This window comes from Equus asinus, chromosome 26, assembly GCF_041296235.1.
Source record: "Equus asinus isolate D_3611 breed Donkey chromosome 26, EquAss-T2T_v2, whole genome shotgun sequence".
Lineage (NCBI taxonomy): Eukaryota > Metazoa > Chordata > Mammalia > Perissodactyla > Equidae > Equus > Equus asinus.
The window spans coordinates 14,782,517-14,854,605 of NC_091815.1; the positions used below are offsets into that span (position 1 = coordinate 14,782,517).

General features: G+C 39.1%; 1 long non-coding RNA gene across 1 annotated transcript; it reads left to right on the plus strand.

Annotated features, from left to right (window-relative positions):
• Nucleotides 1-20,048: 20,048 nt before the first annotated feature.
• LOC139042191 (uncharacterized) lies at nt 20,049-51,057 on the plus strand. The gene is made up of 4 exons (XR_011498614.1): nt 20,049-20,115; nt 29,794-29,903; nt 46,411-46,545; nt 49,524-51,057. It is a non-coding gene; the product is annotated as an uncharacterized lncRNA (long non-coding RNA).
• Nucleotides 51,058-72,089: the final 21,032 nt, after the last annotated feature.

Genomic DNA, 72,089 nt, shown 5'->3' on the forward strand with positions numbered 1-72,089 from the left:
AGTAGTTGAACTTTAAGATTTCTAAAGACTTTCTCATCAGAGGTGTCCCAGATGAGTGGACTGGGAGAATAAGCATTTCTTCACATTTTGTAGAGAGGCTGAGTTGTAATGAGAAATTTAGGATCCAATTATGGCAGTATCTGATAGTCCCAAGAACCCTCGGAGCTGTCTTTTGCTTTCGGGGAGGGGGAAGGTAAGTAATCCTGTGACACAGGAGGGATCTCTGTTCAGTCCCTTGGGGGTCAAAAGAAGTCCTAGAAACTCAGTGGAGGGCTTGCAAAACTACAACTCATCTTCAGATGGCTTGTGGCGCTTAGAGCCTAGACTTCAGAGAAAGAGTAGAGAATCAGTGGAGCAGGCTTCCTGGGGGAGCAGAGAATACATCATCTACATATTGGAGTAGGGTGGAGCCCTGAGGGAAAGACAGATCGGCTAGATCGGCTCAGAGGATTTGGGAAAAATAAAGTAGGGCTTTCTGTAAACCCTTGAGGTAGCAGAGACTAGGTATATTGTTGACCTTTCCAGGCAAAGCTGAAAAGAAATTGGCTCTCGGGAAACTGGGATACTAAAGGAAGCACCGCAAAGGTCTGTTGCAGAGAAGTAAGCTGAATGAGGGGGAAGATTAGAGAGAACGGTGTGGGGTCAAGTACAACAGGGTGTCTGGGAATAACTATATTATTTACAACTTGGAAATCTAGGACGAGTCTCCATCCTTTTCCATTCAGTTTCCATGCAGGAAGGATGGGGGTGTTATGAGGGCTGGTGCATGAAATGATTATCCCCTTATGTATGAGGTCCTCCAGGATGAGCTGGATGCCTTTAAGGACTTCAGGACTTAGGAGATATTGTTTGATGTTTGGGAGAGCCTTGTTATTATCTATCTGAATCATTAAGGGTGGGACCAAACATATATTCCCATGCCTGTGTTGGATTCAGCTCAAAGACTATCTGGTAGGTCCTCTAATGCTGGAGGACTGGGAGAGGTGAGTCAGTCAGACTGTTTATGAGTATGAGGATATCTAGGTCCTTGGCTAGACTGGAGGAATGGCGACTTCGAGCATTAATTCCCCCTTTTCTGAAAAGGAAATTTGTGCCTGATGCTCTTGGAGGAAGCTTCTTCCCAAGAGGTGAATCTGTGTTGAGGGTACTAAAAGAAATGAGTGTTTTCTGGAGAGGGGACTCACTTGGAAGGGCATAGACAGGGACTTAGAAACTGTCATGGGTTGTTTTGAGACCTTGACCATTCAGACTGTCTTGTACTCTGGGGCGGGGCATAGATAAAGTGTTGGGGTTGAGGGCAGACAAGGTAGCTCCAGTAGCAATGAGAGCTGTGGTCAAGTCTTCCTCTATTCTTAGATTGACCTCTCCTAGGGAGTTGACAGTGAGGAGAAGGGATGCCCCCCTTTAAGTCCCTGGAGCGCCCCCTAATATTGATGCAATGGAGGGGTCAAAAGATAGTGGATCTGTCAGGATTCTGTTGAAGCTATCTTTGTTTTTCCGGCAATCATTTCTGAAATGCCCTGGTCTTTTACTAAAAGAACAAGTCTTTTCTTGATTGGGTGGTGGCAGTGGTTGTTTGAGAGGAGCTGGGGAGTGTTTCTGGAAGTGCTGCAGTCGGAAAGCCATTAATTTTGCCATTTTTTCTCGGCAATCAAGGATACATAAGCTTCTCGACTCTTTATCTTTTTCTAAAATCTTAGATAGTTGGTTTGCCAAGGAAGCAAGCTCATGCGGACATTTAGCCATTCAGTTAAGTTTATGCTGTTTTAAAAGAGTGGCCAGGGGGGCCAGCCCAGTGGTGCAGTGGTTAAGTTCGCACATTCTGCTTCAGTGGCCCGGGGTTCACCAGTTCGGATCCCAGGTGCAGACATGGCACCACTTGGCACACCATGCTGTGGTAGGTGTCCCACATATAAAATAGAGGAGGATGGGCACGGATGTTAGCTCAGGGCCAGTCTTCCTCAGCAAAAAGAGGAGGATTGGTGGAAGATGTTAGCTCAGGGCTAATTTTCCTCAAAAAAAAGAAAAAGATAAAGAGTGGCCAGCGTTTCTTGCAGGCCAGCAATAAAAACAGAGTTAAACAGGTTTAAGGTTTCATCAGTGAAGCCCTTTATGCCAGAGTTCTGCTGGAAAATTTGTCTTGAGTGTATCAAAAAATTCTAGGACTGATTTGTCCTTTTTCTGGATGCAGTGATGGATGTCCTTCCAGTTTACTTGGGGGGAATATTAAAGGAAGAGCTTTGGTCAGCATGGCTGCCTGTTTTTGGGCCTGTTCAAGGGCTGTGACCCCAGTTAGATTAAAATCATCTAAGGGGTTCTCCCGTTAGGGTGCTTTTGTCCATTCTCGGGCAAGGACATTTCCAACCAGCACATGAACCAACTAGTAAAGGTTGGAGAAGCCAGGTTGGTTAGTGCCAACATAAGGCTAAAGTGGTTTTGGAATTCAAGGGAATCAAACTTAGGGTTGAGGAAATCTTTGACTAAAACTAGCGATTCAGATTTAATCAAGGAGAATAAATGACCTATTGGCCCCCTTTCCCTGCAGCGTTGGCTTGAACCTTGATGTGTGCTGTTAGGGAGGGAGGCGAGTTGGGTTTCGGAAAGAAGGATGGAGGAGGGATTTTGGGGGACCTGAAGTAGGGGAGCTCAGTGAGAGTGGGCGGAGTAGCAGAGGTAAGGGAGTGGAAGGGAAAGGTCAAGAAGCTTGGGTGGCAGGTGGAACAGCAGATATGGTTTTGTTTTCGATAGCGCGGTTGCTGGCATAGTTGTCATTCTCTAATTTGACAAGTGTCTCATTTAATTTGGAATTATTTTCTTTTAAAGAGGCAATAAGGGATTCCCTGACTTCACTTAGAAGCATCAAAATACCAATTAAAATAAGCTTCCTATTGTTCCTGGGAAGTTAGATATTTCCTTGATTCTAATTGCATATGGACATCAACTAATTTGGGGATTTGAAAGAACCCCAAATTAGCCAGAAATTTGATATCACCCCTGGTGATCTTAATCCAGGGAACAAGATATTTACAGGATCCAGGGCCATAATTCTTAAACATAAACGCAGCCAGGGTACCAGACCATGGCTGATCAGCAGAGGTTGGCTTCGAGAATGGATTTCCCATGTTGAGCTCAAGCAAAGGTTATCATCCTGAAAGGGAACTTCCCACTGAGAACTTTAACTTGTGGCGACAAGAGCTAGCATCCAAACAACTAGATAGAAACCTCCCTTTTCCTAAAACCTTAGTGAGCAACCCCTCAGGCAAAAAGCTTTCTGCGCCCTCTACCTGACAGTGTAGGAGGTCTTGGATCTGAGACGACTTACCTGGACATCTCTTAACACCACTAAGGAGGAACTGAGCTCAAGGGGCTCTTACAGCCACTGGCGCGTTGCTCTAGAAGGTGGAGGGAAGGGTCCAAAGGTTGCTTTGGATCCTGCTTCTGGCACCAAAGAAGGTCAACAATAATCTCCGGAATACAAGAATTTACTTAGGAAAACCTTATTGCTCATACAGTTTGCAAACCAGGGAGACATCCCCTTCAGGACCAAACCAACAGTATACTCTGGGAGGACAAACGAAGTGGGGCTGCCTTTTACAGAAAAAGTTCCCTCCCAGGTTCCCACTCAGGTCCCTTTGCGCAAATGAAGAATGCAAGCCAGCTCCACTTATGCAAATAAGGGCTGCTAGCCTGCTGAGTCCTGATCTGTTGGAACAGGTCATAGTTTTATTGGTTTAGTCTAGGTGGCTGTTAGGTGCTTTTGTAAAATCAAGAACTTTGGCAGAGTCAAAGCTTAAGAGTCATTCTGTGGTTTTTCCGAGAACACAGTATATGACTACCTCCCAGCCTGGTCGTGGCCACTTGACTATTTTGTTTTTACGTCCCAGTTAGCCACACAGAATCCATCTAGTTCTCAAGGACCATTTTGATTTCATTTTATTCCATATATAGATAGATAGGTAGATGATAGATAGATAGATAGAAAGATAGATAGATGACAGATAGATATATAGATGTAGATATAGATATACATAGCTATAGCTATAGATATATCATATATATATATTTGTATATTCTGCTATGTAGGTCAGCCTGTCTGTGGTCCTGAGTGTCCAAGCAAAACATCTATTTTCTAGGCTAAATTTTGGACACAAAGGAGACGATAGCTTGGCCAAGAAGTAAATTTGGGTCTAAAAGCAGTGAATTTACCAGTATGTGAGAACTTTGGAGAAATTTGTAAGAAAATCCAAGAGGATGAGCTCTGTAATTCTGAGACAGCAGCCACTGCAGCATCTTTACAAGGCAAATACTCCTGAACGTTGAGATTCCAGCCAGCATTCTTACAGTAATCCTCATATTCATGAAACTGACATGAGAAATCCAATGTCCCATCATGTGCCTCAAAAGGAAAATCTACACAGGCAGGTTTGCCAGTTAAAATAGTCAGATTTAGACATAATTGTTTTTTGGTAATCCTTTAAACTTGTGTTTGAATTTCGAATTCAACTAGATCTGTCAGTGAGAAAACATCCTCTCTCTCTCTCTATACAGTTATTTACATATAAAGGAAGATATATTTACACACGCCCATTTGTGTGAGTGTGTATATTACATTTATCTTTATATATATGCATACATATATATGCACGTATATTTAATACATTTTTAAAGTCTCTTTAAAAGCCATAGACTTCAAGCTTGTCAAAGATAAAGCCAAACACTAGTCAAAGCATTAAGGATACAATTTACTTAGTAATAACCTTTGTAATGGGGACAAGGGTCCCACATGAACCGACATCAACTTTGATTTGTGCAGGAATGACAGGCCGTTTTAGAAGGAGGAGAGCTCCATGAAAAGGGGAGCATTGGGCAGAAACTAGCCTTGTTAACTGACGTTTATCTGGAGGAGAAGCAAGTTTTCTGGTATCTTTCAGACAGCAGGTGGTATTGCGGTCACAGCAGCGGGTACACAGGCTGGGGAGGGAGAGTGGGAGTTATTTCCCTGAATGTTTACATTTCAAAAAGATGGCTCTCAGGTGCTTGAGAAGACAGTTCTGTGTGGCGGAAAATCTACATCTCAAAGGGGGAGAAGAGGATCTGCAGCTGTAAGCTTTCTAAAGCAGCTGCTTCAGGAGAGGGGTTGGGGTCCTGTATGTTTATTACTGGGTTTTGGCTAGACAAACAGCAGCTCTCCTGGCCACCATGAGCTTTCTCAGGCAGGGGCTCCAGGGGGCCAGGGTTGTCCTGGGGATGCTGCGCTGAGCTGTTGGAAACTGAAGTGGATTAAGGCTGCCCCAGCTAGAGAAGCCCAAGGTGACCTGGCCTACATGCCAAACTATATGACCCAATGGATTTTTTTATGGTATGAATCAGGACTGCCCCAGGGAGAGAAGCCCAGAGCATCCTCACCTACATGCCGATCTATATGGCCAGATTCGTATCTAAAGTTATATGACCATACAATAACCAGACCCCATCTGCACTGAAATCATTTAATGACTTTTTACATCATCTTTTCTTTTTCCAGTAAAAATAAGTCACGTACCCATGCCTTATAAAATTAGCCCTAACCCTCAACTCAGGGCAGCAGAAGCTCTGACTGCCCATGGGCCCTGTCCCCATGCGGCAGCAGCAGGAGCTCTGACTGCCCATGGGCCCTGTCCCCACGCAGCAGCTCTGACTGCCCATGGGCCCTGTCCCCATGTGGCAGCAGCAGCAGCTCTGACTGCCCATGGGTCCTGTCCCCACGCAGCAGCTCTGACTGCTCATGGGTCGTGTCCCCATGGCAGCAGCAGCTCTCACTGCCCATGGGTCCTGTCCCCACGCAGCAGCTCTGACTGCTCATGGGTCGTGTCCCCATGGCAGCAGCAGCTCTGACTGCCTATGGGTCCTGTCCCCATGCTATTCCACACTGCTCTCTAAATAAAAGAGCACTACTGCCAGATCTTGAGAGTCCAAGAAATCTTTCTTTCGCCTCCTCGGCTCACCGACTCCGCATCAGAAACGATGTCAGTGTTTGTTCTGGTCTTTTAGTGTGAAGGTGTGGGGGACGTGTGGACAAACTCATTGGTGCCGAGAGTCTGCAGTCTTCACAGGCCAAAGATGAGGCCTGGCTGCAGAGGGGTTAGAGGAGCCTGTCTAAATTTGGTCTAGCAGAGGGTCTTTGTCCAAACTTCTCAGCCAATTACTTATGTTACAACTGCACTATATGCTAATAAGCTCAAATACACATTTGCGTCCCTTTTAAAATTCAATATCTGCTTCATTTGCTAATTCATAGTGGTTTTCTGCCTGAATTTAATTTTTGTCAAGAAAGAAATCAATAAAACATATTGACTTTTATGAGAGGAGATATTATGAAATATATTTTAGCTTGCATATTTTGACATTATTTTAATGTGAATTTTCCTATCAAATCATACAATAACTCATTGATCTGAATTCTTATTACAAATAAATGCATCAGGATCAGAGATGTTGAGTTAAAAATATTTTTTAGACTTAGAATACAAAATAACACTACATTACTAATTTGTTTGTAGAATCAAGAGGAAGCTAAAGGAACTGTGTCATCTCGTATCCAAACATTTCTTGGTCTCTCTCATTCCACCATCATCGAGTCAATACCTACGATGTGGCAGGAACACCATCAGGTGCCGGGGACTGCGGGTGTCAGACAGGGCCGCTTAACCATGAGCGACTTTGTCAGCTAAGTATATTTAGCAATGGCCGGAGACATTTTGGTTGTCGCAATTGGGGAGGAGGGCTACTGACATCCAATGGATAGAGGCCACAGATGCTAAACCCCTTACAATGCAAAGGACAACCCTGCACAGAATATATTAGCCCACGATGTCAATAAAGCAAGGTTTAGAAACCCTGTTAGAGACGTAGTAGCAATCTCTACAGAGTTTACTTTCTAGATGGTAAAGCTCTTTGTGAAAAAAACACCTGCTGATTGCTATATGAGAGTAGAGGAGAGTCAGAGGAGGGTCAGTCAGGGTGTGTTACATGGTTGGAAAAGGCTTTATGCCTCAAGGCTTCCGATCTTGTCATTTTCTTGGCCTGGCACAATCTTTCCACCTCTTCCTACAAACTAAATGTTTGATCCTCAGTTTAAAGGACTTGTTCTTTGGAATGCCCACACTGATCGACCCCTCACACACTCCAGCTAAGTCAGGTTCCTTGGTTTTATGATCTGCAGATTTACAGAAAATCAAGAGAGTAGAGGCAACTGGACTAGTTAGGACTACTGCAGTAGTCCAGGAGAGAGAAAGACAATGAGAGCTAAACTAAGGTGGTGGCAGGGGTAGAGAAGAGAAGTGATGTAAGATTAGGTGGTGAAAGGGAGAGAGGAGTTGAGTATATGTAAGACATGTCTCACTTGGGAGAACAGATAGCCAATAGTCCTGTTTGCTGAGGAAGGGAACCAAGGAAGAAGATGAGATCATTTTCTGAGTCTGATATTTCTCTGAGACATTTTGGTAAAGAGTTTCAATAGGTAGTTGGCTTTGTGGGTCTGGAACTCAAGAAGGAGATATGGTCAGACTTGAAATCGTGGAAATTACTAGGAAAAAGTGGGAGTGAGAGTAAATGAGTTTATTTAGTCAATTTGATGTGAAGAGGACACTCATGAAACTCCACTAACAAAGGGACAACTGAGAAGATGGAGGGGGAACAGCTGGAGAGGCAGAAGGAGACCCCAGATCAGCGAAGGGAGGAGACAGTAGAGAGGGTCAACAGCAAGATAAATGCAAAGAGCTGGGCAGGACAATAGCTGCAAGTGGAACAGTGCACCGGCTGCAAGGGGGTCTCTGCTCACCTTCTTGGGAAGTGTTCCTCTATTAATAGTGGAGAGTGAGTGGATGCTCATCACAGGGAGCCTGCACGTGTGGAGTAAACAGTGAGGCTCATGGAAATATGGGGAATCATACATCTCTGCAATAGATGATCATAGGGCTTAAATATTCACATTGGTCATATCTAAGCATTAGGAATCGTGAGTGTTTAAAATTTACTATTTTTCCCATTTGTATTTTTTATAATAAATGAGTATTTTTTTATGGAATAACAAAAATCTTAAAAGTAAATGTTACAAATTATTAGAATATCAATGTATTAAAGTTGATAGAGTTTATCCACTCTATACTGATGATCTCAACTTCACGTTTATCTTCAGATGCGGGGTACCCAAAATGAGCCTCTCCTTCAGGAAATTCTTAGTTGAAGACAATATATGAAATAGATTTCATCAAAACACAAAGAAACAGAAAGAAAATTGGGGTCCTGCAGCAAAATGCCCCTCGTGGAGTTAGTATGAGTGAATGAGAAAATATTCGACACATGATTTGAACTCTTTCAGGGGAAGACTCCCAGTAAATGCAAATACTGTAGTTGAAAAAGAAGATTTTGGAGGAAAATGCCTTAAGCTAATTGTGACCTCCAGAGGGTCATGTGGTTTGTCTTCACGGATCAAGGCCAAGTCTGATTCTAACTTACTTAGAAACTTAGTCAAACTCTCTTTTCTTTCTGGTAACTTGTGTGTCCTGTGACAATCCGGGCGTTGCTGTCTCTCTCATCTGCTCTTGAAACTGCTTGGACTTGACGGCTAGTTGTGTTACCTGCTCTTTTATATCACTAGGTCTTATGTACACTGATACTCACTTGATATTTACCATTTCTCCTCTGTAGAGACCTAAGAACATTTTTTTCTGCATTTGCTTGCATCACTTGACAGTATTATACTAACAAATTGAAGGCCCCTTGTGGAGTTAACATGAATGAGTAAACTTGACTGCACTTCAGGGAGATGAGGGGATGGAGACGCTCAATAGCACAAACTCTTGAGCATATAGGTAAATAATATTCATGGGTATGACAAGGAGGCATTTAATTTATAGCACTGAGACATTCCAATGCACGTATTTTGTAATCATTTGCATCTGCTTAATGCGCATATGATGAACGCTTGGTCATAAAATGTGTCTTTACAGCACTTGGGCTGTGTCTACATGAGGCAAGTTTACCACGAGTATAAATAAGAGCTACATTTTTATGCATTTTTATTGGCAATGTGAATGGGAGGAGGAAAGTGGAGCCAAAATGTCTTGAATGAGAAACATTTAGAGTTCATTACATGCTTAGCAGCATGATCAAGACTATCTCAACACTACTTTAATTGTTTGATATTTTGTAATGACTGTTTACATGGATAAATTGGCTGACATTTGAATTTCTTCATAATCTTGCCCCAGTCTCCATTTGAAATCTTAATTCCCATTAATTTCCTGCATATATTTCTATACTTCAGCCTATTTAATCATATTTATATAGATTTCAGGGGGATTATAGCTACATTTTCCCCTTATTTTCTAGAAGGAGGAGAGCAATAACCTAAGAGAATCTTTATTTATTGTTTTTTCTGCCTTTTTTCCCCAAATCCCCCCAGTACATAGTTGTATATTTTAGTTGGGGGTCCTTCTAGTTGTGGCATGTGGGATGCCACCTCAGCATGGCCTGATGAGTGGTGCCATGTCCACGCCCAGGATCCGAACAAGCAAAACCCTGGGCAGCCGAAATGAAGTGCATGAACTTAACCACTCGGCCATGGAGCTGGCCCCAAGAATCTTTATTGATGCTGATACAAGGTAACACTGCCAGGACCTTTAGGTTAATGTTTGTGTACCTTTTTCTTTTTTATCTTTAACCTATGTACTTATATTTCAGTTTTTCTTCATGTTCCACATTGCTAGATTTTTAAAAGATCCAAACTGTCCTGTTAAAAGACAGTTAAAAGAGCATGTCTTTTAGTTGGTGAGTTTGATTTATTTATGTTTATTGTAATTATTGACACATTTTGATTTATCCATAGAAATTATTCAATATGAAGAAAAAAAGCATTTGACAAAATTCAACATCATTTATGATAAAGAGAACTGTCAATAAAACTAGGCATGGATAAAACTACCTTAGTTGTTAAAGGACATCTACAAATTAACTACATCTAACATCACTCTTAATGGTACAAGCCTAAATGCTTTCCCTCTAAGATTATGAACATGGAAAAAGTGTCCATGCTTGTTGCTTCTGACTACATTGTACTGGAGTTTTCAGCCACTGCAGGAACGCAGGGAAAAGAAATTAAAGGTATAACAATTGGAAAGTAAGTAAAACTGTTCATTCACAGATGATATGATGTTTAAAATAGACCATTATAAAATAAGATGTTTCATTTAAAGGTAATCACAAAACAAAAACCTATAGTAGACACACACAAGATAGATAAAAACATCAAAGTATACTACTATGGAAAATAATCAATTCACAAAATAAGACAGCAAGAGAGGAAGAAAGGGACAAAAGAACTACAAAATAACCAGAAAACAATGAACAAGATGGCAAAGTAATTCCTTACCCATAACAATTACTTTAAATGTAAATGAATTAAATTCTCCAGTCAAAAGACATAGCATCACTGAGTGGATTAAAAAATAAGACTCAACTATAAGCTGCCTACAAGAGACTCAAATAAGCTTCAAGGGGACACATAGGCTCAAAGTGAAGAGATGCAAAGAGATATTCCAAGCAAATTGAAACCAAAGAAAGCTGAGGTAGCTGTACTTATATCAGACAAAATAAAGGTTAGGTCAAAAACTATAAAATGAGACAAAGAAAGTCTTTATATAAGGTTAAAGGGGTCAATTCATCAAGAGGATATAACAATTGTAAATATATATGCACCCAACATTGGGGCACCTACATGTATTAAGCAAATACTAACAGATCTGAAGGGAGTATTAGACAATAATAGCATAGGTCTTCACTCCCCCACTTTCAACAATGGGTAGACCATCTAGACAGAAAATCAGTAAAGAAACATTAGACTTGAATTAGACTTTAGAAGAAATGAACCTAACAGACATATATAGAACATTCCATCCGACAGCAACAGAATACACTATCTTTTCAAGTGCACATGGAACATTCTCCAGGATAGACCATATGTTAGGTCACAAAACTAACCTCATCAAATTTAAAAAGGTTAAAATCATACTGAATATCTTTTATGACCACAATGGTGTGAAAGTAGAAATCAATAACAGGAGAAAAACTGTAAAATTCACAAATATGTGGGAATTAAACAACACAGTCCTAATAACTAATGGACAAAAGATGAAATCAAAAGAGAAATAAAAAACAATCTTGAAACAAATGAAAATGGAAACACAGCACACCGGAACTTATGGGATACAGCTAAAGCAGTGCTAAAAGGGAAATTTATAGTGATAAATTTCTATAGTAAAAAACAAAAAGGAAAAATATCAAATAAAAAACCTAACATTGCACCTCAAAGAACCAGAAAACCAAAGACAAACTAAGCCCATTGTTAGCAGAAGAAAATAAATAACAAAGATCAGAGCAGAAATAAATAAGTAAAGAATAGAAAAACAATAAAAAAAGATGAACAAAACTAAGAGTTGGTTTTTTGAAAAGAGATACAAAATTGACAAATCTTTAGTTAGACTTACCAAGAAAAAAGAGAGAGGGTTTAGATAAATAAAATTATAAATGAAAGAGGAGACATTACAACTGATACCATGGAGAAACAAAGGATCATGAGAGACTACTATGAACAATTACATGCCAACAAATTGAACAACCTGGAAGAAACAGATAAATTCCTTGAAACCTACAACCTGAAACATACCAAGGCTCAATCATGAGGAAATAGAAAATCTGACCAGACCAATAACACATAAGGCTATTAAATTAGGAATCAAAAAATCTCCCAACAAAGAGAAGCCCAAGGCCAGATGGCATCATGGTAAATTCTAGAAACATTGAATAAAGAATTAATGCCAATCTTTATCAAACTCTTCCAAAAAACTGAAGTGGAAAGAACATTCCCAAATTCATCTTATGAGGCCAATATTACCCTGATACCAAAGCCAGATAAGGACACTATAAGAAAAGAAAACTACAGGACAATATGTATAATAGACGTAAAATTTTTCAACAAAGTACTTGCAAACCAAATTTAACTGCACATTGAAATGATCATGATCAGGTGAGATTTATCCTTCAAATACACGGATGGTTCAACATATGAAAATTGACAAATGTGATACACAACATTAATAAAATAAAGGGTAAAAATCTTGTGATCATCTCAATAGATGAAGAAACAGCATTTGACAAAATACAACATTCATTCATGAAAAAAAGTCTCAACAAACTGAGAATAGAGAGAGCATACCTCAACGTAATAAAGTACACATATAACAAGCCCACACTCAATGGTGAAAGATTGAAAGCTATTCCTCAAGATCAGGAACAAGACAAGGATGCCCACTCTCACCACTTTTATTCAACATGGTATTGGAAATCCTAACCAGAATAATTAAGCAAGACAAAGAAATAAAGGGCATCCAAATCAGAAAGGAAAAAGTAAAACTGTCTCTTTTTTGCAGATGACACAATAGTATATATAAAAAACCCTGAAGACTTCACCAAAAAATTGTTAGAACTATTAAATGAATTCTGTAAAGTTGCAAGATAGAAAATCAACATACTAAAATCAGTTGTACTTCTATACCCTAACAACAAGCTTGCAGAAAGCGAAATTAAGAAAACAATCGCATTTACATTTGTATCAAAAAGAATAAAATATTTAGGAGTAAATTTAACCAAGGAGGTAAAAGATCTGTACACTGTATAAGACATTGAAGAAAGAACTGAAGATATTAAAAAATGGAAAGATATTCCATGCTCAAGGATTGTAAGAATTAATATTGTTAAAATGTCCATGCTACACAAAGCAATCTTCAGATTCAATGCAATCGCTATCAAAATTCAAATGGCATTTTTCACACCAATAGGACAAACAATCCTAAAGTTTGTACTGAACCACCAAAGATCTCAGATAGCCAAAGTAATCTGGAGAAAGAAGCTCAAAGTCGGAGGCATAGTACTATATTACAAACTTATAGTAATCTAATAGTACGATATTGGCATAGAAACATATGCAGAGATTACTGGAACAGAACAGAGAACCCAGAAATAAATCTATGCATATATGACCAAATAATTTTCAAAAAAAAGAGCCAAGAGCATGCTATGGGGAAAGGATAGTCTCTTCAATAAATGGTGTTGGAACCACAACACACTAAAGAATTAAACTGGACCCCTATCTTACACCACACAAAAACATCAACTCAAAGTGGATTAAAGACTAAGATTTAAGACAAAACTGTAAAATGTCTATAAGAAAACATAAAAGGTAAGCTCCTTGACACTGGTCTTGGCAATGATTTTTTTTTTGATATGACACCAGAAGCGCTGGCAACAAAAGCAATAAAAACAAGTGGGACTACCTTGCCTTTTCTCTGTAGTGGCCAAGGTGATATTTAAAACTAAAGACCCCAATACCTGCATGTCCCTCCATGGCTTACATACATCTAGTGGGTTCCACTGTGCTTTGAATCACAACCTAGTTTCTTTATGTAGCCTCCAAGGCTCTAGGCGATCTGGTCTTCCTGCATCTTAGAACTCATCTCCAATCCTCTCCCTCCTGCTTAACGTGCCTCAGCCACAGTGATTGTCCTCGTGTTCCTTGAACATGCCCACCTTCTGCCCACGTCTGTGCTTTTTGCTCTTACTCTTGTTACTGCCTGAGTTTATTTTCTCCTATGTCTCCTGTAGCTGAGACTTTCTCATCATCCAGTTATCATCTTAAGTATCACCTTCTCAGAGTGGCCCTCACTGCCCATTCTAATTAATGTCACCCTTTCTCCAGTCACTGTCATGACTGGAGATTTCCTCATTTTATTTTGACAAATTTATTATCTGTAATTATTTATTTATCAATTACATATTTATTTTCTATCTTCCTTTGTGTTTAAGCTTAACAAGAGTATGAATTTTGTATCTTATTTACTGCAGTATACCAAGGTCCTAGAACAGGGCTTTTCTGTCAAACACACTATTGAATATTGCACCAGTCTTTTGGTAGTTATTATCTCCAGAAATGTCTGCTTGTGATTCCAGGACTAAGAAGCTGCAAAGAGAACTGTGGTTCAAGAAGGAACCTAAAAAGTTTCATCTTTTCTCTTTTTTAGAGGCCATAACCTAATGTTTCTTGCTCCAAAGAAGCAACATGGTTAGAACACTCAGCCACATGGATGCCTGCATTTTGCACACCTTCGCAAGTACTGAAAACACTTCATGTAGTTCTCGTTGGGTTTGTTTGGCTGCTGACCCATGTGAGGAGCTTACAATCACTGCTTTGGGGGTAGGGAGCCAAAACTATCCCATTTGGCTGAAGAAAGAAGAATATGGCAAAAGTTAAGAGCTGGAAATTTATCCCAGGCCTAAACCAAGGAGGTGACACACTAGGCCCTCAATAAATATTTTCAAGTTTTTCTGTAAAAGCACCTTAAAAGCAGTGTAGTGTTTGTTTCACATCTGACAAGTGATTACTAACGAGAAAGTGTTCCTGGAACCATAGTATGCATCATTCAGCAGAAAGCTAGATCTTTATTTGAAAATTTTTGTCTAATTTATTAAGTTTTTTGGCATTGTAATTGCATTCTCTATGGACCTATGGAGTCTCTGCAAGGCCTATTCATTAGTAGTTGACCTACTCTCTCTCCTCGGGATTATATGGGCTTCTTTTCCCCTTTATAAGTTTTCACCTATGTGAAAAATAATTTACCACTTTTAGCTAAAAGGACTTTTGTCACACCAGGATCCTATAAGTGTGAGCAGATCCTGGTGGCTTCAGCAGACTGAGCAAGTCTCATTTTGCATTATCTCTGCTCTTTCCTGCTTGAGTCATCAACGGCTTTGCTCTCCCAGAGCTCCCAAGGAACTTTGGGTTTAATGCATCTGTGGTAAGTTGACAGAGTGATGCATCTTTGGGCCCTGATCTAAAGACTGCCACAGTTTCCTGGTTTGGGTCAAATTTATGGTCACTCCAGAACCAGGAAGGTATTTCTCAAAATGGTCCCTAAGGGCTCTTCACAGGTCAATCCTGGAAGGCGGTTCCCATAGTACCTGCTATCATGATGTCGACAAAAATAATCCATAACCAATCTATAAATGAAAATTTGGGTGAGTTTATTCTGAGCTGAAATCTGAGGATTATAATCCGGGAGAGTCTTTCCACAAAGGAACAGAGCACTCCAAAGAAGTGGGGGTAAACAGGGTGGTTATATACCCTCAAAGAGGATGTTTCACATATGATTGAAATGTCCCTTTTACAATAGTCACAAGGCTGCTCTGTCGGCACAGCGATTGATGGACACAGCAGATAGGTCTGCTGTCTCGGTGAACAGAGCAGGGTGGCAGGTCTGTTGCCTCGAGCTGAATGGTTACAGGTGAGTGCTTCAATCAGTTCCCAGCCTAAGGAAAGATGCTTAATCTTTAAGGAGATGCCAACGTGGGGGGGAAGTTGCACCTTTATCTTAAGGCCATTTGTTCTAGCCATAGGAAATGTTTTAAAGCAGATATACAATGTGTGCTCATAGCCACAGTCAGGCCCTTTTGGAACAAAGTCAGGCCGAATTAGGTTTATACCAAATGGCTTCCTCATATACTCCTATATATCCTATTGCTTGCCATTTCAATTTGTCAATGAGCATGCAAAGGAGAAAGCTGTAAAGCCTGCTGATGTCTTCAGGTGCTGTGAAACTCTGGGATCTACACTGGTTGGTACAAGGGGCATAGGTGTAAGGAATTAAGGTAACCTAAGTGCAGAAATTTTACAATAAAGAGTCTTTGTCTTTATTATTCACAGATGCATCTCATCAAAATCCCTCTGGACTGAGAGATAGGGCTTCTCTCTGAGCACAAAGCAACATGGCTGTCACCCAGACTTTGTTGATGACAGATAAATACTCAACGTATCTGAATTTTGGCTGACTTCAAAACAGGATTTGGCTACTGCAACTCTGTTTCTTAAGAAATTTTTGTTGGCAATTTGAAATTTAACTGTGGTAGGCTGAAATTCCTTGGGCTTGCTCGCTCTGTCTGTGTCTCTCTTTACTGTTTGTCCTTCCTACACCCCTCTTGGTGTGGAAAGGAACTGTAAGCACAATAATGCATCTGAATGCTGTTCTGGGAAGTGACCAACATTAGCAAGGAACTAGTGCTTTTTCAGAGTGGAAATTCTCAAGACAAACATAAAGAGCCAAGACAATTCGGGATACGATGGCTTGAATCAAGCATTAAAGCGAGGATGAAGAGGAGGAAAGAGGGTGACTGTGAAGGGTAGTTTACCCAATTGAAAGAACAATTGTAACAAAATGTACTACCCACCCACAGTCCTTACCAAGGCATACCTATAGTTTCTCCCTACATTTTTACTCATTCCAACACACCCTCTCTCTCGTGCACAATACTCTAGCCCATTTAGCCATCTTTCTGTTTCTTCAAGCATACCATACCTATTCCTGTCTCAGGGCCTATGCCCTGAAAATTTGTTACTGTTATCCTGGGGATAAAGTTCTTCCTGTTATCTGCATGGCTTCCTCCTTTTGGCATCTAAGATATCACCTCCTGCCATGTTCTCGCCCCATATTCTGCTTATTTTTACTTTAGACCCTTATCACTTTCTGAATACATTATAAATTTGCTGTTTACTTAACAATTACCTGCTACCTCCACTAAAATGTAAGCTCCATGAGGGGAGGAATTTTATCCACTTGTTCATCATTTTATTTCCAGCACTTGGTAGAGTGCTAGCCACAAAATGGACAGCTTTGTTGAATAAAAAAATAAATAACAAATCAAAATCTTCTGCACTGATATTTATGATTGACTCTGTAGATTTTGAGTTCTTTTAGGTAATCAACTCTAACCATATGCATTCCTGTATAACATAATGACGTGGCTAAAGAATATATAAACAATGCTTTCTCTCGGCTATTTGAACAAAATGTAAGCTCCTTCCAGGAACAGGTGCTGTGTAAACTTGGTGGCTCTGTATGTCCCCAGAGGCAGGTTGGCCTACGCCCTGTTGGAAAATCGTGCTTAGACAATGTAGAGCCACTGAAATCTCACGTGGAAAAAGCATCTCTGCCGAGTTGAGGCACATACAGCACTAGTGTTCCCTACCGAAGAGTATAAAGGAAGAAAGAAAGAACATCTTCAAGATATTTAAATGAGGCCAGCTGATAAAAGGCCCAACTTACGTCACTGGGGAGCGACACACCTTATCTCTTTATAAATGTCTTCAACTGTAAAGGTCACTTGAAAATAGTTCCAACAGTAAAAATAGTTGGCATCTGGAGATCCACCCCTGTCTCCATTATGTTATTGCCAAATTGAAAAAGTGGAGAAAAGCAAGAGAGGTGAGGCGATAACCCTAATTCTACATTTCTTGGTTAGTTGGAGAAGGGCCCTTGTCTGTCAGGGGCACAGCTGCTGAGTGGGTAAATGAGAAACCCAATTTAGATCATAACTACAGAATCATTAGGCAGAACCACAAATTGGTAGGAATAAATTTTGGAATAGAGTGAAATTGCCTTTCATGCTCAGACCAGCTCTTTAGAAAATGGCTTGTGTCACATTCAGGGTTCCTGCTGACACTGCAGTTTGCGATTAACTTCAGTGAGGAGGGTCTTTCTGTCTCTCACAAAAATCCTGCCAAAATCTGCCAGAGGAGGAAAAATAAAAACATGGAAAAGTGTTTTCATGGCAAAGGTTAGACTGAGGGGAAAGTCCCCAGTTCCCGAGAAAGCTTTCTTGAAGATAGACAGAAGGCCTGCCATGAAGTAAGTGCCCAGGTATGGACTACCAAAAAGAATGGTTAATTTATTCCCAACCCCTTGAACAGTTAGCAACGGCTAGACAACAAGTCAGTCAAGTGTGACACAGGCAAGCATGCACAAGGGGAGGGGCTGTGCCACATGAGTGGCTGAACACTGGCTAGTATCTCCATGAATTATCCTCCTTACAGGTGACTTTTTTGCCCATGGCCTCAACTGACACACGATCTCAGCATGTCAGGGCCCCAGAGTGAACTTGACTCCAGAATCACACTCAAACTCCAGTCCCATAAGGCGCATCTCTCCAGTTCTTTCTTGCTTTGGGACCTCCTCTCAGCCTCTGCTCTTCCTGTACTCACCTGCTTTCCGTTTCAATAATACAGAGTCTCTTGCCTCTAACATTTATACATGCTGTTTTTTCTGTGTGTTTGTGAGAAACAAAATTGTTTCTCCCTCCTTTTCATCTGGATGATTTTAAATTATCCTTCAGGTCTTAGCTCAGACAAAATCACTCCGGCTGAGCCTACACCTCCAAATTTGGTTAGCTCACCCACTTAGGCGGCCCAACTGTGTGAACTTACCTCTGTTACTGGTTTAACCAAATGCTTCAACCTGGATGTGGAACAGCGCATAAAACATTGACCAGCTGAAACTGGTTTTGCCTCCTTAAAACAGGTTGTTGATTAATCAAACCTTGCTCCATAGCAGAGACAGCACTGTGCGTGTGCCAGGTGGGAACCCGTAGCCCCAGGATGACCCCAGAAACAAGAATCTTCAGAAATGCTGCCACCTGAGCCCTTTAAAAGCGAGAAGTCCTTCAATAACGAAAATCTGGCTCACAGCAGCCCAAGTAGTTTGATGATGGACTGATTCGAGACTAGCCAATCAGCTTACATGGGCCCAGCTGAAGCTCTGTGGCCCCTAACTCCTTAAGTTTTGCCCTGAACCTTGGACTGGGAAGGCAGATTTGAGAGCTTTGCCTCCCCTCTCCTTGCTGGTTGACCTCACAATAAAAGTCTCTCTTTTCTCAAAAGCCAGTGCCAGAGTATTGACTTCTGTGCACATCAGGCAATGAGCCCTCACTCAGTAACAGATGTAATATGTAATTCAGACCTCACAAGGTGGTCAATGACAGGAAAAATGAAACCTGAATGTCATTAGCTAATTTCGACTAATTTTCATAAGACTTTTCTTCTACAATTCCACCACTCCAGCAGAGCTCCAAGCTTTTGCTCTCACACCTGTACTCCAGTAGGTTCTGTTCACTCCTTCTGCCCCAGGTCATATACAAGTCTGACACTCCACATGACTGCTGGAGGGTGAGGATCTGACCAAAAAGTGGGGGAACCATCATTTCAGTCACTTCGGCGTTCTCAGATTCCCTAGTGCTTTTGAAGGGTACCAGAATATGCTGCCACAAAATATATCCACTTGGCATATTGATTATTTTGAGCTGAAGATAAGTGAGAAGAAGCAGATAGAAGAAAAGCTCTCTGCCCTTCCCCTATTTGCCCAAAAGCAGGACATTAATTTGTAAAGTATCCCCCCTCCTCTCTTCACCAAGGACAGACGTTAATCACTTGAGAAAACTCTAGACCCTATCAGCCCAGAGCTGGCAGCAGAGGAAGCTATATGACAAACTTTACTAACTGGTTCTTATCTTCCATTAGCTTCCCCCATATGTTTACCTTCCCACAATTCATTGCCCCTAGAAGCTCTAAGTCCCTTTCTCTTGTCTTTTCACTTTTTTACAAAATGTATTGTTCTTTTGTTAGGGTGCTAGATAAGCACAGGTTTTAACCATCCCTTTGAGTTACTAAGCACTGAGTACTCCTGCATGTATGTATGATGTATGGATTAATAAACATCTTTTTGTTATTCCCTAGTTAACCAGTCTTTTGACAGTCTCATTTTCAGAGACCCAGCCAAGGAACCTAAGATAGTGCTAAAAAAGAAATAACAGGATGAATGAAGCCATTTGCCCCACAATAGCAAACAAGACAATCGCAGTTTCAACCTCCCCTAGGAATCCTGATTGGCACTAGTGAGGTAATCTGCATGAGAAAATCCCTGCTGTTCCCTTCCCCCAAAAGAAGAGGAAACAATCCTTTCTCTTCTTTGATGTTAACTTCCTTGTCCCACTCTTCTGCTTATAAAACCTTTCCATTTTGTATAACTCTCAGAGTGCCTTTCTATTTACTAGATGGGATGCTGCAAGACTCATGAATTGTTGAATAACCAATTATCTCTTCAAACTTACTCAGTTGAATTTTGTTTTTAACAGATTTGTTGGCAGTGATGGGATCCCAAATGAACTTCTGGTGGCATTCGGGAACAGCAAGAGACACAGGTGTGGCACCCACAAACTCCTTTTGGAGTTTGCTGTCTTTCTCATTGTTTCTGAGGGCCCTGGGCAAGCTCGTCTTGGTCTGAGCTCCACTCTCGTTGTGTTGAAGGTCTCAATCTGTTTGGCTTTCCAATCCACTGCTTAGCAAGTCAGCTTGAGCTGGCAGACAGTTCCATCTGGAAGCTCAGTCCCCAGCCCCTGATTCAGTCTGCAATTCCCCAGTATTTGGTTTATCACTCTCTCCAGTTCCAGTTTGCAATCCTCATTTACCGAAGTCTGCTGGGAATGGCTAGAGGTATGCATAGGGCGTCCTATTGGCCAGTCCATAGTAATATTTACAGCCCTTGATTCTGTCCCCAGATTCCATGTTAGGAACTGCTGATGGTTTAGTCTGCAATTCCTCACTTGTTGGGAATGCTTCCCCAGATTCCACAGTGGGAACTGCTGGTGGCAGCTGCAGTCTCCGTTTCTTGGAATCGGTCCACAGTCCCATTCTTTGAGGCCTGCTGGTTCAATCTTTTCCCCAGTCTCTGGTTTTTTGGTTATTGCTGGTGTCCACAATTTCATTTCCACAGTCATTATTAGTTTCTCTTAAGGTGCACATGAGGTAAAGGCTATTGTTAAAAGAGAATCTTGTCAGCCAAAGAGTTTCAGTACTAATTTGGCTCCAGGAAAACCAAAGGCCTAGCTAAAAGATGTGGGATTCTTTATGTCCCAAGATTTGAGCATACCACCTTATTTTAATACGGCACACATGCTTATTTTATCTGAGAACTGTGATCACAGAAGCTGTAGATATTACAAAAATGGCAAACTATTGCTAAGTTTGTTTTGTGTCTTGAAGTTTAGCTTGGTAGCCATCAGGTAGGGGCTTCAAAATACAGCCAAACAAAAATGAGTTGCATTCCACTGTGGCTAGAAATGGCTGGACACAAATGTGGATTAAAGTCCATTTGTGGCCAGGAACCTACCAAACTGCTGCTTCTCTTAGCAAAATTAAAATGGCCATTATGGGGAAAGTTCCAGATAGCAATTTAAAAGTGTGACTAAAAGCAAGAGTTATGCAGGAGCCTCCAAATGTTTTCAAAATTCAAAAATAGCCTCACTGAAAGATTCATTGCAAAAGGCTAATAAAAAATTAAAGAGAGAAAAGGCACCTAAAACAATGCCACAATCTAATTCTTGGGGGAATTGGCCTTGCACATCTCTGCAGGGCCAAAGATGGGGCTCTATATGTTCAAAGTTCACTTTCCCTTTTTGCCAATTCCTGAAATCTCCTCTATTCATCTCAAAATGCTTGTAGATTTTGGGACATTAGAAAAAGAATTGTCCTGTACTTAAAAATTTACTAATGTTGACATCAGCATCATGGCAATGTGAGATGCTCCCTTTGTCTCTCTCCTTCAACCTAAAATGAGTAAAACGTCCATAACTCAACAAAGGCTACATTGCCCAACACACCAGAATGCTAGAGAGAGATCTTCACATTGGTACAAAGGTGAGTGGATTGGAGCATAGAGAAGAGGCAAATTGGGGGAACAGAAGAGGCAATCTTCATGATCCTGGTCCCCTGGATAGAGTGGTTAAGACAGCCACCTTGAGCCCTAGAGAGCCTGGTGGCCACAGCAGAGATATGCACATGACGCCAGCCTCCTGGCCACAGCTGTACCTGTGGCCACAAGAAACAGAGCAAGAGCTGAGGTGGAATACTGTAATCCAGATCCCCTAGCCACAGCCCAGAAACTGGTAGGAGCAGCAGAGGCATACACACAACTCTGGCCCTGACCATAATAACACCTATGGCCACAAGGAATCAGATGACTTTGGAGGCGGTGCCCTATGAACCCAGTTCCTTCCCCACCCGTCCCACCACAGTGGCAGTGCTTGTCACCTAGCTGACCCCAGATGCAGCAGAGGTGCCTCTCCATTGCTGTGCCCCAAGTGACACAGCCAGTGACAGCAGCAACACCAGCAACAGCAAGGCATCAGTGGCCCTACGAGTTGCAAGTAGTGACAAAGAGGGAACTGGAGGCACTCAATAGAAGCAATGGAGGTGGAAAGGGCCAATCTACAAATATAGTTACAGGTTGCTCATGTAAGAGAAATTAAAAACTAATGCTAAAGCACCACATATTGAAAACAAAGGCCTTTAATCACCAACTGGTTGAATAATTAGAATCAAAGCAATCAAAGCTATACCTAAATAAGAAAAATGTTTGCTATGACAAATGCGCTGGCAGAGGAATAACTCAGCAAGCAACATGAAAAGCCATGGTAACACAGCATCACAAAAATAAAATAACAGTTCTCCAGAACCCAAACATAAAGTCATGGAAGACTGTGATCTAACTGATAAAGAATTCAAAATAGTTGTCATAAAGAAACTCAATGAGCTATAAGAAAACTCAGAAAGGCAGTTCAGTGATTGCAGAAATAAAATTAATAAACAGAAGGAGTACTTCACCAAAGAGATTGAAACTCTAAAAAACAAAAACAAGCTGAAATTCTGGAGCTGAAGAATTCAATAAAACGAATGAAGAATGTATTAGAAAGCATTGGGAATGGACTAGAACATATGGAAGAGAGAATTAACAAACTCAAAGAGAGAAATCTAGAAATGATGCAGGAAGAATAAAAAAGAGAACAAGATTTTTTTTAAAGTAGAAATTATGTGAGAACTATTCAACTCCATTAGAAAGGGCAACATAAGGATCATGGGTATCTCAGAAGGACAAGAGAGAGAAGGGAGCAGAAAGCTTACTTAAAAAATTAATAAACGAGAACTTTGCAAACATGGAGAAGAAATTGGATATACAAATCCACGAAGCTAATAGAACACTCAATTATCTCAATGCAAAAAGATCTTCTCTAAGACAGATGATAACAAAACAGTCAAAAGTCAATGACAAAGAATATTAAAGTAAGCCAGGGAAAAAATAATTACCTACAAGAGAAGCCCCATTAGGTTAACAGCAGGTTCCTCAACAGAAAGTCTACAGGCCAGGAGAGAGTGGAATGATGTATTCAAGACATTGAAAGACAAAAACTGACAGCCAATAATACTCTATCCAGCAAAGTTATCCTTCAGATAGGAAGGAGAAATAAAGACTCTCCCAGACCATCCATAGCTGAGGGAGTTCATCCTAACTAGACACGCCTGACAAGAAACATTTAAAGGAGCTCTCCTCCCTGAAACAAGAAGGTGAAAGTACCAACACTCTGAGCAAGGTGATAAATAGACAGACAGAATCAGAAAATTGAAGCTGCATATCAGAATAGGTTGGTAAGCACTTAATTACAGCATAAAAGTTAAAGGAAAGGAAACATTAAAAAATAACTATACCCACTTCAATTTGGTAACAAACTCCCAACATAAAAAGAGATAATTTGTAACAACAAAAACATAGAAAAGGAAGGGAGAAGGGGCAAAACCTGTATAGACAAATGAAGATAAGATGCTATCAGTAAAAAAGGACTACTTACATATGAGACCTTATATACAAACCTCATGGTAACCACAAAACAAAAATTCAGAGCAGAGACACAAAACATAAAAAAAGAAGAAACTGAGAAACACGTCACAGAAAACCACCAAACTAAAATGGCAGACAGAAACACAAGGAAAAAGAAACAATGGAAATATAGAGCAACCAGGAAATAAAAGATAAAATGACAGTACTAAGTCCTCATATAAGAATAATCACCCTAAATGTTAATGGATAGAATTCACCAATCAAAAAATACAGAGCATCTGGCTGGATTAAAAAACCAGAGCCAACAATATGCTGCCTCCAGGAGACTCATCTCAGCTCTAAAGACAAACATAGGCTCAAAGTGAAGAGATGGAAGATGATACTCCAAGCAAATGGCCACCAAAAGAAAGCAGGTGTAGTCATACCTACATCAGACAAAACAGACTTCAAAACATAACAAGAGACAAAGATGGACATTATATAATGATAAAGGGGATAATTCATTACGAAGACAACATTTACTAACATACACACACCTAACATTGGAGCAATAGAAATAGAAAGTATTATTATTAACAGACCTAAAGAAATTGATACAACACAATAATAGTAGGGAACTTTAACACCTCACTTACATCAATGGATAAATAATCCAAACAGAAGGTCAACAAGAAAACATTAGACCAGATGGACTTAATGGATATATATAGAACATTCCATCAAAAAGCAGCAGAATGCACATTCATCTCAAGTGCATATGGAACGTCCTCAAGAATAGACAATATCTTGGGAAATAAAACAAGTCTCAATAAATTTAAGATTAAAATCATATGAAGCATCTTTTCCAATGAAACTAGAAGTACACTATAAGAAGAAAGCTGGAAAAGGCACAGATATGTGGAGACTAAACGATACGCTACTGAACAAATATTGGATCAATAAATAAATCAAAGGAGAAATAAAAACACTTGGAGACAAATGAAAATGAAAACACAATGTATTAAAACCTATGGGATAGAGGAAAGAGGGACATTCATAGCAACGCAGGCCACTTCAAAACAGAAAATCTCACCTGTTGCACCTAAATGAACTAGAAAAAGAAAAACAAATGAAGCTAAAGTCAGTAGAAGAAAGGAAACTAAAAATCAGAGCGGAAATAAATGAAATAGAGACTAAAAAGACAATTGAAAAGATCAATCAAAGAAAGAGCTGGTTCCTTGAAAAGATAAACAAAATTAACAAATCTTTAGCTAGACTCACTAAGAAAAAAAGCGAGAAGGCTTAAATAAATAAAATCAGAAACAAAAGAGGAAAAATTATAATAGATACACAGATCCATCAAATTATAAGAGACTACTATGAAAAGCCATATGCCAACAAATTGGATAACCTAAAAGAAATGGATAAATTCTTAGAATCATACAACCTTCTAAAACTGAATCAGGAAGAAATATAGAATCCAAATAGACCAATCACTAATAAGGAGATTGAAATAGTAACCAAAAACCTCCCCCAAAACAAAAGTCCAGAACCAGATGGCTTCTCTCGTGAATTCTACCAAACATTCGAAGGTTTAATACCTAACTCATTGTACCAACATTACCTTGATATCAAAACCAGACATGGGCAACACAAAAAATGAAAACTACAGGTCGATATCATGGAGGAACAGATGCAAAAATCCTCAACACAATATTAGCAAACAAAATTCAGCAATACATTAAAAGGATTGTAGGTAACACGGGCATTTTAACTATGTTTATTCTTCTAATCCATGTGCATGGAATATCTTTCCATTTCTTTATGTCATCTTTGATTTCTTTCAGTAATGAGATTCAATGCAACCTCAATCAGAATCTCAATGACATTCTTCACTGAAATAGAACAAAGAATCCTAAAATTCAAGTGGAACCGCAACAGACTCCAAATAGCTAAAGCAATCCTGAGAAAAAAGAACACAGCTCAAGGCATCACAATCCCTGACTTTGAAATATACTACAAAGCTATAGTAATCAAAACAACATGATACTGGCACAAAAACAGACACACAGATAAGTGGAACAGCATTGAAAGACCAGAAATAAAACCACACATCTATGGACAACAGCTAATCTTTGACAAAGGAGCCAAGAACATAAGATGGAGAAAGTTTCCTCAATAAATGGTTTTGGGAAAATTGGACAGCTACATGCAAAAGAATGAAGGTAGACCATTATCTTACCCCGTACACAAAAATTAACTCCGAGTGATTAAAGACTTGAATGTAAGACCTGAAATCATAAAATTCCTAGAAGAAAATATAGACAGTACACTCTTTGACATCAGTTTTAGCAGCATCTTTTTGAATACCATGTCTACCCAGGCATGGGAAACCATAGAAAAAATAAACAAATGGGACTACATCAGACTAAAAAGCTTCTCAAGGTCAAGGAAACTATGAATAAGACAAAAAGACAACCCATCAACTGGAAGAAAACCTGTGTAATCATATATCTGATAAAGGGTTAATTTCCAAAACATATAAATAACTCATACCACTCAACAACAACAACAAAAAACAAACACCACAATCAAAAAAATGGGCACAGGATATGAACGGACATTTTTCCAAAGAAGATGTACACATGGCCAATGGACTTTTGAGAAGATGTTCAACATTACTAATTATTAAGGAAATACAAATCAAAAATAACAATATCACCCTACACCTGTTAGTATGGCTGTAATTACCAAGACAAAACATAACAAATGTTGGAGAGGATGTGCAGAAAAGGGAACCCTCATACACTACTCGTGAGAATGCAAACTGTTGCAGCCACTATGGAAAACAGTATGGAGATTTTTCAAAAAATTAAAAATAGAAATACCATATGATCCAGCTATCCCATTACTGGATATTTATCCAAAGAACTTGAAATCAACAATTCAAAGAGACTTATGCACCCCTATGTTCATTGCAGCATAATTCACAATAGTCAAGATGTGGAAGCAACCCAAGTGCCCATTGACTGATGATGGGATAAAGAAGATGGGGTATATATACACACACACACACACACACTAGAATACGACTCAGCCATAAAAAAGATGAAATCATCCCATTTGCAACAACATGGATGGGCCTTGAGGGTTTTATGTTAAGCAAAATAAGCCAGAGAAAGGCAAACACCACATGATTTCTCATTTGTGGAAGATAAACAAACACATGGACAAAGAGAAAAGATTAATGGTTACCAGAGGGGACGAGGGTTTGTGGTGGGCAAAAGGGGTAAAGGAGCACATATATATGGTAATGGGTCAAAATTAGACTATTGTTGGTGAGCATGATGCAGTCTATACAGAAACTGATAAATAATCATGTACACCTGAAATTACACAATGTTATAAACCATTATGACCTCAATAAAATAATTGAAAAAATCAATAGGTTAAAAGAATCATACCTCATGAGCAAATGAGATTAATTCCAAGGATACAAGGATGGTTTGACATTTGCAAATCAATGAACATGTTATAGCACATTAACAAAATGAAGAATAAAAATCATATGATCATCTCAATAGACTCAGAGAAAGCATTTGACAAGACCCAGCATCCATTTATGATACAAACAGTCAATAAAATGGGTATAGAAGGAAAGTGCCTCAACTTTGAAATGGCCATATATGACAAACCCACAGCTAACATTATACTCGGTGATGAAAAACTGAAAGTTATTCCTCTAAGACAAGGATGCCTACTGTCACCACTCTTGTTCAACATAGTATTGGAAGTCCTAGACAGAGCAATTAGGCAAGAAAAAGAAATAAATGTCATCCAAATTGGAAAGGAATAAGTAAAATTGTCACTATTTGAGAATAACATGATTTTATACAGGGAAATCCATCAAAAAAAACTATTAGAAATAATATGCGAATACAGTAAAGTTGCAGAGTTTAAAATGAACATAAAAAAATCAGTTAGAGCCAGCCCTGATGGTCTAGTGGTTAAAGTTAGGCACTTCTGCCTTGGTGGCCTGGGTTCATTTCCTGATCGTGGAACCACACCACCTATCTTTCAGTTGCCAGGCTATGGTGACAGCTCACATAAAAGAAACGTGACTTACAACTGGGATATACAACCATGCACTGGGGCTTTGGGGAGAAAAAAAAAAAGAGGAAGATTGTCAACAGATGTTAGCTCAGGGTGAATCTTTCCCTGCCAAAAAGAAAAAAAATTCAGTTGCATTTCTATACACTAACAACAAATTAGCAGAAAAAGAAATCAAGAAAACAAATCCATTTACAATAATAACACAAAAAAATAAAATACATAGAAATAAATTTAACTGAGGAGGTAAAAGATCTGTATACTGTAAATTACAAGTCATTGTGGACATAAATGGACGAAGACACAAAAAAAGGGAAAGATACTCCAGGCTGAAGGATTCAAAGAATTAAGATAATTAAAATATCCGTATTACATAAAGCAATGTACAGATTCGATGCAATCTCTATCAAAATCCTAATGAGGTTTTTCATGAAAATAGAACAAAGAATCCTAAAATGTATATGGAACCACAAAAGACCCCATAGCCAAAGCAATCCTGAGAAAAAAGAAAAAAACTGGACGTATCACACTTCCTGATTTCAAAGTATACTACAAAGCCATAGCAATCAAAATAGCATGGTATTGGCAGAAAAACAGACATATAGATGAGAGGAACAGAATTGAAAGCCCAGAAATAAACCTACACATACATGGATAGCCAATTTTTGACAAAGGAGCCAAGAACATACAATGCAGGAAGGAAAGTCTCTTTAATAAATGGTTTTGGGAAAACTGGACAGCCACGTGCAAAAGAATGAAACTAGATCGCAGTCTTACACCATACACAAAAGTCAACTCAAAATGGATTACAGACTTGAATGTAAGACCTGACACCATAAAACTCTTAGAAGAAAACACAGACAGTATACTCTTTGACATCGATCTTAGTAGTATCTTTTCAGATATGTCTCCTCAGGCAAGGGAAACAAAAGCTAAAATAAATGGGGCTACATCAAACTAAGAAGCTTCAACACAGCAAAGGAAACCACTAACAAAATGAAAAAACAACCTAACAATTAGGAGAAAATATTTGCAAATCATACCTCCAATAAGGAGTTAATACCCTAAATATATAAAGAACACATACAACAGCAAAACAAACAAACAAAAACAAACAACCTGATTAAAAAGTGGGAAGAGGATTTAAACAGACATTTTTCAAGAGAAGATATACTGATGACCAACAGACACAGGAAAAGATGTTCGACATCACTAATTATTAAGGCTATTCAAATCAAAACCACAATGAGATATCACCTCATGCCTGTCATAGTGGCTATTATTAAAATGACAAGAAATAACAAGTGTTGGAGAGGATGAGGAGAAAAGGGAACACTCACGTACTGCTGGTGGGATTGTAAATTGGTGCAGCCACTATGGAAAACAGTATGGAGATTTTCAAAAAATTAAGAACAAAACTACCATATGATCTAGCTATTCTACTTCTGGGTATTTATCCAAAGAATATAAAAACACTAATTTGAACAGATATATGCACCCCTATGTTCCTTGCAGCATTATTTACAATAGTCAAGACATGGAAAATACCTAAGTGCCCATTGATGGATAAATGGATAAAAAAGATGTGAGATATATATATCACATGGAATATTACTTAGCTATAAAAAAGATGAAATCTTACCATTTGTGACAAAATGGATGGACCTTGAGAGTATGAGCTAAGTGAAATAAGTCAGATGGGGAAATATAAATACCATATAATTATTTCACTCATAGTGGGAGATCAAAAGAAACACAACAAGCAAATAAACACAAAGATACAGAGAACAGTTTGGCAGTTACCAGAGGGAAAGGGTGGAAAGGGGAGGGCAAAATGCATGTAGGGGATCATTTGTACGGCGATGGGTAGAAACTAGACTTTTAGTGGTAAACACAATGTAGTATAAACAAAAGACAAATTATAATGATGTCCACCTCATATCTATGTATATTATAGACCAATGTTACTGCAATACGAAAAGATAGAAATGTGGAAGGAGATATGCCCTCATGAAAAAAAATTTAAATTACTCTAGATCTCTGATAATAAGCAAATATTCCCCCAAAACTTCATTTTGGCAAAAACTTGAATGCTTTTCTCTGTAACTTTGTGATGCAGATTTCTACGCCGACCTTCTCTAGGAACTAAGAGCAATTCTTTGAAATGCGAACTTTATGGAGAAGTTTCTCATCAGAAGGAAAAAGAAAAGGAAGCATATGGAAATTGGGGTAATGAAAAATTTTAAATATCTTCTCCACAAATATTAGTAATTTAAGCTGTTGCCATCTATTTGTACGTCTTCATATGTATGTTGTAACTGTGATATATATATTCTTTTTTTTTTAACCTCTGTTTGGTATTGCCAAAATTAATTTGTAAAAGGAGCTTTATTTAATTGGCTTAAAGAAAATTAAGCACTTATATAAATTAAACTCTCATAATAAACACTAGCCCGAATGAATTTCAAGTTCACATAATCTGGGAAAATATTAGGTATTAAAGCTAGTTTAAGCTTTTCATTTTAATTAAAATAGGCATGTCTTCAGAAGTATCAGCATTATATGTAATGTAGATAAATAACTTTTATTCTACCTGGGTTTACTTGTTAAATTCATGTTATCTCTGCTGCAAAATTTGTCAGCAAAAAATAACTTACAATGATGGCTGATTTTGTCTAATGTTTCATGAAGTTTTCATGAGTAATCTAAGTATGATTGTTAAAATAAGTACATTAAATAGATGTAAATGAGATGAAAGATTTTAGGCAAACTTTTCAAATGTTATCCCCAAAACTTTTTGGTAACCTGAAACCTTACAAGTTTTCTAAGGTAAATTAAATGATGGGAATTCATTGAATGACTAGATCATTTCCAAATAAGATAAAATATTATAACATTAATTGCTAAACAAGTGTAAGTTTACTTACTTTTTCCTTTTATTAAAGACAAACAAAGATATTTGGGTTTGTTAGTAAAGATGTTTTGTGCCATGCTGAAAAGCACGTTTCTAAAAATTAAAAAATTTGTCAAGCCACAGAATGCTAATATTAAAGACAGTCACAATTGCTTACTTTTTACCCCCTGATCTCATATAAAATGGTCACTAAAGAAATATACTCTCTGTGGGAGCTGAACATTTTTCTCAATCTATTTATTTCCTATTAATAGAAGATTGGGAACCTATGGGCATTTTTAAATCTGAAATATTCACAGGCTTTTTCAGTCTAAGGTCATGGTTTCTTGGGGCAACAGCTCTCTCAAAAAGCAGTAAGTTTCTTAAGTATTTGATAGTAGTCCATTCCTCACGCCAAGACCCACAGCCACAGTTGCTTTTCCTGGTCTAGTCCTGTGCTCAGAGGCTGGATGTTGCCTTTCTTTCTAATCCTCATTTCTCTGTTTCTTCCTTCATCACAGCTCTTCTGCTTCTCTTGACCACCTTGATATTTCCCGGAACAATTAGCTGGAGGCTCACACTTAATCTGATGTTAGCTCAGAGAACTGTTACTAGATGCTTGACCCATGAAGTCATTTACAGTTGTGTATCATGCTGTTTGGTATATGAAAGCAGATAGCTTTTCCAACATTGTAGTAATTCAGAATTTCTGGACTTTTTCTATTTCTTTTATTTTTTTTATTTGCAAATTGTCAAGTTTTTTCTTAAGTTTATGTCTTTCTTATCATACTTCGCCATATGTGTGCAACCAACTCACACTACACACAGCTTTATCCTCTAGAACTGTGGGATCCGTTAAGAAGTATTCTGTCTCCCAGGACATCACAGGTGAGAGTTTTACCACGTTCTGCCTTTGTATCATCTTTCTAGTCTTCGATACTACAACAAAGAGCTGTAGTATCTTTACCTGACAGCTAAGAGTTCAGTCAATTACACATATTTTTGGTTTTTATTATGATGGAACCCCATTTATGGCACAGATTTATGTATCAATAAGGATAGAATAACCCTACTTCAGCAACAAATAACCCTCAAATCTCAGTAGCTTAACACAAAATTTGTTTCTCATTCATGCTGCACTACCATCTTGGGTTGAATGAGTGCTCCACAGCAACTCTGAACTCAGGTTACAGGAGGCACCACTGTCTTGTAGCTACATTAAATAAGGGAGAGAGAGAGGCTGCAGAATTATGCTGGGAAGTGGCTTACATAACTTCTGTGCACATTTGCCATGAGGAGCGAGTGTCTCTGTTATGAAGTCCAGGTTTGCTTAGGCCCAAAGATGTTTCAGAGTTTAATGGTACAGGCTTTTGATCACTTTATTGATCCTATAGTTACTAATTATAGTTCATTCTCCTTCAGAGAACACACATATATAAAAGAATTTCTTGTGTTAGGAGAAGTTCAAAAAATAGCTACCACTTAATAATATTTCCTTCTGAATTTTCTCATTTTATCTCATTAGGACTCATTCCTCTTATGGCTAAGGTTTTTTTCACAGGAAATCTTTACCAAAATCTATCCTGTGTTGTTCACCAGATATACAAATATATGCTTCAGTTCAGATTAAGACATTGTTTGCTTATTATCCCGGAAAGCTCATCAATCCCTGTGTAAACCAGGGAATGCAAATATATATCTGGAGATCTAGAGGATGGAAGCATACCCATCGGGGCAGGAGGAAACTTTTGGAGGTGATGGATATGTCATGTCATTGATTGTGGTGATGGTTTTGTGGGTGTATACTTATCTCCAAACTCATCAAGTTATATACATTGATTATGTACCCCTTTTTGTAATTCAGCCACACCTCAATAAAGTGTCAGCAGGATTTGGGTTGGGAGAGGGCATTTCAAGGCATTCAAATGGGAATGGACTGCTTCAAGAAGAGAATTTCACTACTTGGAAATAATTTCTGCTGGATGGGGCCAGATTATAGAGGTATTTGAACTTTGTTAAGTTTTGAGTTACTTATTTGAAAATAGGGGATTCTTGCAATTTTTTCTTTTCTTTTTTCTTTTGGTGAGGAAGATTGGCCCTGAGTTAACATCTGTTGCCAAACTTCCTCTTTTTGCTTGCAGAAGATTGGCCCTTAGCTAACATCTGTGCCAATATTCCTCTATTTTTTGTATGCAGGACTCCACCTCAACATGGCTTGATGAGCAGTGTGTAGGTCCCTGCTTGGGATCCAAACCCTCGAATCCCGAGCTGCCAAAGCAGAGTGCATGAACTTAACCACTATGCCAGCCCCGAGGAGATTCTTGCAATTTTAAACAATGTAACACACAGAAAATGACTGAAAGAAAATTGACTCGGTAAGAGAGTGTGAGATGAAAATGGAGATAGCAGAGACAGATGAAAAGTGTGACTTCACCAAGATCAAGAGGCTGTAAATGGTAGAGCAAGACACCTAACCTGGGCTCCTTATCCTGAGTCCTGTGCTATCTAACTATTGAAGGATCTGTCTGCTGTATCAATTCTTGCATGTGAACTGGTTCGCAGTGTCCAGTGAGGACATCCTTTTTCCAAACTGAGCCAAGAGTATGTTTAGGCAGTGGAGTCTGCAGTGGAGTATACCATCCAGCATGTCTCCACTGTCAGCCTGCTAGGATGACAGACTCTGAAAATTCACTTCACAAGAAAATGAGTTAAAGTGAGTTTTGTTTTGTTTTGTTTTAAATAACCAGAGTAAGTCATGCTTTCCTGGACAGCTTTATACTTCATTACCCACACTGGAGGGGGAGGCTAAAACAGTATCAGATCCTGAGGGTAAGTCTTACTTAAAGAGGCTTAATATCTGCTTCAGCTGAAGATCAATGGATAGAGTAATGTGGGGCTCAGGCAGTTCAGAGCAAGTGGACATAAAGCAGAGGTGGGCACAGTGCACGATAAGCATCTTAGAAGAGATGGAAGATCACACCTGGAAAGTGACCTAAAATATTGTCTCAATGAGCCTCACTATGGGGAAGTTGAGGCCAAGAAACTTTAAATAATTGAGTATCTTGTCCTCGCTATCCTTTCTAGCCTATGTGATCACCAGGTAGTTTCAGAGCATACTGCTATCTAAGGAAGGAGTCTAAATAAATTCCAGCCATTCAAGAATTCATGCTCTGTCTCAACCTATCACTTGCGCCCATCTCCCCATCCCCTTACTTGGATGTTCTGCTGTTGGATCTTCCATTCATTGTGTAGCAAGAATGCCTTGGCTAACCCCACCTCTCTACCTCTTTTTTTGGCTTAGTTTCACCTGGACTTCTCTCTCTTATTTTCTATGCTTCTAAATAAGGCCAATCATTGGCTGCTCCTCCAGGAGCCTACTCTCTAAGCCCACTTCTGAGCCTTCTGTAGGGGGACTCTTGCAACAATTATTTTGATAATAACTTATATATATTCAATGATTTATAGACTGCAAACATCGATATGCATCATCTTCCTTAGTACTCACAGCAGCCCCATGGAGTTAGCATTGTTACAACCATCCCCATTTTGCAGATGAAAACACTAGACTTGGAAAGTTTAGGTGACTTTCTCAAGACTCCTCTGCCAGTAAGTGGTAAAGACAGGACTTGGAAACCTTAGACTTTCTCATTCCACATATCATGCTCTATCACCTGATGTTTATCACATGGAGTTTTTCACTTTTAAATAAACATGTCTAATTTCTCCAATTAGATTCAAAAGTTACTGAGGACAGGAACACCATTTTAGGCCTCTTTCTGGTCTCCGAGGCTCGTATAGTATCTGGTTGATTAATGATGTTTTCCCAAGTTTCTCAAACATATCATATGTCAACAGAAGTGTTAAAGGGCTCGGGTGAGGTTTGGCGTTCTTACGCCAGGAGTTCAAGAACACAAGCAAACTATCCTGGTATTCTACCCTCCTCTCTACACAGTCCCCGACTGAAGGAATTACATGCAAAACAAAACACGACATAAGAATCAAAGATTGCTTTAACTCCGTATAGAACTATAGGTTCTGTATTGGCCTGGATTGACCTATACTCCTTAATGAGGCCTCTCATTTCCTTGCCCTGACTCCAATTCAGCAAGACTGCAAAGCAAGCCCAGGTCTAATTCATCTACCCAAGACAGGACGCAGGAAGATGAGGAAAGAGAAAAGAAAAGCCTTTACCACACTTGTCCTGAAGAAGCAGGGCTTACCTGTGTCTTAGGCAGAAAGTAGAGGAGATGATGATGTATCAATTATGGAGCCATGGAACCCAATTCGCAAGGGGAGTTTATTAGGCAACCACTGAGTACTTACAGATCGCATTGTGGGTCGGAGATGGAAGCAGCTTTGGTGCAGTGGGAAACTAGATCAAAGGGGAAGATCTTTGTTCATAGTATGAATAATCTAATGTAGGCACCACATTTGTGATGGTTGAAGCTAAAGGCTGGTTAATCTTGCACTGATACGAAGATGAAAACATTCTAGAGAGAGAGTGTCTGACTGTCAGAGCTTAGGTCTCGTGCCCACTCACCTGGCTGTATGAGAGTGAGAGATGGAGTCAAAGAAATTGATGGTAGCTCTCCTTGCTGGTCCACCTCCTTCTGAAGTAGAAAGATACACCTTGGACTTTTTGTCACACCAGACTTTTTGCAACAGGAGATAGATAATTGCTTCAAATGAAGTCTGAATGCTGTTAGCAAAGAGAAATGGATATTGGATGATCAAAGCCCAGCAGAGCTGGATTCTGACCTTTAAGAAATAGGAACCCTATAATGTAGCCCAGTGATTGTCTTAGAGGATGGCCAGATTGATCACTCCTCCTTGTGGTAAACTATCACAGAAATGAGGGGGAAAAGACCAAGCATGGAGCAGAGGTAAACAAATGTCTCATTGTCAATGAGATACGGCTCCAGTTATCTCCAGGGAGCTGGAGGCAACCATCCTTGTATAGCAGGTCACTGAGATTGCAAAGGTTTAGCTGAAGTTCTGGTGCCTGCCCAATAAGATCCTGGAACAAGATGGACAAGGGGGCATTCCCCCAAGGGAAGGTGTGAGGGAGATGGTTCTTCTTAAGAAGGAAGTAGGGCAGCTTTGCTATAATGTCTGTGAGCTGAAACAAAGCATTTTTCTCCTCTGCTGTGGTGATTTTTCTCCACCCCCCTCAAGGGTTATGTGACCTTGGGCACCCCTCCTCATAGTCTACTTCTTCTCCACGAGAGGTTGTATCCCAAGTGAGGCCAGTCCAGAGCGAATTGTTTCTTAGAATGGGTGGACCCGGTTTGATTCAGTGGTTTGACAGCTTCCAATGGGATGATTAGTTTCTGATTCGGGGTACATTATGGAGAGTGAGGAGGCCATTGTGATACTAAGAATTCTCTGTGTAATGGCTAATCTTCTTGAGAGTGATTTTGGTTTTCAGGATCAGATGTTAGTTATCTGAAGAAATAGGCTTTTGCTTGGGAGGCTGAGGGACAGAAGGCCTGAGTTTCTGGAGTAGGCATGACAAGGGTCAGGCACTTACCTTGGTGTGGGTATAGAGAAAGATGTTTACCTGCTAACATAGTGTTCCACAATGCAACCTAGTGTTTTGAGAATGGAAGATCTTTGAAGCTTTGGATAACAACAAGGTAAAATTCCCATTACAAAAGAAATAACCATAGTTACCTCTGAATTACAAGTGCAGGGGAAGAATTCCTCTTGGGGCAAGCTGATTTTTTGGTTCAGAAAAGCCCAATGATCGGTCTTTGATAATGAGAAATAAGATCCAGATATGTTCCACGTGAGCAATGCTTGATGCAAGAGAGAGCTATCTGGAGCTATATAACAAAGTAAAAGGAATTTTTTCTTTCTTGCAGGATTCATGGGAGATAGGCAGGAAGAGGACCCGACACTGAAAGAGAGTCTGGGCTGCCCACAGGGCATAGGAAGGGAATACTACTACTTGTACTTAGTTATTAAAGGCCAATTTCTCCCAGGAGACAAGACATGCAGGCAGTTGGGTGACATTAGGACGTAGATATTGTGCCTTATTTTTCCTTTTGTGGTAGAGTACCCTGGTATCCGCCCTCAGGATGAGACCTGGGGGCCAGGGACCTGATGTCATGAGCATCCTGGGGAAGCATTCCTCACTGGACCTTGCTGTGGTTCTGCTTTGATAGAGTCAGTTCTGGGCTGTGGACTCCAAGTGAGTGGATGCCTCTGAACCTGCCACGGCAGGCAGGGGCAGGAAGTTTTTTCAGAAAGATGTTTATATTATTTCTGTGTAAGTAGTTCCAAAACCATGGACAGAGGTTGCTCCAGACTTAAAGACCTACACAATCTTTTCCAAAAATCTGGGTTGTAGAAATAAATTCTGGACAGTGCGAGTCAATTACTAACGTACGTATGCTCTGCTTTCCAGCTCTTGATTTAGATAGAATATCATATCTTATTCTATCTCTGGCTATTTTCACTTCATATCCTTAACTTTATTACCGTTTTGTGCTCTTTCATCACTTTGAACATAGTTAATGTCACGAATATTGTCATTGCTGCTCAGTTCCTCTTTTACAGCACAACAGAGTCTTCTAAAATATGGGCAGACATGTTCACAGTGTGCCCCTAGAATTATTTAATTAGGACAGTTAATGTTAAATAGCACTTCACTGTAATGCATCAGCAGTTGATGTCTCAGCCTGGCAATCTGCACTCCTTCTCTATCTACATTGTCCTCATCAAACTCATGGTGGCTACAAATGGAGGAAACTTTCCAATGTATTTTCCTCATGATTACTGCCGAACCTCCCAATTCTTAGAATAACCACCTTGAAAGGGGACACAGATGGATGCAGCAAGGCTGGGCTAGTATATTGGATCCTGGGAAGACACCAGACTATAGTCCTCACACATGACCTCTAGCTTTCCTGTGGTGGCCCTGCTCCTTCTGCAAAAGAATTCCATTCCAAGGCAGATGGCTACTCCAGTCCCTTGTGGCTTTTAAAATAATGCATTTCAAATTCAGTATTTCTGTCTCAAGTATCTGTGTATTGTGGAACAAAATTCCCTAAGGAACAGGATCCCCATCAGACCTGCAGACATGATGCCTTGATAGATGGGGCAGGAGAGAGGAAAGAGGATCCCAGAGTAGAGGAAACAGCTGCAAATGACAATTTTTCTCATGTTGCCCTAGTCTTGCTCTTTCCAGGTGGTTCTGAGCCCTCATTTTCTCATGTGAGTCCCTCTCATGGGCCATGGGATGAGTCAGAGGGGAACTCTGTCTACTGAGGTGTAGACCCTAGTGCAAAGGTTATCACTAGCAGTTCCTCTGTCTTCTCATCTCTCATCCTTGAACCTGTAGTTGGTATTTCTGTTGGTTGATAGTCTGAAAAGTTGGACTAGTGTGTCAACTTCCTTCACTGCTCAGAATACAGCCAGATAATTCTTGCCCTCATGATTACATATCTCAATAGCCTAATCTATCAGAGAAGCAGCACCTTGAGAAACTGGCATCTTTATCCCTCACACTTTCATTAGGCAAAACTTATTTTGGTTTCTTTCATTTTATTTTCATGCTAAAGTTTTATGATCATTAGCTGGCTCTAGAATCCTTTAAATTATACACAATCATTATAACTGGTTTTAAAAAATATATTATTACCAACAATCATTTATTTAGCATCTCATATTTATAAGTGCTTCGAATGGATTTTTATTAGTAAACTCCCAAGACTTCAGACTTTTTACTTCTGCTCTGTTTGTGTGCCTAATCCCGAGCTTCTGTGACTGGTCATATCATCCCAATGATGTTTCTTGAAGAGTAATACTAACGTGCCAGTCTAATTGGGCTACATGACTTCAAGCTCTAGATATACAGGCATTACTAACTGCCTGGCAACTGGCCCACAATGAATAGTTCCAAGTGGCAATGCCTCTAGAAGCGGCCTCTAGAGTGCTCCGCAAGCTTTGAAAATCATAGAGACCAGTGGTGGGATGCCTTTAAAAGCAGAGACCCTGACTCTTTTGTTCTGAGCACTGGGCTCTTGGTCAGAGTCTATGAGCAACTGGACGAGTGCAGTTGGCCAAAGACATGCAGATCATGTGTGATAGCAGATTCAGTGAGTATCCACTCACCTGGACTTCTCTTATACTTAATTCATAAGGAGTTATGATCTCTTATGGCTTAGATCAAGAGAAAGTTTCTGGCAAGGGCATGGATTCTGGAGATCCTACATGCATGAACTAGCATCCTGAATTTATTATTCATGCTTTATGACCTGAGGAATTGCTTAACTTTCTTTGTCTGAATTTCCTTATTTGAACAAATGGAGATAATAATAGTATTTAATTCATTGGGTTGATTAAATGAATTATTTACTTCTCTATTATCTAAGAAGACACATAATAGAATAGTGCCCACCACATATAAGTTCTCAATAAGTAATGGTTATTACAAATATAATTTTTTATTATTTAGAGTGGACATCAAGATTTCATCTTGATGTACTCTGTGGCTTCTGTCTCACTCTAGCCTTTTCTGGTAACTAGTCCCAGTTGAGCCTTACACAGAAACAATCAAATGTATGCAGTTGATAACAAGGCACTGGGGAGTAATTTCAGCTAAGGCTAGGCGGGTACCACGACCCTATTTGTGGCTCCGCATGTTTGGCCCTGGACCAGGGTCTATGTCTTCCTACTATTCATCGATTTATTGATTGATTAGATTTACACAGCAGATGAATGGCTGCCACCTTTAACATTGTCCAGATACTAGCCTGCTGCCTTTGAGCTGCCAAAAGTCTCCTTGAATCCATGTGGCTACATGGAAGAGGTCAAAGTTTTCTCTTCTTCAAGGAGAAATGCTTAAATAATTTAACATGTGGCATTTGATCGTTTCTTGACCTTTTGAAAGAAGCAATAACAGTGCTACTAAAAGATCTGAGAATAGTATAACAAGGTCAGGTCAAGACTTCCTGATAGAGTGGTTAAGAGTATGTGGAGCTTGAACCCTGGTTCTGGCACCTACTTGCTGTGTGACCTTGAGGAAGTCAGTTCCTCCATCTGCAAACTTGGGACAACAATAGCATCCTGTGCATTGAGTCTTTGTAAAAGTTAAAATAATCAACATGAAGTGCTTAGCACAAGGCCTGGAATATAATTAAAAATAATAGTAAATATTAAAATAATAATATAAAGATAAATATATACTTTATATATAAAAATATATAAAGATAATATAAAAATAGCCTGATTGGTATATTGGAGAAATGAATGTGTTTCTTGAATGTAGAAGTGAAAAACAAGGTAAACCTCATGAAGATACTATATTAATTACTTAATTGTGTTCAGCCAAAGCCACATCCACTCTAATAGACGTTATACACCATTCTGTCTTCTCCCTGGCATGTTTCTAGAATCAAGGAAAGATCTAGGCATATCTGTTTGGTAAAATGGTCTCTAAAATTGAAACAGTCATCTGAAGGCTAAATGGGTCACACATACTGAGTGAAGGAAGAGAATTATGAATCTAGAAACAAGAAGCAGAGTGTGTGTGTTGGGACTCATTAAAGAAAGTGTTAACGTTGGAGCAGCTGTTTATGCTGCATTGCGATGCATACCTCATGGGTCTGAACTGATGTGATTTACATCCCCCCTTTAAACTACCTAGTTTATTGTGCCCCTGCATTAATGATCTTTCTAATGCTGCTAAATTACTCCAATCCCTGAACACTTTTGCAAGCACTGTTTGCAAGGTTTATGGTCTTGCCTTGTAAACACTCATTCTTAGGTGAGGAAGGAGATTTAATGTCCTTTCTCTACTCAGAGATTTGTGAGCTCAAACCTTGTCCAGGGCAACTTGATACAATACTCTAGGGAGCAATGCCATTGTGGATTTTGTGCATGAGGGGAAGTCCACAGTTCATGCTAAGACCTCAGGGATAAAAATCAGGTTTCATTTTGTTTTGTTAAAGGTTCAGTTTTGTGTCTCTTTGATTTTACAAACTCTCAGTACACTGGCCCAGTTGGATATGGGGAGAAAGACATGAAGAGGTGGAGTTTTCTCTGCATGTTTCAAGATACAGAGAAAACTACAACTAGTAGTGTTACTAGTAACAGAAAATGGATAATGGACATTTGCCTCGTGCTAGGTGTTCGGTTTATTAAATTTCTCAGCACAAACCTAAGAGATAGGTGCCATTACATCAGATCATATGTACATTATATCCGGGTTGCAAATTCAAAAGTACCTTCTTAGGTCAGGCAAGTAATAGGCAAATAATATAAAGAAAAGAAGTGAGCCAGAATTAAGATAATAAGAAATGTCTAGGTTGTTGGAGAATGAATATCTTGCTTAAAGATACTAAAAACTCAGTTATTAAACTAAACAAACAGAAAAACCAAAACTTTTATTCTAGCCAGGCAAAACACGTTTTCATACCTATTGTCTCTGCTTATTGCTGTATTCCCTATACCTAGAAAAGTGTCTGGAGCATGGCAGGCATTCAACATTTGTTGAATAAATGAGTGAACATGAATCCATGAATGCAGGAAAACATACATTCGCATTCATACTTATTTACTCTATCCCCATTGCTCACAGAGGAAACTGAAGCTTTAGGGAGATTAGATACTTAATAAAACAAAATAAACAGAAAACTCTAATTCTAGAACCCAAACTCAGATCTTGTCTGACTCTAACAATTCCTGCATTCTTAATCATTCTACTACCTTTAACTGTTTGCTAATTCCATTCCCTTTTGGATTCTAAGTGTGCCCACAAAGTCTCCTCCTTGCTGCTGAGAAGGACTCTTCATCCGTGTGTGTTTCTTCAGGGCTTGGGGACCTTTGAGGCTTTTAGAAATTCCCTTTTGTAGGAAGATAGGGAATAGAGAAAGTTCTGCTTATCTTGTTCTGCCACTTGCCTGCTGTGGACCTTGGGCAAGACATTTCTTTTCTCCAAATCTTGGTTTCTTCATCCACAGAACAGGAGTTATCCTATATATTATAGTAGTCTTGGTTGGCTCAGAACTGTCCTTGTTTAAGCATTGAAATTGTTTTCTAAGAAACCCCTCAGTTCTGGGCAAAGAAGAACCTCCTCTATTATTCATCAAGTTAGTCAAAAGCATGAATATTTTGGGTAATCAATAAGAAAGTGCCATACAACTGTGGTTGTGTGAAATGAGAAAGATGCAGTCAGGCTTCCTAGGGACATTTTTCCCCAGGAACTAACACTTTGGGAGACTGACAGTCTCAGACGGTGGGGTTTAGGTCCCAGCGCATTACATTGACTCTTGACCTGAGAATATTTCCACCTTGGAACTGTCTGATTACTGAGGGCTCAGTGTGGCATCTTGGCCAAACATTGTCGTCATTCATACATTTTTTAGACATGGATTGTGCACACAGTAGGAGCTTATAAAATACCATAATTGAGTTGAAAATTAAATTCAAGGCACTGAATCAGAATAAAAAACCAGAAAACAGTGAAGTGTAATTGAGGTGATTTATGAGTTATCCATGATCTTAGAGTGAGCTGGGCTCCAACAAGCTGACAGAAGAACTTTGTCTTTAGAAGTCTGTCTTTTGTATAGACCACAGGCTCTGCTGGCAGCTCCCAAGGCAAATGAGAAATGCTTCAAGATGTTTTGTCAGTGTTCAAAATACATCACCAGGAGCTGCATTTCTGAACACCCAGAAATGAGCTAACATCTGGATAATTCTTATAAATGACATGACAGTAACACAAGCTGACACGGGCAAGAAAAAGAAGCAAAGTTCATTCTGAAAAGCCCTCATAATGTGCAACAGGAAGTTGGAAATAAACGTACATAAACATAAGTTAGCTTTGAATTAAATTAATTTTGACACTTTGACACAAACTGTCACTGTTATCCAAAGAAAGACGTTAGTAAACAATTCACTGGGCACTGTGGTGCCTAGAATAATAAGTGATGTTTTAAGGTACATCTTAAGGAACTGGATAAGCTTCAGACAAAAACATGGATGTATATTTGTTTTCTACAGGGGCAGCTCAGCATTGTCATTCTGTCATCAGCTATGAACTCTGACCTGTTTCTCTTGTCTTGCTAAAGAGTGCAAGTGTTCCATTCTCTAATGTCCTTGCAATTGTTGGTTTCTCCAAGAAGAAGATCTAAACAGCACCCTGAACTGGTCCAGACCACAACCACACAAGTGTTGCCTGTGCACACAGGTGGATAATTGTACAAAAGTAACATTTGCCTCATTATAATGCTAAGATCACCACTCCAGCTGGGGCTTAAGTCTTATTAACATAACATATGATGTATAGGAAAGCATGATTTCAGGCTACACCTGCACAAGCTTATACCCACCTCTACATATGATGATAAAACTTCCATTTTGAATATTCATTCTCTACCTCAAATAAAGGCACAGCTTTCTCTTTGCTAAGGGAGGCACAGATTTGTGAAATTGTTCCCTGTGGTCTCTTTTTGTTTGCTGCATGCTGCAAATAAAATTTCTCTTTGTGTGACAACTGAGTCTGGTGAAGACCTTGATTTCAACTCACCAAGGAGAGGACCCATTTTGGTCCAGTAACAATGCCACGTCTTCTCATTTTATTGCTCTGTAGATACTATCTGTCTTTGCTGGGTTATTTGGCAATGACACATTTATTTATAAGATGTAAAACCAGATGTATGGTCTGCTCAAGAAAGAAATCCCACTAGAATTCTCAGCAACCTTGTAGTGCCAACCTGAAATGGTTGGGGAAACAAACAAACAATTCAACAGGAGAAAGTTATCTAGGCAATCAGGAGGCATGTATTGACAAGAGGAGAAGAAAATCTTAAGAGTGAGCTCATGCACGTTTCTTTAGAAGGCTGAGAAGACAATCCTCAAGCTACTTCTCCTTTGAGGAGTTGGCCAAGACAGAGTGGAAACCTTTCCTCAGATCTAGTTGGCATCATGTCTATCAATAAATTTAACCTGAAAATTATTGAGGATAATTTGACTAGTTCTGTAGAATCCTCACAGTCTTTAATAATTTGATCTTAATGGGTGGTAATAGCAGGGAAGACTCAGGATTGTCCTAGCTTCCAGACTTCTGGAAGTTAATTAACGAGCAAAGAAGTGAAGCATCATCATGTCAGCCAAAGTTGAAGGATATCAGGGAAGGGGAGGTCATTTGAAGACAGTTTTGTCCATTCCTGAGTCCTGTAAAATTCCCCTTTCTATGTCCCCTAAACTTTAGCCTGAGCTCTGACTTGGAATCCTTCCTGCAGTGCATGTAAGTCAGAGCCAGCTGCCTCAGGTACACCAAAGTCTTACACGTAGCACAGGACGCTCTCCTTATTCTGCCTGATAATAACAGAATGGAAGCTAGCTGACTGTAAATCCTTGATTCAGCTTAGTCAAAGGGAGATGCCACTCATGAATTACACGGATGACAAGATGCACCTCCCACAAGAGGCACATTTCCTGGCCCTTCTTGGTAGAGGTGGACATGCTATGTGTCTGGAGTGATGGAAAGGCAAGAGACCTGTTTGTGCACTACCTGTAGTGTACAGGCTGGAGTGAAAACTCCAGCTTAAGGTGACAATGTCTTGTTCTTGTGTATTAGAGAAAAAGGCATTTTAAAGGTGAAAACTATAACCAGTCTCTCTATCTATAGACACAATGCATGTTTAATGCACTAGATATCCTTCTCTTCATTTAAATTCACAGGAGGAAACCTGGATCCTTGTTTCAATTAATAATTTCTTTGGTTTATCCTTCTTTTATTTATGTATTATTCATTCTGATAAGAGTAGGTCAACCAATGCCTTTCATTGCAACTTTTTCCTTGGCTTATAACTGCAATTCCAAAACCTATTTTTAAAGATTATTATCTGTGACTGGAAAGTCAGAAAATAAATCAGATATATATTTTTTTCATTTCTTTTTCATCATCAAAATAAAGAAGGCCTGAACCTCTTCAAATGGCCCTCTTATGTCTTTGGCTTGCTCTGCAGCTCAATTCAGACAGCTTCCTCCTCCCAGCTACATTCCTGCATCTGTAGTCTCACCACGATCTGGAATACGGCCCTACTCTCTGGTGTGTGCCTTGTTAACTCTACCTTTCTCTCTGATAAGTAGCTATAAACAGGCCACCTATATGATAAAACAATATATATGGGCTTCCCAGATAGGAGGTGAAAAGGCAAGACTTGAGAATTCATCTGCCAGACTGAACAGAAATAGCTGCCCGGGGCACAGATATGAGCTGAAGGGCATAGAGAAAGTTCTTCCTCACCCTGCAACTTTCCCTCTTTTTGCATAAAATCTCCATAAAATCCAGAAGTTAGGCAGTTCATTGAAGAAGTGAACTGTAATTGGGCCGACATCAGTTTTTGCCATAGAATATTAGAATCCACACCATAGCAAGTGCTAATACTGATTTGGAAGATAACTTTTACTATCTGTCTTACTTTATAACAACACCAGATTATTCCTCTGGACCTCCTAGCACAACACAGGGTTTTTATTTCTTCATTTTATAAATATTGATAAAATATCTATAGCACAGTAAAGAATTCGAGGAGAATGCTGTAGCTTCTGTAACATTTACCAGAGAAATGTTTTCTTCTCATTTGCTGTTAGCCAAGAGGTAGGGAGAAAAAGACCATAATTTGTTACAGAGAAAGTTTTGTCTTTCTTTTTAAGAGAAAGTTTGCTCATAGACATAAAAGGAAACTGCTGCTGTTTATTGACCAAAGGAGACCAAGTGAGAACTAAGGCCCATGTTGCCCTCTGTGAAAATTAACAAAGGGAAACCACATTTCAAATGGAGTCGGGAGGCCAGAAGAGGGAGCTCCCATGCAGTACTACTGCAGGTAAAATCTGGGGAAGATTGCCAATTATAGACCCCAACAAGAAGAATCTCAACAGGAAAGAAGTGTCAATTACAGGCCTCGATAGAAAAGACTGACATGTGTCTCCTGGAGGAAATTGACTACCCCAGCAACCAAGCCAACAAGAACCTGCCATCAACTTAAAATCTCACTTCCTTGGGTCTGGCCCCGTGGCCGAGTGGTTAAGTTCGCGCGCTCCGCAGCAGGCGGCCCAGTGTTTCGTTAGTTCGAATCCTGGGCGCGGACATGGCACTGCTCATCAGACCACGCTGAGGCAGCGTCCCACATGCCACAACTAGAAGAACCCACAACGAAGAATACACAACTATGTACCGGGGGGCTTTGGGGAGAAAAAGGAAAAAATAAAATCTTATAAAAAAAAAATCTCACTTCTTCCCATGGACTTTTGTTCAAAACAACCCCTTCCTGCTTCCTTCTTTTTCTCTATAAAATGACATTTCCTTTCCTTTGCTTGCCAACCCATGGTGGTCATGGAACTCTCATGGCCTGAGTTAACTTCCCACTCATGGAACCATACCACCCATCTGTTGGTTGTCAAACTGTGGAGGCTGCACATTGCTGTGATGCTAAAAACCACGCCACCAATGTTTAAAATACCATCAGGGTCACCCATGGTGGACAGGATTCAACAGAGCTTTCAGACTAGGACAGACTAGGAAAAATGACCTGACCATCCACTTCAGAAAAAAATTGACCATGAAAACCCTACACATAGCAGTAGAGCATTGTCCAATATAGCACCAGAAGGTGAGAGGATGGCACAAAAAGACTAGGCAGGATGCCATTCTGCTGTACACAAGGTCACTAGGGGTCAAAATTGACTTGGCATCCCTGAAAACAACCTTTGCTTCATGGACTTGCACATGGCTTTTGCCATAACATGCTGGTCCTGAATTGCAATTCTCTGTTTTTTCTCAAATAAACTCATTTTGCTGGTAAAATACCTGGATTTTTTACTTTTAAGGTTGACATACATGGTGTCCAAAGTGGGATCCAAAGCAGTGACCCCGAGAGACAACAGCCTCTGGAATCAAGTGAGGTACCGGCACGGAGCCCCTTCCACTCGCTGCCTCCAGGAGCCACACCTACTTTTGGTTTGGTGAGTCTTCTCATAGATTCTGAGCTCCATTTTTCTTGCATTTTGAGCTCTCTGATTTTATTTAGGAAAGGGAAAGAGTTTTTCTTTTTTCTCTCAGGAAAGGGTTAGAATCCCTTAAAAGAAATGTTATAGTCCCTTCAGAAAGAGGTTTTGTCTTAGGTTCTATCCTCACAAGCACAGCCTTTGTCCTTGGGGGAAGGGTTAAAATCCCTCCCAGTGAGTACTCAGATATCTTCCAGGTACACGGCAGCCAGTTTGCTTTTGGGGATCAAGCTAGTGGGGATTTTATTTTGATTGTGGATTTCATTTGGTTTTAGATTCCTCCTGGCATCAGTTTGGGCTTTCAGAAGTTAGGAAATGGGGTCTCAGTCACCTAAATGCTCTGAGAGCAGCCCTCATCATGGGCTTTGACTGGGCTTATGTTGAAGAACCATGGACCCCACCATACATGCGTTTTTAACTAAGTGGGCCAAACTGACCAAAAGTCATCTAGAATTACAATGGCCATTATGGGGGCCTTTAGATTTCCCCACTCATTTTTCTTAAAACCAGATTAGAAGACTGCAGCTCTAAAATGAAGCAAAATGAATGGCATGTTTATTTTGATGGAGACCTGGAGGCTTCCAAACATGCACAAAACTCTCCAACTGCCTGACTACGTGATACCATATCTAAATTAGCCAAAACCTCTGAAAATGTGAGGAAAGACAAAATGACTTTTGAGACCTTGCTTTCCCTTCCCCCATTTTCTTTATCTTATGCTAAGGCCTCACTACCGGCACCATCTTCCTCTTTCCCTTTAGCACTACCTCTAGTGCTGAAACCTTGGCTATCTGAGGAAGCAAACTTAGTCCACCTGCCAGAAACACAATTTGGATACAACCATTACTTTGAGCTTTGTACCTGAGACATGGCTGAAGTTTTTAAAACAAAAGCTATAAGGTCTCTGTGTCTGTCTTTATGTCATGTATGTCTTTGTATGTGATATTTATACACTTCCAGATGGTATTGCCAAAATTAATTTGTAAAAGAGTTCTATTTAATTGGCTTAAGGAAAATTGGCTTAAGTGTTCATATAAATTAACCATTCCTGAAAATTCTCAGAAATATAATAGAAACTAACTCAAATGATTTTCAAGTTGACATGATCTAGGAAAATACTCAAATTTAAAGCTAGTTTAAGTTTCTTGGTTTAATTGAAATAGGAATGTCTTTAGAGTTATCAACAGTAAATATAACATTTTTATTATACATGAGTTTATTGGTCAAATAAGTTCATATTGTTTCTGTTGAAAAATTTGTGAACAGAAAAATTTATTTGAGATGATGACTGACTTTCTCCAATATCTCCTAAAGTTTTTTGAGTAATCTAAAAATAATTGTTGGGAACAAAATCTTTAGATAGATAAAAATGAAGTACAAGTTTGTAAATGCAATAATTATGTTTTATGGTACGTATGCTTAGAAATACATCTCCAAATCTTTTTGAGTAAGTTAAAACTATAGAGATTTTGCTAAGTTAAATTAAATGAAGGAATTTCATTGAATATCTGGAGCATTTTCCAACAATACCAAATACTAAAACGTTAATTACCAAACATAGGTTTATCTACTTTTGACTCCCTCTTGCAAATAAACTAAAGATAAATTTGAGTCTGTTAGTAACCATGTCTCATGCCACATAATAAGATTGCAATACTTAAAAGCCATATGCTCCTTGAAATTATAAAATGAACAATAAAATTTATAAATTTATTAGTCCACAGTTGCTTACCTATTAGTTTTCACTAGGAACCAAGGATTCTAAGGGTTAAGAATCCTAATTGATGGGAGTGATTAAACCTACCAGATTTTTGCAGCTAGGTAACTTCCTATGTTTTTCTTTGAAATATTCTTGTCACTTTGGATAATTAAGTATTATTTCCTAATTTTCTGTGATCCTATTTGTTCAAATGTCCAAAACTTTTTGATATTTTTGACAGACTTCCCCAAAATCAAATTTTAAATAAAATCTTTTTGACCTGAAAGTAAGTTTGGGAATTTCCAGAGGGTTCCTGGGACTTCTCAAAGGACTTGTTCTTTCATCTCTCAAAAGGGAGATGTGACATTAATTAGGCTGATTTGAAATGTCAAATTACATGGGAAGCATTGCCAAATAAATGATAATAATCCTTCTTAGGTTATATTATATAGGTAAATGTTACTAAAATAAACGTTCTAGAGATTGTATAAAAATTTCCAAAATTCTGATATCTACTATATAATGTTATCAGTCATAATTTTAAAATGTATGTCACAGAAGTGACGAAATTTACTTGTCAATTATCTTATAATGAACCTTCATCCAGTTCTTTAACCATTGATATTTTCAAGTCTTTTGTCCAAACAGTTATTGTTTTACCCTGGCGCTTTTGCAAATATTCTTTGTCTTCAGATAAATTCATGGAAAACATCCTGACAAATACTCTAGAATGCAAGTCTTTGATAACTTTAAGATCGTCACACTGAACTGGATTTAAAAGACCACTTTTCTCCTCTCCTTTGAGAAAATATATTTTTACAACATGGTTTAAAACATTTATATTTTTCTCCCTACCTGACCCCTCCAGAATTCAAAGACTTAAAATTCTTTTCATGACAATATATGTATTTGTGTAAATTCAACGAGAATCTGTTTTTCTTAGAACAGGACACCATTGGAAATATTGGCTATATTACTAAGGCTTTGACTAGAAAGTCATATTCAAGAGATACATACATAGACTCAGATATTCACTATGATTATCTTTGATTAAAATGGCAATAATTGTGGAGAAAGAAATTATATTTGCACCTTTGTAGATATTAAATCTCAATCCTATTTATTGTTCTTAAGGCTTTGTCATATATTTGTAAGCTGGACTGGATCCGAAGTTCTTCTAGTTACCTCAAATATTTGGCTATGACTCTTCAAACTAACATTTCCAATTTTCTTACAGTTTCTAAAATCTCCTTGGAAGGGACTATCCCAGGGCCTTCCTTGCTACTCAAATGGTAGCCAAACTTGAAAGACTCAAACCTTGAGTGCACCTCACAGCTAAAGAAGGCTTCACCTGACATCTGGTCCTACATAGATGCTGGGAACCTCCAAATCGAGTTGACTAGGAAGAGAAGCAACTGAATTCTGAAGGAGGCATCTTTCCCAAGATGACCAGACAAAGCTGTTTAACGTTTTCTCACTATTGCTTCTTCTCTCTTTTGTGGAAAGACGAAGCCCTTGTCCATATTTCCTAAACCCATGTGACAGGGGAAAACCTCTTCTTTTGATTATGGCATTTTGAAAAGAGCCTTTTTATAAGCCCATGGCAAATTAATCTTTTCACTTTTTTTTCTGAAAGATTAGAAAGTTCAGAATTCGCAGATGTCTTTTTTTCATCCGGACTGTTAACTGACTCTGGTTCTTATCCAAATTCATGGTATTTAAATTTGCAACCTTACCAGCTGTATTATTGGATAGCACATTTGCTTCCCAAACTGTTCTTTTGAGATATTAACACTGTTTTAGTACACCTTTGGAGTTTTTACTGTTTTTGCAAAGAGTTCATCAGCTATTGCTTCATGTTTACTCCTGCACCTTGTCTTCCCAATGAGCTTGGTCAATTCTTTCAGTTTGAGTATGCTTTTACTGTAGTTGCTGTTCTATTTTCTTTTCATAACAATCCAGAAACCTGTCATTGATTCACCCTGTTAGGCCTCTTTTTAGCTGGTCACCTGAAGGTCTCAACTCCTAGTTTAGAATCGTCAGAAAATTTAGAATTCTCATATTACTTTTAATCCTGTTTTGTATGATTATTTTAAGTTTTGTATTCTGTTGCCTGACAAATCTGTTGTGAAAATGACATGCCAACAAGGTGATGCCAGCTCAGTACTTTGAGATGATCTCCAACACCTACAACCTTAGCAAAATATAGACTTTAGGTGGGAAATGCCTGAGAGTTCTCCCTCCTGATCTTTCTTGTTGCTCAAATGTGGCCTAAATACTTTCCAAACCCTGTGAACTTTTCCTCCAACATGGGACACGACAACCAGGAAAGATTCTTCCTGGCACAGAGGGACAAAACCACTATGCACAGAGAATCTGACTCTTGAGTCAGGAGGTCAGAAGCGGGAAATCCCAAGCAGGACCACCCCAGGTCAATTACAGAAAGAACCGTCAACTACAAACCCCAATGAGAAGAATCACAAACAGGACAGGGTCATCAGTTACAGGCCTCAACTGGAAAAATGTACATTGCGTCTCCTGGAGGACATGACCCACCCCAGCAACTCAGCCAGTGAGAACCCGTCATCATCCTGAACTCTCGCTTTCCTCCAATGGACTTTCATTCAAAACAACTCCCAACTTCCTTCTTTTTCTCTATAAAATAACATCCCTCACCTTTGCTAGCTGGACTTCCCTATGGCTTTTGCCATGGCATGCAGGTCCTGAATTGCAATTCTTTGTCTTTTCCTGAATAAACTCATTTTGCTGGTAAAATAACTGGCTGTTTTCTTTTAAAATTGACACCACAACAAGGCTACCCCATACTCTGCTCTATATATGCTTTCGTATCTTTCCTGGGAGGTATCCCCCTCCCAGAACTCATGCCGGTTTTCTATAAGGACGGATATGCAAGTCCATGCATCTCCAGTTATGACTGCAGACTCCCCTTTACAGTAGGCCATGCACTCCTGTTGGGCCCATCACAAAGGCCCTGGGTGAGGCTTGGATGTCTCTGTCTTGTCTCTTTTACCAACACATCTTTGTGTATCCAAAAAGCAATGGCTGGATCATCGTCAAAGCAGAGAACATCATATCCAGAGAAACCCTAAAGAGGGGTTTTCATTCAAATGAATAAAAAACAATATGCATTTTTTCATATGTTAGATGTTTTCCTTCAGCCTTAATTATCAAATGAACTTGCTTAATAGCACTTTCCCTTTGTGTCACATACCTAGATCTTAACCTGGACTCTAAGATAATTGAAAATTCAAATTAACCAGGTTCAAGTTAGTATTATTTTAATATATCTGCAAATCCAATGCATAGGCATCCTTCCATTCCTTCCTGTTCACCTTGTTAGAAATGAGAATATCAATATTTTCAACACTAGCATATTTTGAGTAGCCAATGAATGCTTTTTTCTGTAAAGATTATGCAGGGTAGAGAAAATCCCTACTCTCCTGAATAGCTCTCTCTCTGCCCCCAGTATTCACATTTCCCAGCTGTGATGGCATTTCCTGTTGTATAGAAGTTTGAGAAGACTGGCTACATAAAAACACAAGGTCTTTATCATTGAGGCTTCTGCGATTTTATCATACTTATCAACAGATAATTTATGATAATTTCTTCCTTCACTTTCTGTCTTCCCTTTGCTTCTTTAGAAAATAAGCTCCATGAAGTAAAAGGTAGCCATCCATTTTGTACATTGTTCTATACCTGGTGTCTAGAACACTGCCTGACACAGTGTTCCATAAATATTTGCTAAATAAGATTTCTATTTGGCTTTTTATCTTATTTGTGCATATTACAAGCTACATGTCTCACTTATTGAGCTATCACTTTATCACTCAACAAAATCTTTATAAACTATAATTCTAATTCTGATTCTCTATTCTGTCCCATTGGTTTAATTGCCTATCCCTTCACCAGTCCTACATTTTTTCTATTGCAGTTGCTTTATAATAAATTTTAGTTATCTTGAGGAACAAATCTCTTCTCATTGTTCTTTTTGAAATTTTGCTTTCTATTTTGGTACCTTTTCTCAGTGACAGTGTCTGTCTTTCCAATGTCCACATCCTTTATGTCTTCTTTTTAATTTCTTGCATCTCCTAGGACCTTGTGGCAATCTTCAATAATATTGGTGATAAACATGGTAGTCATCCTTGCCCTGTCCCTTACTCTGATGGGAATGTATTTAACATTTTACCATTAGAAATTACATATGTTATAGATATCTAGTAATACTCTTCATCAAGTTTAAGAAAGTTTTCTTCCATTCTCAGCTTTCTAAAAGATCTGCAGCTTCTACTAAAATTTGGGAGGTCCTTACAACTTGCCTTCTCCCACCGTTTTTGAAATTTATGCCTCTCTGGTCTCTGAGCTTCTGGACACATCTTACAACAGCCCATTGAATAACTGTAATCCACATCCAGCTGCAACTTGGACAAAAGTGTTTTTCATCCACCTCTAGCGGCCCATTACAATTCCCTCATGACGTTTTCATAGGCCTCCTCATTAATGTTCATTCTCAGGCAGCAACATTTTTTTCTGAAACCTCTCTCCTTAGTTACCACCTTACACCTGGAGTACATTAAAAGTATTTAACACCTAGTCTGTAATAGGCACTAAGCCGTCTGAGCGGACTCACCCAGAGCACTGGAGCGGAAGTTGGAAGCCTCTAAGCAGAGCATGACAGATGTATGAGCTCATCTGTTTCTAATGGTGAGACTGAGAGTCCACAGAGCAGGCTAGGGGGTGCCAAGTGGGGGGAGGCACTTGGGGACTTGCGGCAAAGCCATTTATCAACTGGTGTATAAATATTTTAGTATTTTAACCAATGGGCAGGCCATGCTGGAACTCAGCAGCTGAGTTTCAGTCTTGCTTTAGACGCTACTCTGCCAAGTTATTGACTAAATTTGGATTTCATGGACCTGTAAAAGCGCAAAAAATAATTTTTAGGTCTGGTGTGGGGTTTCCAACATTTAATCTCACAAAGTAAGGATATGAAACACACACACCCCAAAAAAGAACTCACACAAAAATTCAACTATCAGCTATTATTATAATTATTTTATTAAACAAAAGATTTTAAATACCTAAATATATGAAGCATATTGGACTGACTAGAATTAATTATGTGGAATAGTCACTACACTGTCATTTTGTTTTCAAAAATTTTTCATATGTCAGGTGAAAACCTGGCAAATATCTACAGAGTATATTGGAAACGATGCAGTAGTGAATGATAAGTTAGATTTGAAGAATTCTGAGATACTAATCCAATAATTTCACATTTACTGAGCAGCACTCTGTACCAGACACTCAAAAACCACAGTCTCCTGTGTTTAGAGAGATGCATTCAATACAATGCTCTCATGAGTTAGAGTTTATGATAATATATTAGCTTTCATGAGCTGTATAAAATATAGTTGGCTGTAAGGAAAACTTGAGGGCTTTTAAATTTAAATTTTTCCAAATAATTAACAAGTGAACAACAAAAGTAAAAGAAATACCTCTTTCTTTCAAAGAAAACAAGCAAACAAAATCTTCCCCATTTCATATAATGAAAGGCATATTTTACATGAAAACATTACATAATCTCAGAACACGTAACAAGGTGTAACCTCAGAAGGAAATACTCTGCCTGACCACAAAGGAGACATTTTAGAGCAAAGGGGCCTTGAACTTCACCACCATGTCCACTACATCCCTTAGAAAGCGGGGATTGTGAACCAAGCACTTAGGTTTTATTTGATTAAGAAGTCTTTGTCTTTTCCCAGGGGCTGTAGAAGTCCTTCCCCTAAATTGCAGAGCTCTTTATTCAGCCCTGCATCTGAGACAGCCTACTCACTGATGTCCAGTCACCTGTTTTGGACATCCACCCCTCTATCTATTGGAAAAACTTGAGAATGTTGTCTTTGAGAGTTAGGTGTTAGAATTTATCATCCCCCCTGTTAACTTAATTAAGATGACTTTTTCTCTCTCTTGTTCTCTCCTCCCCATCCCTCTTCTGCTTAAAAATCTCATTACAAATGTTCATCAGTTCTTGGATGTCCTAAGGCACAATTTTAACTAAAATTAAGCAATTAGATCTATGATTACTATGGCTACATGGCACAGAAGATTCCATTAGTGTATGACAATCAAATGGTAACCAAGGTCAAGTATAAACTGTCAGGACGGCAGCTGTAATAAATGCAGAGTCAGAAAATTGCTTCATAAAAAAAGTACATGACTTTTTATTCAAAAACCAAATTTAAACTGGAGGAGAAAATTAGAAGAAAGTGTTTCAAGATCACTTGAAACAGGTTATAGCAAGAGAATATAAAATGACAAGTAGCCTAAACTCATCATATTAACTGCTTTGCTAGTAGTCCTAATTTCACATTTTACCCTGTTAATAAGGTATTTATTTCCTCTTTTTTTTTTTCAAGATTGGCACCTGAGCTAACATCTGTTGCCAATCTTTTTCTTTCTCTTTTCTCTTATTCTCCCCAAAGTCCCCCAGTACGTAGTTGTGCATTCTAGATGTAGGTCCTTCTGGCTCTGCTACATGGGAGGTCGCCTCAACAAGCCCTGATGAGTGGTGGATGTTCGCTCCCAGGATCCAAACGGGGGAAGCCCTGGGCCATGCCCGCAGAGCGTGCGAACTTAGCCACTCGGCCACGGAGCGGGCCCCTCCTTTTATTTTTTAAAGAGCTCTGCACTAAACTTTAATATCCACTCTCATCTACATAGGAGAATTTATGGAAATATCTTCTTGAAAAACTTATGATACATGAAGGAAAATAGGATGTCAAAAATGAGCTTGTAATGAGTGGTTACACATCTGTGAAGTGAATAAAATATTTAACAGTTGAAAAGTTGCCTTTTGTTGTCTTGGCCATAAAAATGCTTGTTCTTCAGTGACTTTAATGGGACTGTGGAGAAATTGTGGGGAGGTTGCTTGTAAAAAATTAGTTGACGTGAAGGAGAGATCTGTTCCTCTTTTACTTTGATATAAGCTGGAATATATGAGATAGCACAGGCAGGTGGTGACAATGCGTTAAAGTCAGTCTGGAAATGTATGTCCAGTTTAGCGTAAGACCAGAGTCCATAGTTCTGAATGGATTCTAAGGAGGGCAAAACATGGCTGCCACCCCTTTATTTATGGTACTTTTTATCGGCCAATATTCTTTCGATGTTTAATAATCTTCTTCTTTGGTTGTGTTGTCCACATGTGGACATGATTTATGACAAATTTAAGGCTGTACAGAGCATACAGAGTTTGTTTTCAGACCAAAGGGAGATTTATAAGACAATACTCTTTAGACAAGTCTCAACCTTAATCTTTGTGATTGGAAACCTCCAAATGCAATGCTTCCCCAAATACATGGGCTCTTTTTTCCTCAATTGGTGGCATTTTAAAATTCACTTGGCACTCTAATGAACAGACAGTTATGTGGAAAAAAAGATGGGACTATATAAGGTGAAACCCCCAAATAAGAGAAAGCTTCCAGATGACCTGATGCTCTGTGAACATCAGGCTAGGTAAGTGATTTAGGAAAGGGCAGCCAAGTGCTCTGGAATTCAGTCCCTCACTAATCTACCCCACAGCTTCCCCCCTGCCATCTCTGAGCTCGACCACCACCAGAGGCATTATAAATTTCTACCTCTGAGAATGCCGTGGGAAGCGAGTCTGCGTCTGTGGGCTTACAAACAGCATGCAATGTTGCTCAAGGTTGATCTGCTCCCACTCAGTAATTAAAAAGCAAAGAGGCAGCCATTGGAATACAGTGAGTCCTACACCATATGCACAGGTTGTTCATTAGTCAGGGACGACAAATGCTTTATGCTATTAATGACTTTTGCTTCAGACATGTTTATGTATCTTGCAGAATCAACCAGCAGGCTGCCTGTGCGGGTAACTGAAGGAGTTTGGTGAACTACTTCTCTTGAGCATAAAGGAGTTCTAGAGACATCTGACCCTTTTACTTGATTTCCTTTGTTGTAAAGGTAGGGAATAGAAATTATTTTCAGGAATTTTTAAATTTGTGTTACTCATGCTGTTGAGTTAGGACAGAAGTTTGGATAACCCCAAACAGAGTGTGACATAACATGTATTGTGTATTGAGTGCCCACCTCAAGCCAGATATTGCTCTAAGCATTGTACTTAGAACACTGTGCTTAATGATACTTCAGCAATCAGTCCAACAAGACTTTTTTAGATAGATGTGGTGTTTAAGCCATTTATAGAAGAGAAAACTGTGACAGAGAGAGGTCAAATAACTTGGCAGAAGGTCACATGCTAGCAATTCAGAGACCCAATGATTTAAATGCAGGCAGTTTGAAGCACTACATAATACATGACGAGACCTCTCTCATTCACAATGTATTATGAAGACACTGTGAAGCAATCAGGTGATCTTCAACGTGTGCAGCTTAGGCTAATATGAGCTTGTGTATATACTCCCTAAACACAAACTTCTTGCTGGAAGAGATTACATAACCTGGCAAATTATAACAAACTATCAAACATAGCCTTTGGCCCATTAATCCCACTTTAAGAAATACACCCAGAGGGAATAAACCAAAAGGAAAAATGTTAAGAAGCAAATACATTGCAGCATTATTCATAATAGTGAGAAATTGGAAACAATTCATATGTCTCCTAAACAGGGAAATTGTTAAACAAAAGATGCGATGTATTGTATTTATAACATGGTTATTAAAATTATAATCACGCAAACTATGTCAATTCCTACAAATATATAAGTATGTAAAACAAAACATGAAAATAGAACCCAAAAGAACATGCACATACTCACATAATAGTATGCAAAATCTATATTTGGCACTGGCTGTGGGTCTTGCTTCTTTTTTTATGCAATTCCTTTTTTTATTGAGGTAAAATTGGTCTATAACGATATAATTTTCAGGTGTACATCATATTTCGATTTCTGTGTACACTACATCATGTACACCACCCAAAGACCAATTACCATCCATCACTGTCCATATGTGCCCTGTCACCTCTTTTGCCCTCCTCCCTCCCCCCTTCTCCTCTGGTAACCACGAATCTAATCTCTGTATCTGTGTGTTTATTTGCTGCTGTTTTTATCTTCTACGTACAAGTGAGATCACACAGTACTTGAATTTCTGCGTCTGACTTATTTCACTTAGCATAATACACTCAAAATCCATCCATGTTGTCACAAATGGTAAGATTTCATCTTTTTTATAGCTGAGTAGTATTCCATTCTGTATATATACTACATCTTCTTTATCCATTGATCCATCGATGGGTACTTAGGTCGTTTCCAAGTCTTGGCTATTGTAAATAATGCTGCAATGAAAACAGGGGTGCATATATATTTATGCATTTGTGTTCTTTTGACAAATACCCAGCAGTGGAATAGCTGGATCATATGGTAGCTCTATTCTTACTATTTTGAGGACTCTCCATCCTGCTTCCATAGTGGCTGCAGCAGTTTCCATTCCCACCAGCAGTGTAGGAGAGTTCCCTTTTGTCCACATCATTTCCAATACTTGTTAGTTCTTGTTTTATTAATTATAGCCATTCTGATGGGCATGAGTGATATCTCATTGTAGTTTTAATTCGCATTTCTCTAGTAATTGGCAATATTGAACATTTTTGCATGTGCCTGCTAGGCGTCTGTATATCTTCTTTGGAAAAATGTCTGTTCAGATCTTTTGCCCATTTTTTAATAGAGTTGGTTGTTTGTTTTTGAGAGGTGTGAGTACGTTATAAATTTTGAATATTAACGCCTTATCAGATATATGGTTTGCAAATGTCTTCTCCCAATTGTTAGGTTCTCCTTTTCTTTTGTTGATGTTTTTCTTTTCTGAGCAGAAATTTTTTAGTTTCATGTAGTCCTATTTGTTTACTTTTTCTTTTGTTTCCCTTGCCTAGTCAGACATGGCATTTGAAAATATGCTGCAAAGGCTGATGTTGAAGAGCATATTGCCTGTTTCTTCTTCTGGAAGTTTTATGGTTTCAGATCTTACATTCAAGTCTTTAATCCATTTCGAGTTAATTTTTGCGTATGGTGTAAGATAACAGACAACTTTCATTCTTTTGCATGTGGCTGCCCAGTTTTCCTAAAAGCATTTATTGAAGAGACTTTCTTTTCTCCATTGTGTGTTATTAGCTCCCTTGTCTAAAATTTAGCTGTCCGTAGATGCGTGGGTCTCAGCATAGATCTGCATGTCTGTTTTTGTGTCAGTACCATGCTGTTTTGATTGCTACAGATTTTTAGTATATTTTGAAATCAGGGAGTGTGATATCTCCAGCTTTTATTTTTTTTCTCAGGATTCCTTTAGCTGTTTGGAGTCTTTTGATGTTCCATATAAATTTTAGGATTCTTTGTTCTATTTCTGTGAAAAGATGTCATTGGGACTTTAATAGGGATTTTATTGTGTCTATGGGTTGCTTGAGGAAGTATGGACATTTTAACTAAGTCAATTCTTCCAATCCATGAGTACAGAGTATCTTTCTATTTCTTTGCGTCTTCTTCTATTTCTTTCAACAATGTTTTATAGTTTTCAGTGTACAGGTCTGTCACCTCCTTGGTTAAATTTATCCCTAGATATTTTACTCTTTTTGTCGCAGTTGTAAATGGGATTGTAGCCTTGATTCCTCTTTCTACTACTTCATTTTAGTGTATAGAAATGCAACTGATTTTTGTATGTTGATTTTTGCATCCTGAAACTTTACTGTATTTATGTACTATTTCTAATAGAGTTTTAGTGGATTCTGTAGAGTTTTCTACATATAAAATAATGTCATCTGCCAATAGTGACAGTTTTACCTCTTCCTTCCAATTTGTATCCATTTTATTTCTTTTTCTTGCCTGATTGCTCTGGCTAGGATTCCACTTTTATGTTAAACTAGACTGGCAAAAGTGGGCATCCTTGTCTGGTTCCTGTTCTTAAAAGGAGAGCTTTCAGTTTTTCTCCATTAAGAATGATATTAGCTGTAGTTTGTCATATATGGCCTTTATTATGTTGAGATACTTTCCTTCTAAACCCTTTTCATTCACAGTTTTTATCATAAATTGATGCTGTATCTTGCCAAATGCTTTGTCTGCATCTATTGAGAAGATCGTGTGATTTTTGCTCTTCATTTTGTCAATGTGATTGATTTGCAGATGTTGAACCATCCCTGCATCCCTGGAATAAATCCCACTTGATCATGATGTATAATCTTTCTAATGTATTGTTGTATTTGATTTGCTAGTATTTTGTCAAGGATTTTGCTTCTATGTTCATCAGTGATATTTGCCTGTAATTTTCTTTTTTTAGTGCTATCCTTGTCTAGTGTTGGTATTAGGGTAATGGTGGCCTCATAGAATGAGTTAGGAGGCTCTCTCTCCTCTGCAATTTTTTGGAAGAGTTTGAGAAGGATAGGTATTAAGTCTTCTTTGAATGTTTGGTAGAATTCACCAGAGAAGCCATCTGGTCCTGGACTTTTATTTTTTGGGAGGCTTTTGATTACTGTTTCTATCTCCTTCCTGGTAATTGGTCTATTCAAATTCTCTCATTCTTCTTCATTAAGTTTTGGAAGGTTGTATGATTCTAAGAATTTATCCACTTCTTCTAGACTATCCAATTTGTTGGTGTATAGCTTTTCATAGTATTCTCTTATAACCTTTTCTATTTCTGAGATTTCCATTGCAATTTCTCCTCTTTAACTTTTGATTTTATTTATTTGAGCATTCTCTCTTTTTTTCTTGGTGAATCTAGTTAGAGGTTTGTCAACTTTATCTTCTCAAAGAAGCCGCTCTTAGTTTCATTGATTTTTTAGTCTCTATTTGACTTATCTCCACTCTGATTTTTATTATTTCCTTCCTTCTACTGATTTTGTGCTTTGCTTGTTCCTAATTTTTCTAGTTCTGTTAGGTGTTTTGTTAGGTTGTTTATCCGAGATTTTTCTTATTTTTTGAGGCAAGCCTGTGTTGTTCTAAACTTCCCTCTTAGTACTGCTTTTGCTGTTATCCTATAAATTTTGGCATTTTCATTTGTCTGCAGGTATTTTTTTAATTTCTTCATTTACCCAATATTATTTAGTAACCTTTTGTCTAATCTCCACATATTTGTGGCTTTTCTACTTTTCTTCTTATAGTTGATTTCCAGTTTCATACCACTGTGATCAGAAAAGATGCTTGGTATTATTTCAGTCTTCTTACATGTATTGAGACTTGTTTTGTGACCCAATATGTGATCGATCCTGGAGAATGTTTCATGTGCATTTGAAAAGAATATGTATTCTGTGGTTTTTAGATGGAATGTTCTGTATAAAGCTACAAAGTCCATCTAGTCTAATGTGTCATTTAAGGCCAATGTTTCCTTATGGATCTTCTGTTTGGATGATCTAACCATTTACGTAAGTGGAATGTTAAAGTCCCCTACTATTGTTGTGTTACTGTCTGTTTCTCCTTTTATGTCTGTTAATAATTGCTTTGTATATTTAAGTGCTTCTATGTTGGATGCATAGATATTTACAAGTGTTATATCCTCTTGTTGGATTGTTCCGTTTATCATTATGTAGTGCCTTTCTTCATCTCTTGTAACAGTTTTTGTTGTAAAATCTATTTTGTCTCATATAAGTGTTGTTACCCCAGCTTTCTTTTCATTGCCATTTGCCTGGCATATCTTTTTCCATCCCTTCACTTCCAGTTTATGAGTGGCTTTATGTCTGAAGTGTGTCTCTTGTAGGCAGCATATATATGGGTCTTGCCTTTTTATCCAGTCAGCCACCCTACACCTTTTCACTGGAGCATTTAGTCCAGTGATATTTAAAGTAGCTATTGACAAGTGTGTACTTATTGCCGTTTTGTTTCTTTTTTCTGGGTGTTTTAGTAGGTCTTCAATGTTCCTTTCTTCTTCTCTTGCTTTCTTCCCTTGTGATTCGATGCCTTTCTTTAGTATCATGTTTAGGTCCCGTTCTCTTAATTTTTTGTGTATTTGTTATAGGTATCTGATTTGTGATTACCATGAGGTTCATGTATAATAACCTACATAAATAGCAATCTATGTTAAGTTGATGCTCTCTTAAGGTTGACCTGTTACTAAAGCCCTACTCTTTTACTCCTCTTCCTCGACATGTTATTTTTCTGTTATCATATTTAACCTCTTTCTTTTGTGTGTTTATCTGTTACCCTCTTCTCATGGAAATAGATAATTTTAGTACTTTTGTCTTTTGACCTTCATATTAGCTTCATAGTTGGTTGATCTGTTACCTTTACTGTGTATTTGCCTTTGCCAGTGATTTTATTTTCTTTGATAATTTTCTTATTCCCATTTGTGGTCTTTTTTTCCCACTTAAATAAGTCCCTTTAACATGTCATGTAAAGCTGGTTTATTGGTGATAAACTCCTTTAGTTGTCAGTTCTCTGGAAAACTCTTATCTCTCCTTCCATTTGGAGTGAAAACCTTGTCAGGTAGAATACTGTTGGCTGTAGATTTTTCCTATCAGCACTTTTTTTTCCCTTTAGGTTAGGAAAGTTTTCAGCTATTATTTCTTCAAATAGATTCTCTGCCCCTTTGCCTCTCTCTTTTCCTTCTGGGATATGGATGTTAGTATGCTTGATGCTGTCACAGAGGTTCTTCTGTAGCATCTACTCTGATTCTCTCTCATGAACTTTTCATTTATATTATTATATTCTCCAGTTCTGGTTGGTTCTTTTTTATGTTTTCTAATTCTTTTTAAAGTTCTCACTGTGTTCATCCATCCTTCTCCTCAGATAAGCAAGCATCCTTATGACTATTAGTTTGTAGTCTTTATTGGCATTGGGTCAATTGATTATGTTTTGATTAGTTCTTTTTCTGAGGATTTGTCCTGTTCCCTTATTTGGCACATATTCCTATGTGGTCTCATTTTGCCTATTTCTCTGTGGTTATATCTGTGTATTAGCTAAATCTCCCAATCTTGCAGAAGTGGCTCTATTTAAGAGATGCTTATGAGGCCCAGCAATGTGCTTCCCTGTCATCACCAGTTCCAAATGTTCCAAGAGTGTCCCCTGTGTGGGCTATGTGTGCCCTTCTGTTGTGGTGGGGTTGCTCTTACTGCAGGTGGATTGGAAGTCTACGCTGTCCCCCTGGCTGGCTGGCTGCAAGGCTCCACTGCACGTGGCTGCTAATGTCTCTTTAGTCACTTTATTGGGAAGGAGGAGTCTGAACATAGCTGGCTGCAAGGTCTAATAGCACACACCTGCTGCTATTTTGTGTTAGTGAGTAGGCCCCCGGCATGGCTGGTTGCTAGGCTCAGGGGATCACAATTTCTGTATATTTCTAGCCTGCAAGGCTATTGTTGGCTCTTTCAGGAGTGCAGCTGTGTGGGGCTGGTCCCAGGCACAGCAGCACACAGTTGTTTCGGGTTTTGGAAGGTAGGGCAGATATCCCATGTGGCTGTTTAAGAAGCACAAGACTGCTGCAGCTGACAAGCCCACCATCTGCAGGCCCACGCACCTTATCAATGTAGTCCTGCCCCTCGTGCACACCCCACCCCACCCCACCCCAGAGGGGTGGACCCACTCGTCTGGCTGCAGAGGACCCACACACCCTGCCTACGTGGGCCCACAAGTTGCCCAAGGGCTTGCTGATGCATATGGCCCATGCCTAGGGTGGGCTGCCAGCCCCAGCTGAGCTAGATTAAATCAGTGCTCCAGTGGGTGGGGCAAACCCCTGTGCTAAGAGGCCATGGGAAGAAATCCAATGGCATCTGCCAGTATCTTTGTTAGCACACTTGCACTATGTCATGATAATGGCTACTGCCAGTGTCTCAGTCCCTGGGATGGTGGTCCCAGCCACGTGCTTCTTCTCTGATGTATATCCATAACTTATCAAGTAAGTCTCTTTCACCAAAGGACTGTGCACCTTTCTTCCTGGTGATTTTGTATTGGTTTCTGGGAAAGGTGAATTTGTGCCTGGGCCCTTTAAGAGCAGACTTTTCTTTCTCTTATATTTAATAGCTTTTCTAGAGGTATTCCTCATTGCTTTTAATAGACAGCAAAGCCAGATATTATGACAGTCACGTTGCTTGTGTTGAATTCAAAAGCTGTTTGCTGTGGCAAAGCTCTCCTGCTCAGGTCCCCCACTCGTCCAGGAAAACCTCCCTAGGTTAAGATTGCTCCCAGCCATGAAGCACTGTGTCTAGAGTGTGGTTCTCTCCTCAGCAGAAAAGTATTTCTGCCTCTTCCCCCTCAGTCAGTGTTCTCTCTTGTTGTGGAGGTAATTTTTATCCAGTTTCCATTGCTCTCTCAGAGGTAATTGTTCCACAGATACTTAGAGACTTTTTTGTGTCTGTGGGAGGAGGTGAATGCACCGTCCTCCTGTGCCTCCATCTTCCTAGCAAACACCTGTCTTCTTCTATATACTGTTTAACTAGTCTCAGTAAACCAAATTGGAAGCATTGATTCTTTTCATTCATTTATTTTATCCTTCTGTAGGCCATATTAGAAGCCTTTACTTGACAGAAATTTTCTCCTCTCTCAAACTTTATGGGTCTATTTTTCACTTAATAAGTTGCTGAAAGTGAAAATAGTAATCCAAATTATCTATCTCTATGTTTTGTTTATTTTCAGATGTACATCATAATATATTTCGAATTCTGTGTAGACTACATCATGCTCACCACCTGAAAACTAATTATAGTCCATCCCCTCACATGTGAGCTTAATCACCCCTTTTGCCCTCCCCCCTCCCCCTTCCCTTATGGTAACCACCAATCCAATCTCCGCTGCTATGTGTGTGTTTCTCGTTGTTTTTATCTTCTACTTATGAGTGAGATCATATGGCATTTGACTTCCTCCCTCTGACTTATTTCACTCAGCATAATACCCTCAAGGACCATCCATGTTGTCACAAATGGCTGGATTTCATCATTTCTTATGGCTGAGTTGTAGTCCATCATGTATATATACCACATCTTCTTTATCCATTTGTCCCTTGATGGACACCTAGGTTGCTTCCAAGTCTTGACCACTGCGTACAATGCTGCAATGAGCATAGGGGTGCAAGTATCTTTATGCCTTTGTGTTTTCAAGTTCTTTGGATAAATACCCAGCAGTGGGATCGCTGGATCATATGGTAGATCTATCCTTAATTTTCTGAGGATACTCCATACTGCTTTCCATAGTGGCTGCAACAGTTTGCACTCCCACATCAGTGAAAAGCTGTGTTGAATGTTTCAGAATAAGAAACAAAGTAGAACAACTTCTTCTTCTTCTTCTTTTTCTTTTTTTGAGGAGGATTAGCCGTGAGCTAACATCTGCCACCAATCCTCCTCTTTTTGCTGAGGAAGACTGGCCCTGAGCTAACATCTGTGCCCATCTTCCTCTGTTTTGTCGGTGGGACGCCTACCACAGCATGGCTTGCCAAGTGGTGCCATGTCCACACCCAGGATCTGAACCAGAGAACCCCGGGCCGCTGAAACGGAATGTGTGACCTTAACCACTGCACCACTGGGCCAGCCGCTAGAACAACTTCTTGATTCACGATGGTGTTTTCCTTGGTCACTCTTTCTTGTCACTACTTTGTGTCTACTTTCAGATCTGAAAAATGGATCTGTGTTCCCAGGGCACGGCTCAATGAAAGACTAAAGGTCGAGACACCATTTGTTGGAGAACGTTTGACCATCAGTGTTCAAGCTGGCTGATGCCATAAAAAGGTGTTTGTTATTATTGTTACTTTGTTATTTACCAATTTCTAGAGCACCAGTGCTGCTCCTCATAATGACCATTGGCTGGCGGGGAGGATGACCTGCTATGTTCTAGCAGTGAGTAGTAAGTGAGAAAGGCTGTGAGGTTGCCTATCGCCTGGAACTTAGGCTGTGTCAAGGCTGAGAAAGTCTGGAGTTGGCTGAGGCTAAGATAATCAAAGAGGACAAAGTAACAGAGCAAGTCCAGTCCTCTGTTGTGGGTGTTAAAACACTTTCTGTGGGTTTTGCAGGCCATGCGGTTTCCATTGCAACTACTCAACTCTGCCCTTGTCGTGTGAAAGCAGCCACAATAATACATAAACAAATGAGTGTGGCTGTATTCCAACAAAATTTTACTTACCAAAACAAGCAGCTAGGTTTGTCCATGGACTATGGTTTGCCAACCCCTGCTCTAGTCATTAAACTTATATGCAAATATGAGACTATGGAAGAGATTGGGATATAATATAAGATTCTTTACCATTTGGGCAGAAGTATGGCAGTTTTGCAAGAGATAACATGTGTCTTACCTTATTCTTGCTTTGGAAAATAGGTCTTTACCCCAGGTTTGATATTATAGACTGGAATTTTTCTCTTGTTATCAGGGATCCTTAAAGTAGGAAGAGGGTACATGTCACCCAGGCATTCAGTTTGTGCTGAGGGGAAGTAAAAGAAAAGCCCCAAAAAGCCTCTCCAACTGCCACATAATATGGTGCCACTAGGATTTTAATCAGCAGCATTGGAAAGACAATGTGGGCTCAGATGACATAATCCTAGCTGCATGAGATTTTCAGTTTGGAGGTTGGCTCACCAGATGATGCTACTTTTAATAGCATACAGGTCAATCAAACATATGCAGATCATGGCTCTTTCTGGGTCACCTGTCTAAAGCCATCTTTTCTGGGAAATGCCCCCACTCAATTTACTTGGGTGGGGTTGACAGTCATTTTGTACAAGGTTATTTTGTGCTTCTGATTGGACCAAGGATGAGCTATGCTAGGCCAATCAGAGTGCCTCATCCAGACTCATCCCACCAAACCCAACTGATTAGTCTGGGAGTAGTCATTTGACTAAAGCATGTTGTCCCACTCTCTTCTCTCCCCGAATTTAGAAATAGGACTATGATTTCACTGGTTGAAGAAAGAAGAGTGACACTTGAGAACTGTGGCTGGGTATTTTCTACCCAGTGGACCAGATAGCTGGGGAAGCCATTCTGTGGAAAGAACAAATAAGACAGATTGAGAGAAATTAAACAGAGAAGCAAAAAGAGGCTGAGATGAGAGATGGAGAAACTAATACTGACGGTACATCAGAGTCTGAATCTGGTATACCCCTGAGGCCCAATTTCTTCCTGACCTTTGTGTTCTGTGAAACAGTTCTGTGTTATTATCATACCCATGTATTGTTGCTTTAGCAGGTTCCAATAAACTCTGTTGCTTTCAACTTAATATATCCAATGGATCAGAACTCTATCCTGAATCATGTTACAGATAATGCCAACTGCATAGCATCCAATTATACAGGAAAATTGGATTTTAGTATTTCACAAACTCTCTACCCAAACACTGTCCATATTTTATATGTCTGAGGTTTGATTGTGTAAAATGAGTGTGTCTGTGTGTATGAGATCAAGGAGGATGGGATATCATAGTAAGAGAGCATTGTTTAGTCACACACATTCACATTCATACACATACCAGCTGATTATCTGAGGTACCCATATGGAAACATATACCCTACTAAGGGATTCCTATAACAGAATTTTTACCTTTCCAAACTAGGCAGTAAGAAAACAAAAACAAAAACAAAAACAAAACTTACACTGAGATAAGGAGCATGTGACTACATATCCCCCAACCTCTCTAGGGGCTTGTGGTTTGGTCCGACCACAGGAAGATTTCTCTATTATCTTTCCTGCTGTTACTGTGACCAAGGTAGAGAGAAATAAAGCCCAGACCCTCTTCCATTTGTGCTGCTCGTGTTAAGTGAGTCATGATCTTTCTGCTGGTGATGTAAGACCAGAGTAGCGAAGGGCCAAAGAGATTTTCATGAAAATCTGGTGATTTCCTTTTAGAATCACCAAATTGGGAAGAGTTCCTAGGCTTCCTCACTGTTTTCTGTCTTGTGAGCTCTTTCTCTGGTCATGCTCGTTATATATCTTAATAGCAAATATGTATACAGTACGCCCTCTGTAGCAGCCACTTCTCTGAGCACTTTAAAATATTAAATTATTAGTCCTCACAACAACACTATGGATTTTCTACTATATTCACCTTCATTTTACATGTAAGGAAACTGAGACACAGAGAATGTAAGTAACCTTCCTAAGATGCCACATCTAATTCTGCAGAATTAAGATTTGAATCTAGATGGTCTAACGCCAGAGCTTGGAATCTTTGCTTTATTTTTGGGGGGGTTCAGATATTAGACTAGAACATCTGAGGGAAGGATGGGCAAACCTGGCCTGCTGTGATGTTGCTCGATACAAAAGGAAAAAGGAGGTTAAACCCCAAATCTAGGTCTACATTATGACAGTTTTGCCCTAGTGTCCAAAACTCTCACTCTCACCAATCACTACATAAGAGTTAAAGTTCTTATTTGCATTCAAGAGTCTCCAATGTCATATTGTGAACTATCTTTCCATTTTTCTCCTTCTCATGATTTTTACAATCATATGCTTTTAAAGAATGCCTATATCTTTTTTTTTAAGAGCATCCAATGTTTCAAAAGTCATGCATTGAAACGAACATCAGCATTTGCAACAGGGGGACTATTTTGCATGTATTGTAGAGAGACAGAGATTAAACTGTAATCCTCATGTGCATCTGCGGTGCTTTTGTTTGGGTTGCTGGGTTTGTGTTTCTTGCATGGAGTTGAGGAGCTTTGGATTCTGCTGAGAACCAGCAGAGTTCGTGGTCTTTTCTGGATAAATGGATTGATGAAGGTCAGAAAATATGTGAGCTGGGCCCTGGTTTTAGTGCCCTGAGGAGTTGTAATATTCTGTCACTGTTTACAGACTGTCGCAGCTTAGAGCATCTCTCCTCTCACAGGCAAAGATCTCTATGCAAGTGTCTCTCTGTGTCCACATGACACCTGAATTTACAAGGACAAATTTACTGATCCTGGATGAAAAGGGAGGTATTTTCTCAAAGCTAGGAAGGCCATTTTTTATTATTCAGACATCCCAAACTTAGACTCCAGGAAAAAGACATATAACATCTAAGGTAAGGATAATAATGCCCTCAAGAGTAATGGTATTTTTTGAAGTGAATGGCAGCTAATCAACTTGCTTAGGGTCTATTGAAGAGTAATGGGGCAAGAAAACCGCTACCCCTGCATGTTAGCTCAAGCAGGATACTCTCATTATATGCTGACTTTTATCTTCACCGTATTATTCTCTTCACCTTTCTTGGAGTCTAGGGGGAAACCAGTTTCTCCATTAGTAAGTTGTTAGAGTTCGCATCATTTTTGGAAATTTTTTCTCCGGCTTCATCCTAAAGTATTTCCAACCATCTTCCAAAGATTTCTACCCATTGCATGAGGAGTCTACTTGTAGCTGTGGGACATAATTATCATTTGGAAGAAGATAAAAAAATTTAAAAATATTTTGAGTAAATAAATAGAAGAGAATAAGAAGATCCTTGATGCTTTTCCTTGCACAATTCACATGTGAGTTATAGGAATGGAGACTAATATTTCTAATTGGAAATAGTATGTTTCTTATGAAGGAGGCAAGGGTCATACCAATTCAGGATTTCTTGAAACTGTTGACATTTAGGGCTATATAATTTTTGTTGTGAAGATCTCTTCTCTGCATCACAGGATGTTTATCAGGATTCCTGGCCTTTACTCATTAAGGCCAGTAGCACCTTCTACCCAATCGTGAAAACTAAAAATGTCTCCAGACATTGCCAAAAGTCCCCCTGAAAGAAGAATTACCCCTGTTGAGAATCACTATTGTGTTTAGTATAATTTTATTTTGTTTAGCATAGTTAGTTTTTCAGGAGGTTGACTTTGTATCTAGGCTCATGGTTCTTATCTGAAAATTTTTGCATCAGGAGCTTTTGACTTCAACAGACAATGACACCAGTAAAGTTCATGTCTTGTACTAAGTTTTTTAACCTGTATTACTTCATGTGCTCTTTGTCACAACCCTACAAGGCAGGCATCATTGCCATCCATATCAGGAGCAAACACATGGACTTAAAGCAGTTCTGTGGCTTAGTCTAGGGTACCTGCTTCTTATGCGATGGCACTGGAACTCCAGTCCAAGTTTCCTCTGACTCCAGAACTTGGAAAATTTACCAAACATGCTAAGTTACCTATGTAAAAACAAACAAAAAACAGACCAATAGATGGCATTGGGATTCAAGTCCTTTCATCTTAGCCTTTGGTCATGTCTACATAAATTCTTAGGATTGTTATTATACAGCATCTCGTGCTATAATTATTCCTGCATGCATTGTTTCCAAGTCAACTTTAATCTTTTGAGTGCAGAGGTTCTATCATATTCATCCATCTGTATGATACTCAATACATGCTGGTTGGCTGGCTGGATAAATAGGTGGGTGATAGATAGATGGTAAATGTGTGAAAGAATAGATACATGAAATGTTGGATAAATCTGTGAATAGGTGAGCAGGTGGATGGATGAGGAATGTTAGCCTAACAGAGGGTATTCTCTTACCCTAGCAATAGAAATCTTTTTTGAAGAATGATGGGAAAACATGAAACTGAGAGTTTCCATCAGATCAAGTAATAAGCCATTTGTAAATGATGAGGCATCTTAGAGATAGACAAGGAACTTCCCTGCTCTTTCCTTAGATCAATTTGTAGATAGCCATGTCTTTGTACTTACTAAAAATCTCCTACCTCGATAAGTCCCTGGATTAGAATCAACTGTGGTTCACCTTGGCGATGGGAGAACTTTATTCCATAAGCTAAAGCTTCTCTATTATAGGCAATCTGAGTCATGCAGGAAAGTAAATTTAAAAAGTCACACTATAAAGAATGCATTTCTGTGTAATGTGAGCATGATGGACGTATAAGATGTTCCTCCATTTGATCCCCTTTTTTTAAACACTGAATTAGACATCCATCCAAACAAAAGTGCCTTCGTGGATGTTGTGGGATATGTCAAGGGACCCAGGAGGATTCTTGCCCACCTGTGCAACTGCTAGCAGGCAGAGCTCAGTAAAGGCTACTGAACCAGCTGGAGCCAGTGAACTGCACCAATCCTTCTTTTTGCAGTTGGAAAAAATTCTGAACAGTGCTGACCTGGGTAGATACTCACACATGAGAAAGAATTTGTGGAACTCCTCTTCCAAGAGGAGATTCCGTCATGCCATTGGAGCCAAAAAGAATGACAAGTTTCATCACAGGAGAGACTGCAATGAAAGAAATTTTCCCAGTGCTGCCCCCAACCACTACCACGGAAACACTCCACAGGGCTGATATATTCAGCAGTGGCAACCTCTTCCACAGGGGAAAAGGACAGCTGTGAGTGAGTGCCCGGCTACCCCAATTGTGCAAGATGTAGCAAGAAAAATCCATTTATCTCCAGCAGAGATAAATGTACTCCACCCAGAGTACTGAAGAGGTACCTCCATGACTGGGTGGAGGAAGGAGACTGAGAAAGAGGCAAATACATATTTCAAAGGGCATTAAAGGGATTGTGCGTAGCAAGAAGTCTGTCCACAAGCCTTTGGGGGTACCACACTTGGGGATCTTTTATTTACCAGGTCTGCAAGCACCTCTAATGGCCTGATTGCTAACCCATAACCCCTGTCTGCAGACAGTTTCTTATGTATGTTTCCACCTAAGGTAGTGAGAGAGAGCTCCAGTAGACAGGGACCATGCTCAGAAAACAGGCCATGGTCTGTGGGAAAGAAACCACAAACTTGAGTTATAGTTCCGCCTGCAGGAAAACAGAGAGAAATTTCCAGTAGCCAGCCTGGTAAGATGTTAGAACCAGAAAAGACATAAAAATTTAAGAATTCTGCCACAAGAAAGCAAGATGAGTAGAGAAGATGTACCCAAACAAAGACAAAGAAAAATCCCAGACAGTAACATTGCCATTTAACACAATACTCCATGTGAAGGCAACTAAAAATATTTAAGCAGATGTCTTCTTCTTCAAATGTGAAAGCAGCAATGAAAAACTACAAGGAACATAAAAAATCAAGAAAACCTGCCATCTTGGATAATCTAGAAGAAATGGATAAATTATTAGAATCATACAACCTTCCAAAACTGGATCAAGAAGAAGTAGAGGATTTGAATAAGCTAATCACCAGTAAGGAGATCAAAACAGTTATCAAAAACGTCCCCAAAAATAAAAGTCCAGGACCAGATGGCTTTCCTGGTGAATTCCACCAAACATTCAAAGACTTAATACCTATCCTTCTCAAACTCTTCCAAAAAGTTGAAAAGGAGAGGAGGCTTCCTAACTCATTCTATGAAGCCAACATTATCTTGATACCTAAACCAGACCAGGACAACAAAAAAAAAAGAAAATTACAGGCCAATATCACTGATGAACATCAATGCAAAAATCCTCAACAAAATACTAGCAAATCCAATGCAACAATACATTAAAAAGATCACACAGCATGATCAAGTGGGTTTTACTCCAGGGATGCAAGGATGGTTCAACATCCACAAATCTGTCAACGTGATACACCACACTAACAAAATGACAAATGAAAATCACATGATCATCTCAACGGATGCAGAGAAAGCATTTGACAAGATACAGCATCCAATTATGATAAAAACTCTAAATAAAATGGGTATTGAAGGAAAATACCTCGACATGATAAAGGCCATGTATGACAATCCCACAGCTAATATGATTCTCAACAGAGAAAAACTGAAAGCTATCCCTTTAAGAACAGGAACCACACAAGGATGCCCACTGTCACCACTGTTATTTAACATAGTATTGGAAGTCATATCCAGAGCAATCAGGCAAGAAAAGAAACAAAAGGGATCCAAATTGGAAAAGAAGAAGCAAAATTGTCACTATTTGTGGATGACATGATTCTAAGTATAGAAAACACTAAAGAATCCACTAAAAACTTTTAGAAATAATAAATGAATATG